Here is a 71,787-nt window from a genome sequence, read left to right on the forward strand (position 1 = left end):
TCACTTAAGCCTGTCAAGTAAACATCAATGTGAGAGAAATATTGATGTAACCTCTCGCATGCACCCAGACCTGGAACTGAACTTGCAGCCCAGGCAGGTGCCCCGGTCAGGAATCAGACCCACCACCTTTTGGTTTCCTGGATGACCCTCTAACCAACTGAGCCACACTGGCCAGGGCTCCTTTGTTTTTAATAGCATTTATTGAATTACAAGTTTATAGAATTGAAGTCTTAATAAAGGCTATGTTTAACAACTGCCTTGAAAATCTCCTGACGCTATAAAGATCGTTGTTATGAGGCAGTTTGAACTGATTCTGGCCCTACTTTAAAAGAAAATAAAAGCTTCAGCAAACCCCCTCCCCGTGAGGGTATCAATTTTTCTAAGGATTTCTTTCGGGCAATGGTTTCATTATTGTGAGGAAGTGAAATAATTCCCAGGATCATATAGCTCTACTATTCTTTTATTCTTGTAGAAGATCCTAATAATAGCTAGAAGGTTCATGATGGTTTACAATAAAACAAAAAATTCACCTTATCTGACATGGTATTTATTTTTTATCTTTATTTTTTAAGAGATTTTATTTATTTATTTTTAGAGAGATGAGGAAGGAGGGAGGAAGAGAGGGAGAGAAACATCAATGTGTGGTTGCCTCTCACGTGTCTCCTAATGGGGACCTGGCCCACAACCTAAGCATGCGCCCTGACTGGGAATAGAACTGGTGACTTTTTGGTTTGCAGGCCAGTTCTCAATCCACTGAGCCACACCAGCCAGGGCCCACACCGTATTTAAAATGTCTTTACTGAGTACATGCTATGGGCTAATGTTTGTATCCACCTCCAGTTGAAATGCTAATTCCCAATATGATAGTATTTGCAGGCAATTGGATTTAGATGAGGTGATTCATGTGGAGTGTCCATGAATTGAGTTAGTGTCCTTACAAGAAGTGACATGCGATAGAGTCTCTCTCTCTGTGCTGCTGTCTCTCCTTCACATGGGAACACACAGTAGGAAGTCTGCCATCTGAAAACAAGGAAGACAGCCCTTAACAAAAACCCTGATTCTGGACTTTGAACCTCCAGAATGGTAAAAAATGTCTGTTGTTCAAGCCACTCAGTCTGTGGTTTTCTGTTACAGCAGCCAGTACAGACTAAGACAGCGCCCACGAGGCACCAGGCACCATGTGGACAATGGGGATACAGAGAGGACAAGGCAGACATGACCTCGGCTCTGATGGAACTTACATCAAACAAAGAGTCATTTAAGTAACACGTGATGGGTGTTCTGGCTGCTGTCAGGAACAGGTACAGGGCCCTGTGCAAGCATTCAATGGGAAGAGCTAACCTCATGCAGGTGGTCACGGGAGACTTGCCCTGGGGGATGATGTTTAACCTGTGTTATGGACCAAATTGTGTTCTCCTCTCCTCAAATTCATGTGCTGAATCCCTGCCCCCTGAACCTCAGAGTGTGACTATCTTTGGAGATAGGGCCTTTAAACAGGAGATTAAGGTGAAATGAGTCATTGGGGTGGGCCCTGATCTGTCTGACTTGTGTCCTTATAAGGACACACAGAGGAGACGCCAGGGACACACCCTGGAGGAAAGGCCATGTGAGCGCACAGAGAGGTGGCGCTCCGGAAGACTAGGAGAGAGGCCTCAGCAGAAACCAAACCTGCAACACTTTGATCTTGGACCAGCAGCCTGCTGAACTGTGGGGACACACATAGCTGTTGTTTAACCTACCCAGTCTGTAGAATTTTGTTACAGCAGCCCAAGCTGACTAATACAACCTGAGGCCCAGAGCTGAGTAGGAGCTGGCTATACTCAGGTGACAGGAGGACCTTCTAAACAAAGGAAGATATCTAGTGGTGACAGGAACTCAAGAGTTAAAGACTTTAGGCTTACTTGACAGGCTTAAGTGATTAATGCCTATAGAAAGCTGTTATTCCAGGAACAGGAGTGGGGGACCACAGGACTCCAGGAGGTTGGCAAGCCATGCAACCTTTGTGCCCCAGGGGGTCTGCAAGGGATGGATATGACAGCTGAGTTGTCGATCAACAGATAAAGGAATACTAGGACAGTTGTTTCCAGACTGCAACTTTTATCTGATTAACCTTTCCCCTCCCGAACCCCCTTATCTACTCTTTTCTTCTCCTTATAAAAAGTTGGCTTGAGCTCTGGCTGGCATAGCTCAGTGGATTGAGCACGGGCCTGTGAACCAAAAGATCTCAGTTCGATTCCCAGTCAAGGCACATGCCTGGGTTGCAGGCCAGTTCCCAGCAGGGGCCAGTTCCCAGCAGGGGAAGCACGAGAAGCAACCATACATTGATATTTCTCTCCCTTTCTCCTTCCCTTCCCTTCTAAAGATAAAGTTAAAAAAAAAAGTTGGCTTGAGATGTGATTTGAAGGTTTTCGAGAGTGCACAACCTGCCGCCCTCTCAGATCACTGGCATCTTACTACAGCGCCCATAAGGATTCAATCCTTGTCTCTACTTATTGGTTCTGGTAGAGACAGGCAGCACAAATGCCCACTTTTCTGGTTTCAGTGGGATCTTCAAAGCAACTGATAAAAGGTTCACAGTCTAACCTAAAATCATGGTTAGAGTGTGGGCCCTAAAGTGGAAAGAGGTGGACTCCATTCAACCTTGGGCGAGTTACTTGACTCTCGGTGCTGCTGTGTCCTCATTTGTAAAATGCAGCTGGTACTGGATTGAGTTGTAGGCTTGCTAAAGGGAGGATTCAAGTGCTTAGCTATAAACCATTTAGCTCAGTGCCTGGCACTCAGTGCTGGAAAGGTTCAAACAATGTTAGATAGTGCTGATTACTGGGAATAACTCAGTATTCTGAACGTTTAGTTGGAATGTTCCCTAGAGTGTCAAGTCTTTACTGGTACCATTCCAACCCGAGTAAAGTCATTTTTTCTCCCTTATTGGGAAGGAAGACCATCTGTTCTGAAAATCTGGATTCTCCATCTCGTGTGACTGCGGGTTTGGATTTTGTCCTGATGTCTATTTCTATAGGCCTGGGAAAACTATCGTTTGAAAAAAAAAGAAGTAAAATTCGGCCTTTGAGGAGTGAGGACTGGCTAGGCTGTGGGTAGAAACCCTGAAGAGAAAATGGTACCAGGAGAGGGACTTAAACTCTGACAGGAAGTGCCAAGGGGCAGGGGTAGCGACTGTGAAGGCCCCATGCTGTGCCAAGAGCATCAGGGTGCTCTTGAAAACAGCACCCTGCAACACCAGGAGGTAGTGAGCAGAGCACGGGCCTTACTCACTCACTCAACACGTTTACTGAGCAGCGTTCCACATATTTACTAGCTGGGGGTCTAAGGGCCAGTTGATCCATCTCTGCATTTCAGGTTATACATGTATAAATTGAGGACAATTGTACCTGTTGCCAGGTTGGTTTAAAGTTTAAGCAGGGTGAGGACATGAAAGCTTGGCAGGTGTTAATGTCACTTAATCCTCTCATCAGAGCCGGTGACAGCTGATTATTTCACTTCTCCCTTGCACAGACAACGGGGGAGGGGCTACTGAAATGCTGTCCACACCCTGACGTGGTTCATTAAGTTATTGTGAAACGAGAGGGGCGGGACTTCCTGGGGCAGTTTCTCCCAGGCCTGGCACGTGAACAATGCGCAGGCAACCGCGCCGGCCTCTGGAATGAATGTGGCATTTTAATAACGCAGGAAAGGTGAGATTCATGACACAACTTTTCTGCTTCTGGCCATGGTCTCTTCCTGTGCCGTGAGCAAAACAAGTTCCCAGTAACACAGGGTTATGTTTTCAACATACATTCTCTATCGGTTAGAACTAGGTTTATCTGCATGAAGTAGAAACACTCTTCCCACACATTCCCCGTCCCTCAATTTAGTCTTAGAGTACAATTCCTTTTCCTTTTCACGTAGAAGATTAGAGGTAGACATTCCAGGGCTCACGCAGTTAGCTCCACGAAGCCGCAGACTGGTGCCAGCCTCCAGCTCCCCCCTAGAGTGGCCTCCTGGTCCACGCTGACTACCGGTGCTGCAGTCGTCATACCCACATCCGGGCAGCAGGATGGAGGAACGGGGCCCTGGCCAGCAGCTGCATGGGTTAGAGCGTCATCCCAACACGCCAAGGCTGCGGGTTCGATCCCCCTTCAGGGCACATATAAGCAGCAACCGATGGCTGCATCAAAAAGTAGAACAACAAATCAATGTTTCTCTCCTAAAAAATCAATAAGTAGAATTTTTTTACAAAGATGACACCTGAAAAGCTGGTGTTTGGGCTGCCTATCACCCCCAGACCCAATAAGCAGAGACAGGGATTGAATCTTCATGGGCGCTGTATTCAGATGGCTGGTGATCTGAGAAGATGGCGAGTTTGAACTCTAACAGACCGTCTTAAATTCCACTTTTAACTGACCCTTTTTATAAGAAGAAGAAAAGTGCAGGTAAAAGGTTTGGAATTCAGGGGAAAGAGTTAGCCAGATAAAAGCAGCAGCGTTCTTTCATCTGTGCCCTGGAAGGTTGTTTTTATTTGTGCCCGGGGCGTAGCTGTCTCACCCTGGAGCGCAAGCCTGGACTGCCTGCAGTCCTCCTGGGGAGCAAAAGTGGAACTGCTTAAGGTCTCCTGGAGTCAGGATGAGTCACACTTTGAGTTCCTGAAACAATAGCTTTTGACATGCATTGGTTGCTACGCTTATTAGCAACCAACTAAAAGTTTTCCAAAATTTGAGTGCCCCATCAGATGGAGGGATGGGGAGAAGAAAAGAGCATTTTTTTTCTTTAAAACAAAAAGCCTTTTCTAGAATAAGTAAATAAAAATAAGAAGACTTTCCCAAGTCCCAGGCATTGCTTCTTGGGCATGTGGTCTCTGCAAAGAAGGCAGGCAAATGAAACCTGGGATACTAACACGGAGGAGGAAAGGGAGGAAAGTTGGCCAGTGGCAAGCTCTCTGGCCTCTTCGGTTCTGGAGAAGACCCACAGCTGTTTTTCCCTTCTGGGTTTCTCCCAGCCTGCACAGAAACTGTCATTCAGATCTTTCCGTCTTAAACTGAGGGAAATGGAAGTGACAGTGCTAATGTTTCTCTTCCTAGGCCAAAGCGAAAGAGGAAGTGACATCATTCTCCCACCTACACATTCATGGTCTCCTCCATGCAGGGGCATAGAGCTCCCGCTGGAAATGCCCTCTGAACCACCAGCAAGGGATTGAGTCCTGACATTGATCCCTGGGTACTGTGCACTTGGTCCCTGGATGGCCGCTGCTGTCACAGAGCCAGAGCATTTCACCTGGTGCAGGAGTGGCAGCCCTCAGGACGGGCAAACACGTCACATGCTAGGGGCTCCTGTTGAGTCCTAAACCTGCATTTGTTCATTTGATGATTACAGAGAATACTCTCAAGAATGAATGTTGACTTCTCTTTCACACAATAAAATGAAGATTAACAAAATAAATGACAGTTAGGTGTAGCAAATTCAAAGTCACAACATTTTGCAGGATCCCCATTGTCTACTAATCCAGTTATGGGCCATGGAAGAATGGAAGCCAGAATTTAAGATGGTGATTGGGGTGAGTGGGTGGGGAGAAGAGTCAGTGCCAGAAGGCCTGGCCGAGACCTGGCGTAGCCAGGACACTCTGGGTGGGCCTTGTCAGGGCGGTCAGGGATGTGGACTATGAAAGAACTCACAAAGAGAAGAAAGTATAGAGAGCAGAGGGGCATGGAGTGGAGGGATACACCAGCATTGAGGGGTGGGGGCTTTGAGCTTTTATTGGATTATAATTGGATTTTTAAACGGTGAGGGGTTACTGTTGTGTGGCCCTGGGCGTTGGGTAACACAGAGGGGGCAGTTCCAAAGTTGTCTTCCTCCTGTGGCTGTAGGGGGTGGTTAGTTTTGTTCTTGCTTTCTAGTAATTTCTAGTCCTGGAGACAGAAGCTCAGTAGAGTAAAACGGCAGTCATGGTCCACAAGGCGAAACATGGCCTGCTGGGTAAATGGTGCCACAACAGCAAAGGGCTCTGGTTTTGTTCTTTTAAACCTGAGCTGTTGTCTTTATCCTTAGAATGATGATACAAAGGTCTAGTGCACAGTGCCATTTTAGCATTCAATTAGGCGACACGTGGGAAACCCCTAACACAGGGCCTGGCCCAGGAGAATTCAATCATCCCCCTTGACCCCAGAGGGACAGAGAATAAAGGAACAGGAAGGAAACAAGGAGCGGGTATGAGCAATTGAAGTGCAAGCTGCTTTACGTGGGCCCTGACCAACCCATTAGTTGGATTCGGTAAACCTCTTGGACACGAGCAGGCTAGCCATCCATTCCACATGATTTCATTCTACTTTTAGACCAGTTCTGTTCAGCAGACATAGCTTGTTTATAAGACATGTTAAGGAGTTATTTTTTAACTACTGTACTCTAAATTTTTTCGAGGTTATAAATAGTATTTTATTTTCCAAAAAGGAAACAAATATAAAGAATGTCAGTGAGCCCATTGCACCCCTGATCAGTTTTTTCCTTTCCTCCTCACTTCCCCTGCCCCGCCACCCCCAGAGACAGTGGGTGGCCAGTTTTCGAAAGTATTTGGCTCTCAAAGGTGCTAACACAGGACCCAAAATGAGCTCCTGTGAAATGCCCTCCCTCTACCCCCAGACACTGGAGGTCCTCTGGCTGTCCCTGGGCGCCCCTCTAAGGAGCGCACTGCACTGCCTGTGCCCACCTCCTGCCCTGCACTGCCCAGCTGGCTCACTATCTCACTCACTAGTGGGTGTGTGGGAAAGAGGCAGACAGGGCAACGATGCAAATGACTCAGAGCAGGAGCATCATCACACAGGATCTGCAAACTTGAGCCCTCTAAGGACCAGGAGCGTCGTTTCCCTATAAACACCTGTCATGTACTTTTTGGTTTTCATCTGAAGAAGGGGAAACTAGCTCGGAGCTCCAGGTTGTGGCGGCTGTTCAACAGGAGGCTGTGTGAAGGGGTCCAATGTGGTGTTCGGTGGGCTCCACCGAGAGAGTGTGCACGTGGCCTCCAGCCCCCAAACACAGCCCCAGACCCTCCACGCACTGCTTTGGTGAGTACTAGGGAAAACCTACAGCGTCCTTGGTATGATTACATACTGGGTAGGGCAAAAGTAGGTTTTATCCCTGTATCATTATTTATTAATGATTGTGTCATTTTCCATAAGAACAACGGTAAGCTACCTTTGTCCCACCTCGCACGTTACTTTATCTAACCCTCAGGGTTGTTGACTAGGGTGAGTTGAGTGAGATGCTCACCTCTTCTGCCAAATTAAAAAAAATGATTATTTATCGATTTGAGAGAAAGGGAGGAAGGTGGGGAGAGAGGAAAAACGTTAACTTGCTGTTCTACCTGTTCACACACTCACTGGTTGAGCCTTGCACGTGCCCTGAGGGGGATCAAACATACAACCTCGGTGTAAACACACAACACTCTGACCAACTGAGCTACCCGGCCAGCGCTCTTCTGCCAAATTGAAGGGAGGAAGTGTTGAAAGCCCACCTCAACTCAGTAATCAGGATAAATAATATTTCAATGCAATTTTTTACTCTCAAAATAAAAATTAATGCAAAAAAGCAATGATGAGAAAAATATCAAGACTTTAAATAAAGATATCTGTGTTAGTGACTTTTTCCTTTGGCCCCAGCTCCTCAATGGCTGCACATGGCCTTGTTAGCGCTCTGACACCCTGTGGTCTGGCCGTTTTGTAGACTGGGACTCAAAAGAGCTGAGTAACTTCTAGTAACTGGCAGGGAGGGGACTTGAACCCAGGACCCTATTGTCTCTGCTCTTTTCATAGAACTATAGCCACTGCATTTCTTGGGGCTGATGATGTTTCTAGGACCCAACTCTGCCTTCTCCAAAGGATGTGTGACTCTGTGTTCCAGACAGCTGGTCCCTTTAACATCTGGAGTGGCTGCTTTTCAGAGGAGCTGAAACTGGGAAATGCGGCACTTGTGCTGCCTGTCACCTACCAGACCCGATACGCAGAGACAGGGATCGAAGCTTCATGGGCGCTGTATTCAGATGGCTGGTGATCTGAGAAGATGGCGGGTTTGTACCCTAACAGACCATCTTAAATTCCATTTTTAATCGACCCTTTTTATAAGGAGAAGAAATGTGCAGGTAAGGGGTTTGGGATTGAGGGGAAGGAGTCAACCAGGTAAAGAGCTGCAGCGTTCTTTCATCTGTGCCCTGGACGGTGGTCTTTATTTGTGCCCTGGGGTGGTCTTTGTCTGTGCCCCAGGCTGTGGACATTCCCCCTACAGTACAATTGCTCAGATGCCATCTTGATTGCTAGAGACCTTCTGGGGTACAAAGGTGGAACTACTTATGGTCTCCTGGAGTCAAGGTGGGTCGTGCCTTCAGTTCCTGAAACAATAGCTTTTTACACATATTGATTGCTTCTTATTAGCTACTACCTGAAACTAAAATTTTTCCAACATTTGAACCCCCTGCAGTGCCAGAAGGAGAGGGTCTGCAAGCTGCCCTCAGGGCGTCCATCACTCTGCAAGCCTCCTTCCTCTTGTTGGGGTGACAGCAGGTGAGCAAAGCATTTCCCTCAGTGTGAATGACAAACATGCTGGGAAAGAATCACCCCAGGCCTTAAAGCCATGTAGATCGCTGGCAGAGTGCTTTTCTTAGGACTTGAGAGTCAGATACTTAAAGTAAAATCAAATGTAAGAACCCACTGTGAGAGCAAGAATGGTGTTTACAAACTCAGCTGTGTTTTTATTGCCAACGAGCCTGTGGAAAACCGAATGTTGTTTCCAGCACAGTGGGCTGGCTAAGGAGCAGAGGAGGCAGCAGGAGGGAGGCCGGAAGGCCACCGGAGGGCTGCGGACACTCCTTTCCCGGGTGCAGACTTGGTCTCAGGTCTGGGCCCTCTCTGGGGTGGCCACGCCCAACGCCAGCCTGCACCGCCGGCGCACACTGCCACCTAGGGGGCTCAGAAGGCAAGTCATCCTCAGGCCCTGTCGTCCCGCGGAGGCTGGCTGGCCCTTGCAACAGAAAATTCAGCTCTAAAACAANGAGACTCCTCCACGACCCCCCCCCCCCCCCCCCCCCCCCCCCGCCGGAGCCATTACCATCACAAAGGCTGAATCTTTCCTTGGGCAATAGAATAGGTACTAAGAGCCAAGTGTTCACCAACTTTCTCTATCGAACCTTCTCTCCCAGCTCAGCAGAGGCCCTGCACTTTGGGAAGACTTCTGCTCTAAGTGCATCTGTAGGCCCTGTGAATTCAATCTGCACTCCCAGTTGCGGGCGGGCGGGACAGACAAGGTGGGCAGTGAAAAAAGCTGATAGGAACAAAATTGATTCCTTTGAAATGTGGTGCTGGGGGAGAGCTCTAGGGAGACCAGGGCCACCGGAAAGACCAACAAGTGGGTCTCTGAGCAAATTAGGCACGAACCGTGGCTGGAGGCAAAAATGACAAGCTGGCCTACTTTGGTACATCATGAGAAGGCGGAGTTCTTTGGAAAAGGCACTAATGATGGGAAAAAATAGAAAGCTGCAGGAAAAGAGGAAGACCAAGTATCAGAGGGAGTGACCCCATCAAACAAGCTGTGGGCCTGAGTCTGCAGGAGCCGAGCAGGGCTGTTGGGGACAGGACACTGTGGACGTCACTCATTCACAGGGTCCCCAGGAGTTGGAGCCCACTCTTTCAATCTATGGACTAATTTGCTCTCCTTCTGAATATCAAAATAAAAAAATTTTCATATTAACTGATAACTCCCCAGGAACAAAGCTCAGTGCTATGCTATATGTTTTGCATGCATAAATTTTTCTAACTTTCCCCCAAATCTTTGAGCTCCTGCCAGTATTATCTTCATGCCATAATGAGGAAACAGCCTAGAAACATTATGTAAATTTATCCAGGGTGACTCAGCTAGTAAGATGTGATGCCGGATTTTAAACCTGGGGCCCATAACCCCATCTCCTTAATGGCATTTCCCAAGAAGCTGACCAGACCTCATCCAATGTTTAGGTATTGAGCATATACACAGACCACGTGCTTGGCTTAGGGCTTATACGTATTGTATAATCTTCAAGTCTTACAGAGCTCTGTAAAGTGCATACAAATGCTAAGACTATTTTGTAAAGAGATATAACTAGGCTCAAAGAAGTTCCTTGTCTTCTTTCATTGGCCATTGTGCCTGGTTGCAGTACTTGGAGTTGGGTAGGACAGAGAGATGGAGAGAACTTTCATGATTGCTAATATTCTTGAGCCACTGAATTTACTGGTGGATTCAGTGAATATTCTTGAGCCACGTGAAGCAACCCTACCTCTGGATTCCCTGTCATGGGAAATGACAGGTACACTTTTTAAAAAAAGGATTTGACTTAGGGATGCTGTTTGTGGACAAAAGCACAGCAGCTGACATAACTGGAACTCAGACGCAGGTCTGTCCGCCCCAGGAGCTGCTGGACAAGTTTTCTAGGCCACCATCCTTTGCTGTATTACTAAACCACCAAAAAGTTGCAAGTTCTCCAGGGAGAAGTAGACTTTTACATGTGGAGCTGTGTGGTAGGAAGAACCAGGAGGCCTAGAGTTTCGTCCTGACTCTTCCTTAGGTTGACAAGGAGAAAATGCTGAGATGTCCCCAATGAAGTTACAGCAGGCCAGAGGGTGGAAGAGAGGGACATAAAGGGGTTCATCAGTTAACAATTGCAGTGCAAAACCAACAAAAGGCTGCTTACTTCTCAGTGCAGGTTGGAATGATTCAATTCACTTCCAAGTGCCTACTCAGGAGATTATTCAAAGGAGAGAGCAGCCGGGCACTGTGGAAACCCAGGGGTCTCTGTCTTTTGTTTACACATGACTCTCCTGGCCTAGCCCAGATCCAGCCCCCTTCCCCTTCTCCCATTCCTTCTGTCTACTAGCTAATGTAAATAATTTTAGGATGGCTTGCATTTTTCTCCCGTCATACTTGATGCTTACAAAAACACTTGCAAAACTCCTGACAGACACGTCTTTCCTCCCCTAGCCTTGTTGCCGGGGGTCAGACTCTATGCCCCAAGACCAGTCTCAGTCTCTCTCCCTCTCTTTCTCTCTCTTTTGTGGCTAGCAATGGGTTAGAATACCCTACCTTTTGAAAAGACTTTCCAGCTAGCTTGGAAGTTAAAAATTTTTGTTTCAGAAGTTGCTTCCTAACTCATCAGGGAGATAAGACACAAACAAATAAAATACCGTAGTGAGAAACATTGTATACTAAAATGGAACAGTCAAGGCAATGAGTGTCTTTGAAAGCCTCAGAAAGAGTAGATAGTGCCTACATCTGGCTAACGGGTGTTCTGCAAAATAAAAGATACAAGAAGAAACAACAATAACAAAAAGGCCCATCCTTGCCCTGGCTGGTGTGGCTCAGTTGGTTGGAGTATTGTCCCGTAACCGAAGGGTTGTGGGTTAGATTTCCGGTCAGGGCACACACCTAGGTTGCAGGTTCATTCCCTGGTTGAGATATGTACAATTCCTGGTCCAGGCACTTGTAGGAGGCAACCAGTCAATGTTTCTCTCTCACACTGATGCATATCTCTCTCTCTGTCTCTCTCTCTCCCTTCCTCTCTCTCCAAAAAGCAATGAAAAAGTGTCCAAGTGCCCTTGGGTAAGGATGAAAAAAATGGTCCATCCTTGTTAACCTCTCTTGTTCTAAATTCTGCGTAGGCAGATGCCTTATATCCAGCTCTCCAGAGAGCGCAGTGAAAGGAACAGTGTCGTGCAAAGGCATAGAGGGGCGGGTGGACCACTGTCTGCATGCCTGGGGAATGGCAGACTGGTTTACAAAATAAACATGCTATTTAATAATACCTTGTTAACGGTTGTCAAAGAAATAAGATTCATTTACGTGTACTTCAAGGTAAAACCAGGCAGAACAGAGTAATCTTCCCCTGAGGACTGAGTCGGAGTTCTCCCTTTGAACTGTGCAGAGTCTCAGGCCCCCTGCTTGTCATCAGGGGACCCGGAAAACCATGGTTTCAGGGGGATGGAGGGCTCAGTATGTCGGCTCCGACTGGATCGCAGTTGCTGGGAACACATTTTAGTAGCTTGGGCTAATGAGCCTATGAATGCTCCCTGCGCACACCCTGAGTAAGAGGTTTTGATGGCCTGGTCTCCAGGGAATTGAAGCCCAGAACTGGTGGGCTGGGCCAGCAGGGTGGTTGGACCTGATTTCCTGTCAAGTTCCTGTCTTTTATTTTTTAAATAAGGTTTTATTTATTTTTAGAGAGAGGGGGAGGGAGTGAGAAAGAGAGGGAGAGAAACGTCAACGTGTGGTTGCCTCTTGCATGCCCCCTACTGGGAACCCGGCCTGTAACCCAGGCATGTGCCCCAACTGGGAATCCAACCAGCGACCCTTTGGTCAGTAGGTTGGCGACACTCAATCTACTGAGCCATGCCAGCCAAGGCTAGCTCCTGTTTTTTACATCACTTATGTCACTGCCTTGTGCCTGCCTTCACTTATCTATTAATAGAATGGGTGTTCAAATGTTTCCTTGCTTCCCAGAAAGTTGTTCAGGGCAATTTTGTCTGTAATGCAGCTTGAGATATAGGTGTTGTGTGAATATATAAATTTTCCTGTGCTATTTATTTTCTTTGAATTGTGAGACCATTCTGAAACAAATTGCTTTAGCTCCTAACCCTACAATTGAGTGGCAAATTAATAATAATAGAGAATTAACCTTATAAAATCAACAGAAACACAGGTCACCGGAGCCTGGTTCCAGGTGGTCTTTTCTAAAGGCACTTGGCGGGGGGCATATTATTTAAAATACACGTGGCTGGGGCCCACCCAGACCTACAGACTCAGAATGTTAGGATGTTAGAGCCCGGAAGCCTGACTTTCACAAGCTCCTCTGAGGATCATGTGTGTCATAACATTTGAGAGCCGCAGGTTTAGTCCTTGGAAAATGAGATAGAACAGAACCCGGAGGTCAAGGCGTGGGTCACGGTGTTATTACAGGGTGGCTCCCTTGCCTACTTCCGTCCATGGTTCTTATACCTGAGGGAGGCTGGCTCCTGACTGAGCCCAGAGCTCTGGGCATCTGGTGCCCTCAGCGATGGGGGAGGGCAGAGGCAGCCACTGATGCTGACGGCCCTCGTTCATCCTTCAAAACCCAGCCTACCCTTTACTGACTCTGGGCAGCCTCCACTGGCCTTTGGTGCTTTTATCTCTGGTGTAATTTTGTTTGTTATTTTAAAAAATATTTTAAATTGTGCTAAACTACATGTAACACACAGTATGTCATCTTAACCGGCTCAGTTCGGTGGCAGTAAGTGCATTCGTGTTCTTGTGCATTCATCATTGCCCTCTGTCTGCAGAACAGAAACTCTGTCCCCATGAAACGTGAACTCCCCACTTGCCCATCCTCCCAGCCCCTGGCGACCCTCGTTCTACTTTCTGTCTCTGTGAACGTGACTCCTGTAGGCACCACGTATAAGTGGAATCACACAGTGTATGTCTTTTTGTGACTGGCTCACGTCACTGAGCATCACGTCTTCAATATTCATCCATGCTGTGGCCCATGCCAGGATTTCCTTCCTCTGTGAGGCCGACGGATGTTTCACTGCATGTGCCTTGCACATCACATCTTGTGTATCTCCTCCTCTGTGGAGGGACACCTGGGTTGCTCCCACCTTTTGGCTGTTGTGAACAGTGCCGCTGTGAACGTGGGTTGTACAAATAACTTTTTGAGACCCCACTTTCAATTCTTCAATATGGTAATTTTTTGTTTTCCACGATGGCTCTCTGGTGTAATTTTGCATTGATTTGTGTGCTTGTTTGCTAGCCTTCCCCAGAACAGGGATCCTGTTGATTTTTGCCACCAGGCCTTCCATATCTTAGGATCTAGAACAACAATGATGGGACAGAGCAGTCACTGGAATGGCTGATGGACTTGATGGACAAGCCAGCGTTGGGCCCTCGATCTTAGCCAAAAGGCCCAGAAGGGATACGAGTCAGCCTCGGGGAGAGACTCAGTTTCTGCAGTTAATGAGTTTACTAATTAGTTGGTGGGATGTGGTGCACACAAGACAGTGAGCAAGTAAAGGAAGGATGTAATTATGTACTAAACTGTGGTTCTGCTTCTAAGTATAAGGAGGAGTTGAGAGAAGGAGATATTTTTGTGGGAGGGAGCAGTCAAGGAAACATGGGTAGGTTTGGAAGAGAAGGAAGAAAGGCAATTTAGGGAGAGGAAACAGTCTTTCCCTTCCCCCAACTCCCAGTTCTATTAAGATATAATTGACAAATAAAAATTGCATATGTGAAAGGTGTACAGCATAATGTTTTGATGTACATGTACACTGTGACGTGATCATCACAATCAAGCCAATTAACATACCAATCACTTTACATAGTTGCTGTTTGGGTGAGTACAGTGAGAACACATCATATCTACCCATTTAGCAAATTTCAAGTATTCGAAACAGCGCTGCCAACTACAGTCACCCTGCTGTGCATCAGATCTCCAGAACTCGTTCATCTCGCGGGATGGAAACGTCGTCGCCACTGCCCAACTCACTCCCCGCTTCTCACTCCCTCTCGCCCCTGCAACCACGGTTCCATTCTCTGCCTCTGTGACTGTTTTAGAGTCTACCTATAAGCAAGATCAAGCAGGTTTTTTTTTCTGTGTTTGGCTTATGTCACTTAACATAATGTCCTCCAGGTTCATCTATGTTATTGCAAATAGCAGGATTTTCATTTTATTAAGACGGAAGAATATTCCTTTGTATATATGTATATGCCACACTTTCTTTAACCATTCATCTATCGATAAACACTTAGGTGGTTGGCATGTCGTGGCTGCAGTGAGCGTGAAAGTGCAGGATATCTCTTCCAGATACTGATTTCTTTTCTTTGGGGTATATGTGCAGAAATGGGATTGCTAGATCAGATGGCAGTTCTATTTTTAAGTTTCTGAGGAACCACCATCCTGTTTCCCATAATGGCTGTCTAAGTCTACATTCCCACCAACAGTGCACAAGGGGAGGGGACTGTCTTCACTTGCAATTCCCCCACCCCCACCCCGGGGTCCATGTTGGAGGGCTGGTTGCAGGCTTCACTAGGGAGTCTGAAGACATCCGCTGGGTGGCCTCAGTATGCAGTGTGGATTAGAAGCAGGCCTGGAGGGCCCCCAGCACGCTGCCCCCATGGGTCCCTGCAGTGGGGAACACAGCAGCCCGTCCCACTTGGCAATTCAGCAGATGGGCAGTGCAGGGGGATCTAGCACGCCTGGCTCTAGGAGGCACGGCCTGGGTCCACACCCTGGCTGAGGGTCTGGCAGAAAGAAGAAGGCATGGCCCCATCTAACAGGGCTGGGGGCTCAGGCAGGAACTATGGATGGGGTGGGGAACACGGTGTTATCCTAAGACCCAGACACAAGATGAAAACCAGCACCGGAAGGCGTGGTCTTTTTAGCCTTGAACCGTCCCAAACCCATACCATGGGAAGGATGTGTCATGCTAAGGGTTGTGGCTGGAGACGTCTTTGTGTCCTCTTTGGCTCGTGTGGAAGAGCCCAGAGCTGGAGCAGGGCTGCTTCCCCAAGGAGGGGTGCACCCAGCCGCTGTGGGGAGGCAGGGGAGGAAGGCAAGCAAGAGGAGCAGGTGAGAGGAGCAGCACAAAAACAGGTAAATAAGTGTGTGGGGAATGAGGTGGAGGAGGAGCCTGACTGGCTGAGAGGGCACAGATGGGGTGCTGGGGTTAGGGGAGGAGGCCGGGCGGAGGCGGTTGGGGGCACCAGGGCTGACACAGGGTGCTGTGGAGGTCGGGGTGGGGGCACATGGGCCCGGGGTGGTGGGCAACTGGAGAGCAGGTAGAGGCATTCTCCTACGTCACACACCTCCCCTTGCAGTGTGGAGGGAAAAAAATCATCTCTTAATATCGGAGCTCAGAATCTTCCTAGGGGTGAAAGCATTCTCTTCAACAAAGACCTTGATGGAGTCACCTGGTTGTGAAAAAACAGAGCTCAGGGCCTCTGTGGCCAGGGCCAGGTGTGAGTCAGCATCCGCNGGTGTGTGGGGAATGAGGTGGAGGAGGAGCCTGACTGGCTGAGAGGGCACAGATGGGGTGCTGGGGTTAGGGGAGGAGGCTGGGCGGAGGCGGTTGGGGGCACCAGGGCTGACAAAGGGTGCTGTGGAGGTTGGGGTGGGGGCACATGGGCCCGGGGTGGTGGGCAACTGGAGAGCAGGTAGAGGCATTCTACGTCACACACCTCCCCTTGCAGTGTGGAGGGAAAAAAATCATCTCTTAATATCGGAGCTCAGAATCTTCCTAGGGGTGAAAGCATTCTCTTCAACAAAGACCTTGATGGAGTCACCTGGTTGTGAAAAAACAGAGCTCAGGGCCTCTGTGGCCAGGGCCAGGTGTGAGTCAGCATCCGCTAATTAGCAAGGCCAAAGAAAGGAACAGAAATTTTGTACTTTGTCCTCCACCTCACTGATCCGATCTTCAGCTTCATCGATTCTACTTTTGATGCCTACTGTGTTCTTCAATTTGGAAATTGTATTTTTCATTTCCTCTTGTCCCTTACTGATAGTTTCTATTTCCTTTTTCATGTTGACATAGTTTGCTGTGAGTTTATTGTAGCTCCCCTGTAGTTTCTGGTACCTCATTGTGAGCTCTTTGAACTTCCTGATAACCAGTGCTTTGAATTCAATATCTGATAGCTGACTTGCCTCTATTTCATCTGACATTCTTTCTGAGACTTCCTCCTTTTCTTTCATTGGGGGGTGTGTGTGTGTTTTTTTTTGTCTTCCCATTGTTTGTGAGCCTCTTCTTGTTAGCCTCAGCTTCTTAAATTGATCTGTTCTGACTCCTTGGGTTTATGGTGTGAACTTATGTGGTGGAATGCCTGTGAAATTCAGTGGTGCAGACTCCTTCAGTTATCCTGGTGTTCTCTGCTTCCACCTACTCCTTTTTTTGTGTGATCAGTTGGAGGGGAAGGCAAAGTGGTTTATGACAGCAGGAGAGTATTCTGTGATATTTACAGTAACAGCCGGTAGAGAAGAGATAGGTGATCCCCTGGCTCCGTACAGAGATAACCGTAATCTTCAATCCCACTAGCCACTGTTTAGAAAGGATGGAAGGAGGATAAGACTCTAGTTGGGGAGGGAAGGTTTGTGATTTGGATCTAGAAAGGAGTGAGGTTGAGGGGGGTCAGATTCTGAGGTAAGGTGAGAATAAAGGATGGTAATTAGGTGTAGTGTGAGAGAGAATAGAGTTAATCACTACAGAATTATAGTTCAGGCAACAATGTAGTGGGCTAAGATCTGGGGGGGGCAGGTGTTGTGTAGTATTTACAATAGTATGTAATAGCTGTTATTTACATTAATATTAGAGCAACAATCATATGACACAATCTATGATATACCAAGATTGGGGAGTACTGGACCTTCAATAGTGTGCTAGCTGGGCAAGGGGAAGTAAAGGACAGTAAATTAGCAATACAGTGTGACTGAGGGGACAACCTGTCAGGTGATACAATATATCCTGCCAAGGTAAAGAAGACTATACAGAAAGAGGGGGAATACAGAGATACCATTAAAATAAAAGATGTAAGAATAATGACAAAATAATGAAAAAATACAAATATGCAGTAACTTGTAGTTTTTCTGTTATAGCAAAGTGAATTTTGTCTCTCTGTTTCTACTGTTGGGATGTCCCCTCTTTGAGTCCAACTCTGGTCTTTTTGCCTTTCCAAGTCTTTTGTCTCACTTCGGGGGGAGAGGGGAGAAAAGAAAGAAAAAGAGGGGAAAAAAAGGGCAGCAGATGGAAGGAAAAAGCGGTAGGTTTGGAAAGAAAGGAAGAAAGAATAAAACAAGAAAGAAGAAGAGAGAGGGTAAAAGTATTGAAAGATAGAACAATAATGTTACAGGAATAAAAGATTATTTAAAAACAAAATCGCAAACAAACCAAAAAACCACCTCTTGTTGGTGTCCGGCTGGTCAAACCTTTTCTTCTGGTCACACTAGCCGCAGCAGCCTGAGGGGCTGTTACTGTGGCCTTCCTCCCTTCTCGGTGAACTCAGCCGGTCTCACCAGTGCCCTCCCAAGATCCAGACTGGCGCCACTCTCCAGCGCCCCACTGAGAGCAGATTTTCCCCAGGATTCACGGTCCTGGCCTGGCGTGTGGGCATGTGCTCCCAGCCAGGCTTCCCTGGTATCCCAGGCTTGGGCACGGACCTTTCCCAATGCTATGGCGGAACCACAAGGTGACTCTCAATTCTCCCAAGTTGGCGACCACAGCCTGATTCCACGGGTGATCAAAACTCTCTGGTTTGCTTCCTAGTGCCCACTCCTCTCTCTGACACTCCAAGCAAACTGACCTCTCCTGTTGTTTTTTCAATCTGTGCCTGGCTGGGTAGGGAGGGAGCTGATTGATGACTGGCTCTCTCCCAGGGTCCTTGCTGCCAGCCCTGGGCTCCCAGAGACCAAAGTGAACCAGCAGGGGCCCTGGCGCGGCCCAGCTGAGGGCCTGCAGCCTCTGTGCTGTTCCCTCAGACCTTGTTCACCTGCAGTCGTCTCCTCTCCTCAACCTCTGGTCATTCAGTGTCCGCTACACTTTCTGGAGTCCTACCTTCCTATATGCTGGGTCCCTGTTGGCTATCCGCTGCGCTCCTCTGCAGATCAGCCCCGTTTTTCTCTAGGAACAGAAATTTTTGATTTGAGGAGAAAGTTCTGGAAGAACTCTAGGGAAAATAAGGGTGAGTGGTGGTGTTGTAGCTTGGGTTTTCTAGGAAGCAAACAGTGAGGAAGAAGTTGGTGTTCAGGACGTCTGTCAAGCAGGGCTTGCTAAGTGGCGAAGGAGGATGGATGCAGGGAGAGGCTGAGCTGTGCCCCAGAGTCTCAGGGGACCCTGAGGGGTGGCCTGGGGCTGAAATGGCCTGTTAGAGTCACAGAAATGTGGGCTGAAATGACTGGGCTTTCACCAGCCCTCCTCCGTCAGTCATCAGACTCGGGCCACCTCTGAAGGCGTGGCCTCCAGCCCAGTGTGACTGAGGTGCCCCTGGAGGAGATGACTGCTGGAGGTGGGCCACTCACAACCCTCTCAGCAGCTGGCACGAGAGATGCTTCCTTGAAGGACATCTGGGCCGAGCATATCTCCACGTTCTGCACCAGCCCCAGGGCTTTGGGATGACAGGCTCATGTTGGCATGGCCATTTGATTCTAAACCATATAGGGGTGGGCGTTTGAGCCGATTTTTAATTATATTGGGAAGGACTAGGACACCCTAGTCAGTTAGGAGACTTGGGAATGTTGAGGCGTTGCTATTTCTCTGCTCTTGGGGCAGCCAGACTTTAAGAAGACTCCCACTCACTCCTGCTGCCTGGCATTCACTCAGACTCGCGTGCAGTCCCCTCCCACAGTGAGTAGAGCTGGCCTGCTCGGCCAATTGGATGTGAGGGAACTGATGGTGTGTGACTTCTGAGGCTAGGCAAGAATATGGCACTTTGGCTTCCACCGGTTCCTTTTTGAATCATGCCCTCCAGGGACACCTGAGGAGCCTCCAGAGGAACCTCCCCTCAGGAGAGGTCCGAGTGGCCACGAACTGTGCCTGCCGACAGCCAGCACCAACTCAGCAACGATGAAATCAGACCCTTCAGCCCCAGTCCAGCTTCCAGGGACTGCGCCATAGCTGTCATCTCGACTGTCACCTCGTGAGGGAACGAGGAGCCAGGAGCCAGAAGCCCATGAAGGCTTTTACTTAAAGAAAGTATTAAAATGTGTGTACTTTTTATTTATTTATTTTTAGAGAGGGGAAGGGAGGGAGAGAAACATCAATGTACTGTTTCTGAAACACTGATGTGCCAGGGCTGTCCTGAGTTTCTGACCCATAGAAAAGGAGAGGCAATGCCCAGTACATGATGTTTGTTGTTGATTTAAATTGTTAAGTTTGGGGATAATTGGTCACCAATCAAGAGATAACGAATACATTGTGTTCTTAGTCAGAACTCTTATATTTTCCCCGGCTGGTGTGGCTCAGTGGATTGAATGCTGACCTGCAAACCAAAGAGTTGCAGGTTCCATTCCCAGCCAAGGCCCATGCCTGGGTTTCGGGCCAGGTCCCCAGTAGGGGGCGCGAGAGAGGCAGCCACACATGGATGTTTCACTCCCTTTCTCCCTTCCTCTCTTTAAAAATACATAAATAAAATCTTTGAAAAACCCTCTAATATTTGGAATAATTATCTTAACTCTCTGTCCCCGCACACACGGAGTGTGTTGTACTCAGAGAGAAGTGTGTCCCTTCTCTCAGACACTTTAAAGCACAACTTGGAGACACTTTTCCAAGGTTGTTGTGCATGAAAGCAACTTAAAGACTGAATTCCAAATCCTGGAGCCATATGTATTTCTAACACAGACCATAGGAAAAAAAAACAAAGCTAGTTGCTGGTAAGCATAAGGTAGTTGTTCAATTCCCATCCAACTTTGTTTTTAATATTGACTTAATTTTGTTAAAAAATAAAAAACACAGGTGGACATAACATTCCAGATATTTAAAACAGAATTTTAAAAAAGATTTTATTTATTTATTAATTTTTTTAGAGAGAGGGGAAGGGAGGGAGACAGAGAGGGAGAGAAACATTGATGTGAGAAAGAAACATCGATCAGTTGCCTCCTGGACATACCCCATCTGGGGACGGAACCTGTATCCCGCAACCAGGGCATGTGCCCTGACAGGGAATCGCACCAGTGACTTCCACTTTGCAGGACTACACTCAACCAACTGACACACACCAGTCAGGGCTAGCACAGAATTTTTAGAGATACTGTGAGATGTAAAATGTAAACCTTGTGTGCCATGACTTTTACATGTGAATGATTATTGTGTCCGATGTGTACTGGTTGATGCGTAAGACAACTGGACCACAACTAGATTCAATGAAGGACAATGTCCAAGGCACTCACACGCACAATGGTGTTCACACCAACAGTCAGTCACTGAGCTCTAGTGGTAGTAGATGACAGGCTGTCGATGGAACAACCAAAAAAGGAACGAATTACTCATGATCAGTACTTGTGAATAAGTTAATGAGTTCACACATTCCCAAGATGTCTATGAATGAGGAGGATTTAAAAAGGAAGAAAATAGGAATGAAGTTATGTCCAAGGATCTAGGTAGGTTATTTTAGGTAAACAACGCTTGCCCCATGTATGATTCACCCAGGTTCGTGCCATCTCTCTCTCTAAGGCAGCTTCCATTGCTAAGGTTGGGCAGTAGGGGTGAACCAAAGGCAGAGGGTCTGCTGGAGAGAAAGAGTGAGTTAAAACAGAGTGTGCGATTAGAGGATCCAAAGAGGCCTGAGCTGGCTTTAGTTGTGACCCACACTGAAGCCCAGGGCCGGTACCAGAAACACCCCAGAGGACTTAGGTCGGGGGTCTGCAGTGTGCAGACAGGCAGTCCATTCATGCTGGGACCCAGCAGCTCTCCACCTGCTCACATCACGGCCTGCCACACAACCATGTCCCTGAAAGTCCAGGGGTCCTCCAAAGACCCAGCTGGAAGGCTGTGGTCCCTGTGCCCTTTGTAAGTCCTGCCATGCCCCAGGTCACTGCTGTGCTCTGGCTCCTGAAAACCAACTCACTGAAGGTTGGGGGTCCTTCTGCCCAAGCAAAGGGGGCCCCTCCAGCAGGGCCTCCTCCCTTCTGGGCTAGGAGCTGTAGCCCCTGACCCCTCTCAGAGTTCATGACTGTTTTCAAATTCCCAGGGGTAGTCTTGATCTTTCTGATGTCCAGCCTCCTTTGTCACCAGATGTCCAGCCTCCTTTATCACCGATAGGCCAAGTTCCCATGAGGCAGGAAGGAAGCTGCTCTGGGAAATTCTGCCCCACGCTGTGCCGACAGTCCTCCTCCCTGACCCAGCTCCCAGAGTGAGGACGCAGGTCCTCCCTCTAAAACAAGCTCCCTTTGCCCACCTCTCATGGGGTTTGGGACCTACATTTCCCTCCTTTCCTTTGTACAGCAATACTTATACCTGGGACATGATCTCAGACCTCTGAGTTTCTTTCCAGGGACAATTATGAGGAGGGATATCCTGGAGTTCTGAAGTGGGAATGAGAATGATGTTAACTCATGTTGCCAGCTAGGCCTATTTTAAGCAAAAGTCTTATTTTTTTCTTCCTTAGGCTCCTTTCCAAAGCATTGTCTGTAGCTTATTGTGTGCGAAAAAAATGGAAATTACTGACTTTAAGTCTGACCCTTGAAAAAGATCTAAATCTGTCCTGGGAACTGGGGTTATAAAATAGAACAATCCCAGGCAAAGAGTTTGTAGTCCCACTTGGTCCAAAGACAAGTAAGCACACAGTCCTGGCACAGATCTGAATAGGCATTTCTGAATAGGCACAGATCTGAAAGCATCCGGGGCCCCAGAATAAAGCTCAAGGTGCCAGCACAGTGCACAGGGCTCCTTCAAGAGCTGACTGCACCCTGCTTTCCAAACTGTCCCCTTCATCCACAACTGATTTTTCTCCAGGCCTCTAATGTCTTCGATTGTGTCCCCCTCCTTAGTCTTGGGTGGTAGGTAACTTTCTGTGTCAACTTGACGGGGCTGAGGGAATGTCCAGATAGCAGGTAATACATCATTTCTGGCTCCGGCTGTGCAGCTGCTGGGGGTTTCCGGAGATACCGGCATTTGAACCAATGAACTGAGTCAGGCTGATTGCCCTCCACAAGGTGGGTAGGCAGCATCCAATCCCTGGGGGGTCTGAATCAAACACAAAAGTAAGGAAGGGTGACTGTGCTTTTGCACTGGGACCTCGGTCTTCCCCTCTTCCGGTTCTTGGGATTTTGGACTCAAACTGAGTGACACCACTGGCTTCCTGCTTCTCTGGTTTATAGAATGTAGATCACGGGGTTTCCCAGCCTCCACCGCCGAGTGAGCCAATTCCTAAATAAACTCCTCTTCCGTGTATCTCTGCGTATCCTACTGGTTCTGTGCCTCTGGAAAGCTCTGCCTAGTAGCACATCCTGCAGCACATCTTGCATGTGCTCCTTGAATGTGCACATCTTGGATGCGCACATCTTGAAAGAAACGGTAGCCTGTTTCCTCGGACTCCTCCTTCGAGCTCCTGTCGATCGCTCACAAGGCACGTGAAGTGTCACTGTTCTGGTAACACTGCCCAGGTCCTCCCAGAGAGTCAGTGGGTTCCTCTGCTTCTCTTCCACCTTGTCCCCACTTCACGTGGTTGCACTGGAATGATTTATTGAGATGTCTTGCCATCCTGATAGTCCCTGAGCGCCTCCAGGATGAGCTTATTCACATCCGTGTTCTTGCACAGAGCAGATGTTCAGTCAATGTCTGTTGAGTAAAATGAATGAATGAATGAAGTCTCAATTGGCACAGTGATTTTGGGTGTCCAGGCCTAGTGTGGTTTATTAGAAGCACAGAAGAGGAAATAGGAGAGGCAGACGATGGATCCTGAGTAGGGAGATGGGGGACACCAAGGTGAACTTAATTTTCTTAGCAATTGTGCCTCACATTTGTTCTGCCTGATGGTGTGCCTTATGTGCTGATGAATAACTTTTGAACCGGCCTCTGGTCGTTGATCCTGTATGGGTCATTCTCAGGATGCTCGTTCCTCCCATGAACCAAATCTTGAGTTAGTTGGTGATCAGTTTTGGATTTCCAAATTTACTGGTAATTTATTTAATTCTAATATGGTGATTATGCCTTACAACTATATGGTATCTTTGATCTTGAAACCTCAAAGTATTTTCCAAATATTAATAGACATGAACAGCCCTAGGGGTCTGGTGTTATTGGACCCATTTCTCTGCTGGGTAAGTATATGATGGAAAGTGAGCTAACTTGCCAAGAGGATGTACAGACTGTTATTTAAAAAAAACACTTCACAATGGAATATTGTAAACACATACAAAAGGGGAGAACAGCATAGCGAACATCTGCTGGTGGCATATGCGGAAAAGAAGCCCTTGCAAATTTCTAAACAACAGTAAACTCTGTTAGGAAATTCTAAAGTGTCTTCCAGGCCAAAAAGGGAATGAGGTTAGTAAAATGCCTCAACAGAGTTTGAATAAAATACTGGATTTGAGAATTACTGGAGCTTGAGTATGTAAAAAATAGGGTTGTAGGTTGGGTCATGCTAACAATGGTCTCAAGTTCAAACACACTGCTGTGACAATGCACCAGTTCACAGGTCACACGCTTTGCCAGGGGCTTCTTTCCTTCAGTAGGTGCTGGCAGAAGGCAAGCTCAGTCGTTCTCCAATATAGATGCCTAGCCCCAAAGCCAAAACACGAGACAGGAAGAGGGATGGAATGAACACCTTAATAAATTCTGCAGAGAGAATACTCCCTTTCTTCATGGCTGTGCTTCTTCTCGCACTTAAAGAAACAGGCCGGTTAGGGTACCGGAAGTGGAACTCCTTAGGTGGAACGTTTTCAGGTCTACCGGACCAGTTTGACACCCAGCCCACACTTTCCTTCAAAGCATCAACTTCTTTCTCTCCTTCTACAGCTTCTTCTTCTGACTAGAGCTATGGTCCTTGCCAATGTGCATCTCGGCATCAGACATCACTTACCCGTCTTTTTGTGGGGAAGGGCTGTCACAGTGAGAACTGCCTCTCAAGCTGCTCTGTCCTGATTCATGTTGTGCATCCAAAAGAACCGTCTCCATGTCTCTGCTGTGGACAGAGGATGAGGAAGGGACGTGTTCCAGCCCCCCATTTTTTCCCATTGCTATTATCGTTGTCATTGTTGCTGTTCACGGGGAGCTCCACCCAGGAACCTGCCCTCTGAAAACTGAAGTGCACAATTTTATGAGTTTTGAAAAATATATACACTTGTGACACCTTATCATAGTTATGAAAATGAATATATTGCTCATAAATTGGAACTTCAAAGTATTTTATGAGCTGATCCATTTAAGCATGTTGATATTTTTACCCCTTTTAGCTATTATTCTTTTTGACGCTCCAGTGGTGCCCTTTCAGGTTATCCCGCAGTCCTTCAGAAATGGCTCTCAGCCGTTGTTAGTGCCTGGGCCCCTTGTCTGGACGGGATGCCCTAAGCCTGCCCTCCCCAGGAGCCCTGGCTGCTCAGTGGGGAACAGGATGTGTCACGGATCACCTGGGGGTTAAACAGCAGCAGAGCCTGATAAGATTTCTGGTCTGGGTTCGCTGTATTCAGAACAAAATAACTGCTTTACCCAGCAGCTCTGCAATGATGCCTTGTTTGTGTAGCTCCTTTTACTGACATGACTGAAGTGCATTTACAGGATTAAATGCATCTTCAGGGCATCGAAAGATGGAAGAAGGGTTAGAGAGACTATTCCAGTGTACAGTTGAGGAAACAGACAAAATTGTTGTGATTTGTTCATTAGTTTATAGAAAATTAGGGGCAAGTGAATAGCACCCAGCTTTCTAACCTAGAAAACAGGGATTTCTGTTTTGCTGCTCTGGCTTCCCTGGCTTTAACAACTTCAGAAACATTACTTTTTGAAAATACAGAGAGGATAGGGGCAAGAAGCAACGGGAGCAAAGGGAAGTCAACGTCGTTTTCTTTCTTTTCTTCTCTGATCCCCTCTTTTCCCCTTCCTTTCCTTCTCCTCCCCCCCCCCCCACTTTCTCCCCTCCCCACCCCCTTCCTCTCCCAGCCCAGGATTCCAGTGATTTCCCCTAATTTTTCATTAGGGAACCACAGAATCCTGGGCTTGAAGTGCCTCCATGAACCTTTCTGCCCGGCCTCCACCATCCAGACGGCACTGTACTTGGGTGAAATCCAGATAAATGGGCAGCTCTCCTTTCAGAAAGATGCAGTGAAGTGTAGTCCACTGTGAACTAAACCAATTTAGAGTAACAAAAAGCAAGTCCCAAAATAGCAGCTTTACGTTTAGAGCAAGGAGTCCAAGTCTACGCGCTTAGGGAGAGCTCGCAGAGCAGAATAAACAGTGAAGTGAACACGGGCCACTGCTTAAGCAGGCAAAGGGCCTGTGTTTGGCAGCCCTGGCCTCGATTCCGCTCGCTCGGGTCGCACTGACGAACTTGGGAGGTAGTCTACACGTGTACTAACCAGGAATAAACAATTCCGTTAATTAGCTTCCACATAGGCCATGAAGACACATTATGGAGGCATCTTCCCGAGTGGTCGTTCCCACTGGGTCATAGTGTTAGAGGGGAGTCAGAGGCTCGGGGGTCCCGGCACTGACATGTAAACCAGGCTCCTCCTGTGCAATGCCCAGCACAGCGTTTCCCAAACTGGTTCCTGGGGCACTGGTGTTCCAAGGAAAGACTATATCCCTGTCTCCAAGGTTCCTTTTATTTATTTTTATTTTTTAAATTTTTAATATATATATTTTATTGATTATACTATTACAGTTGTTCTATTCCCCCCCCTTCATTCCCCTCCACCCGAATACTCCCTCCCCCACCATTCTCCCCCCTTAGTTTATAACCACGTGTCTCAAGTTCTTTAGATTCTGTATTTCCCCTACTATTCTTGCCCTCCCCCCTATCTATTTTCTACCTACTCTCTGTGCTATTTTCTGTGCCTTCTCCCCCCTTCTCCTCCTCCCACTCCCCTGTTGCTAACCCTCCATGTGTTCTTCATTTCTATGGTTCCACTCCTGATCTAGCTGTCCTCTTGGTTTGCTTTTGTTTTAGGTGTGGTTGTTAATAGCTGTGAGTTTGCTGTCCTTTCACTGTTCATATTTTTCATCTTCTTTTTTTTAGATAAGTCCCTTTAACATTTCCTATAATAAGGGCTTGGTGATGATGAACTCCTTGAACTTGACCTTATCTGAGAAGCACTTTATCTGTCCTTCCATTCTAAATGAAAGTTTTGGTGGATAAAGCAATCTTGGCTGTAGGTCTTTGGATTTCATGACTTAGAATACATCTTTCCAGCCCCTTCTTGCCTGTAAGGTCTCTTTTGAGAAATCCACTGACAGTCTGATGGGAACTCCTTTGTAGGTGACTGTCCCCTTATCCCTTGATGCTTCTAGGATTCTCTCCTTCATTTTAATCTTTGGCTAATGTCATTATGATGTGCCTTGGTGTGTTCCTTCTTGGGTCCAACTTCTTTGGCACTCTCTGAGCTTCCTGGATTTCCTGGAAGTCTATTTCCTTTGCCAGACTGGGGAAGTTCTCCTTTATTATTTGTTCAAATAAGTGTTCCACTGGTGGCTGTTTCTTTCCCCCTTCTGGTACCCCTATAATACGGGTGTTGGAATGTTTAAAGATGTCCTGGAGGTTCCTAAGCCTCTCCTCATTTTTTTGAATTCTCGTTTCTTCATTCCTCTCTGGTGGGATGTTTTGTTCTTCCTTCTGGTCCATTCCATTGATTTGAGTCCCAGTTTCCTTTCCATCGCTATTGGTTTCCTGTGCATTTCCCTTCATTTCAATTAGTTTAGCCTTCATATGTTCCTCTAATTTGTGACTATAATCAACCAGTTCTGTGAGCATCCTGATAAACAGTGTTTTGAACTGTGCACCTGAGAGTTTCGCTATTTCCTGGTCACTTAGAGTTATCAGCTCTGGGGCTTTGAGTTCTTCTTTCGCCATCTTTTGGGCTGTTTGTGCCTGTTACTATCAGGATCGGAGCCCTAGGTGTTCACCAGAGCAGGGCAACTCAGTCGCTGGGTTGTGACGCTGTACGTGGGGGCGGGGTCAAAGAGGAGCAATGGTGTCCCGTCTGCTGCCTCCCGCCTCTGCGGCCATAGCTGCCACCATCACCAGGGCCCGCGCATTTCGTCCCACTGCACTCGAATGTGCCACCTCCATCAGCCCTCCGCCACTGGGTCCACTGCTGGGGCCTGCTTGGTCTGTCTCACTGTGCGCAAATGTGCGACCGTGGTCAGTCTGCCCCGCACCCGGACTGGGTCCGGGTTGCCTGCGTGCCTGGGTCGGGGGATCTTTCCTGCCAGACCCTGCTCTGCTGCTGGCTCCGCCCTTCTTACCATCCTGGTTGAACAATTCGTTGTTGTTGGACTTCCGTATAATTCAATTTTCTGTTCTTTGGCTGTGTCTTTGTTCTCCAAACCTTTGTTGTATTCAAACTTGGTTGCGGGAGAAGGCACAGTGTTTCCACCTATGCCTCCATCTTGGTCGAAGTCTCCAAAGTTCCTAAAACATAATATGCTAAAGGCTCTGAGACATCTTGGCCCTGGCTAGTGGCTCAGTTGGTTGGAGCATGGTCTTGTAGACCAAAAAGTTGTGGGTTCATTCCTGGTCAGGGCGCAGGACTATAAGGGTTGGATCCCCGGTCGGGAAGCATATGGCAGGCAACCAATCCATGTTTCTCTCTCTCATCGCTGTTCCCCCCCCCCTCACTCTAAAATCAATAAATATATCCTTAAGCAAGGATTTTAATAAAGGCTCTGAGTTGTCCTGACTGAAAGAGATAAATATGCTGGTCTTTGTTTAAATCCATTTTCTTGAATGTGCTTGACTATGGACCCGGCACACCTTTGCCCCCACTATTGTGAATGTAAGCATACCAAGAACCAGGAACTTTAGAGAGTTGATATGTCCCCTCCTTTTACAGAGGAGGCACACAGGGACCAGGGAGGGAAGCAGCGTATCCAGCGGTCATGGGGTGAGTCATGGGAGGCCAGGTGGGACAGGGGAGGAAGCAGGACATTTGCAAAGACATGCCCTTGCATTCAAATCCTTGCTTCACAGCTTTCTAAATGTGGGATCTTGGACAATATTTTTATTTCTTCTGGACTTGGACTTTTTTATTTGTAAGATGGGAAGGCAATAGAATACTGATCTCATGGGCCCATTATCTGCTAAATGTGTTACGCATTGGTGGTTAGATCAGAGAACAAGTCCGGAGTCCAGGCATGAGAGCAGGAGCACGTGGGTGCCAGGCTAATGACTGAACTCTCCTAGTTCGTGTGTAGGCGGGTTGTGGGATGGATTCTAGACTAGAATTCAGGACTGTGAGCACTGCTGTCTAAGGAGGGGAGGTGCCGAGGCTGGGCAGGAGGGCTGGGGGTAGTTCCCGATTAGGAAGCATGAGTGGAAGGTAGAGACCAGGCCCGACTTTCAGGCAGCACAACAGGTTACACATCAGAACATCTGGACTGGGGAGGGGGAGGGGGAAGTTGTGGAGGAAGGAGTCTAACCCAGCCATGGCAGATCCTAGTGAGACAGAGGCGACTATTGTTTCTCTTTGTTCCTTGTTTCCATGTTGGTGAAAACTTGAGACATTTTACAGTGTCACAGATTAAATAGAATGGTGACTTCACGTTTTATTAATTATGTAGCTACTTGAATAGATTGCCATGTTGTCCTCTGTTAGGCTTTAGATAAGTTATATGTAGCCTTTCTGGGGGCTGGGGTGTCCTAACCAGGGATGAGGACACTAGAGTGTGATCTGCCTTAAAGCAAACCAGTGTGTGTAGTTATGCAGTGGGTTTCTCCTGTTCCAGAAAGTGAATCCTGCTTATGCATGGCTTGTCCACATGCACCACAGGTACATCCGGGTCAGTTCCCCTTCTCGGGGCTCCCATGGCTCTTCTGTGTGTGCGTCCTAGAGAGCACCGAGAAACTGCGGAAATGGTCTGTGTCTCCCACCCCAACTAGTGTGTGAATACTTCGAGGAGCAAGATCCAAGTCTCCTGCATGTGTATTCCTGCCCCTGGGGCAGCTCTCCTCAGAGCCGTGCTTAATAAACGTGAGCTGAACGAATGAATGAATGAATGAATGAATGAACAAATGATACTCTGCTTTTTTTCACAATCTCCTTATTTATCGCTGTAGATCATTTTTCCTGTCATCTCCACTTCCTTATTTTTCTAGCTTCATTAAGATATAATTAACACTTAATAGTGTGCATATTTAAGATGTACATTGTGATGATTTGATACATGAATATATTGCAAAATGATCACATGAGAGAGTTGATGCCTCTGTTGCTTCACATCATTACATTTCCCCATGCTGTAGATCATTGCTCTTTTACAGACGGGACTATCATTTCTGTCTTGCAGATGACGGCCAGGAGCCAGAATCTGGTGTATCTGAATGACTGTCCTCTCCCCTACCGCGTCAGCATGGCACTTGAGACGCTGGTTCCAGAGGTGATTCCTGCTGCAGATGTCATGTTCAGGGGCGCATTCTCCTACAGATATCCTTGGTGATCTTAGCGCTCTCTCGTTTCAGAGCAGATTTTATTTTTAAAGTCAGCTCCAAGTCATTTAAAGAAAAGTTTGGTAAAAGGAGATGAGTGACTCAACATGAAGATGCCATTTTAGCTTCAAAAGAAAGTTTTGGATGACTCAAATGCAGGAGATAACCTCAAAGGCACGGTGAGCAACCGCAGTGGCAGTGAGCCCGTGGACTTCAGGAGAGAGAGTGCTTGCTTAGATTTGTAAGTTCTAGTGTATGTGTTTGAAAAATCCCTTTAATACAGAAGAGACTTTCAGAGCCGGGGTTCAAGTAACAAATAAGAGTGATAATTAGACCTTTAAAATGTACTTTCTTTTTTGGCCAGGCCCCAGGCCAGGCTCCCCTAGCCGGCTCCCTTGCCGTCACTGATAACATCATGGGCACCCCCAGAGCCTTTCCTGACATTGTTCTGGGTGTCATTGGTGGTAAGCAAAGCGGGAAGGAAACACCATTCAGAGCCCACAAAGCTGAGGGGAACTGATTTTCAAGTTCAAGACTTTCAGATCCATGGCACAAAAGCATATGCCTTTTAACTACCTCAGTACGTGAGGATGGAGTTAATGCCCTTGGATCTGTTCTTTCCTTTTAATGGGAAATGCCTTTTAATTAACATTTTTGAAACTTATTTTGCTGCACAAAGAGGCTCATTCCCATGCAGTTTTGATTTAATGCCTTCCTACAGGAGGGTGTGAAAAGAATGTGTAAATAAGGCCCTGGGAAAGCCAAGGTCTCATTAACTGTGAGCCTATTTGATTCAGCAAACAATTATCAAGCACTGTATGTCCCAGGCCGCGTAGTAGGAGGTGGACTGCCAGAGGAGCAAAGACGCTGGTCCCACCCTGGCCACGCGCTAAAGTACTCACAAGCTAGTAACAGCATCCGCAAGTACTCAGATAAAGGCCAGGATAAGGTGTTTAAAAAGGGGTGTGAAAAAGAGATAGGGAGGTGGGTGGGATGATGGCAGAAGACTTCATTGAACAAGTGGCACTTTAATTGAGTCTTAAAGGACAGATAAAATCTCGGCTGAACTGGGGATTGTGGGCAGGGTGGGACATCCAGAGGGAAGAAAGAGAGTAGGTCAAGACCTGGAAAATGCAGAGGATCCTGAAGAAATGGTGCTTCTCCCTGGCTTTGGTGAATGCGGAGGTGGGGGGGGAGCAGAAGCAAGAGTCCCTGACAAAGAGAGAATGGGCCCTGGCCAGGTAGCTCAGTTGGTTGGTTGGAGCTACCTGGCCAGGGCACCTACCTTGGTCACGGGTTTGATTCCCAGTTGGGGCACCTATGGGAGGCAACCCATTGATGTTCTCTCTCGAATTGATGTTTCTCTCTCTCTCTCTCTCAAACCAATATATATACCTTCGGTGAGGATTAAAAAATAAAATGTAAAAGAAGAGAGAGAGTGGGAAAGAATGGACCCCTGAACTAGTCTCTGCTCTCAGTAAACGAGATTCCCCTTTCCTTTGTCTCTCAGACCTGACTGATTTCAGGCAGCTGTCCTGCAGAAGTTATTTCATAAACTGATTCACAGTAAGGTGACTTGATGAAGTCTTACTCAGTAATATTCCTCTATGGATATATCTATACCTTAAAAACTTTTAGAGCCCTGGCTGGTGTGGCTCAGTACATTGAATGCCGGCCTGTGAACTGGAAGGTCGCTGGTTCAATTCTTTGTCAGGGCATATGCCTAGGCCTCAGGCCAGGTCCCTGGTTGGGGGTGTGCAAGAGGCAAGCGAATGATACATCTTTAACATACTTATGTTTCCTTCTCTTCCCCTTTCTCTAAAAATAAAATAAAATCTTAAAAAAAAACCTTTTAGGAACAGTGATTTACTTGATGAAATTATTCATTTAGAAGAGGCTTTCATACCTGGAGCAAGGGTTCTATAAGGGACGTACTTCAGACCAGAGAACAGGGTTGGACCATAGCACACAATAACAGGGGCAAGCCAGCACTGGAGAGGGCCTCATCCAGGCTGTGGCATTGGGGTGAGCAGGGACAGGAGGCTGTGGACGAAGGCCTGGCTGGGGTTGGTGGCTGCACATCTTATTTTGGCGTTCTCCCTCAGTGACTGCCGTTCTTCTTGGTTGCTTTACTTATGTGCCAATCTCCCATTTTTATCCTCTCCCATCTTCTTCCTTTTGCTCCACTTGCTTTTTCCAGATCCAGCACCACCACACACACACCATATGGCATGATGTTATAATTTGGCAAAAAACAGTAAAATGAAATTCGACTCTCCTTTCCCTTTTCCTTCCTCTCCCCTTTCCTTCTGTTGCGAGTTAATGCTCTTTGTGGTTCTGGGGGAGGCTCACACAGCTGGTGGCCTGCTGAAGGAGCCATACGATGATGTAAGATGCCACTTCAGAAGTAAACACATTGCTCACGCAAAACGCCTGAGCTTGACTGTGCAAGGGAAATCCAGCAGAGACCTGAAGCAGACGAGTCCCTCGTGGCCCTGCTGGTTGGCATTAAAGCATATCTGTTATTCCATCTGTCACATATTCTGTAACTGCAAGGCATGGTGTACCCACTAAAGTGCATTTTCAAAAGAATGAAAGTGTATCGTGTCAGGGATAAAATTAACACTTTTCTGTTTGAATCTTTATGGAATACAATTGCTCTCTTGCCGTCACGTGTTTTTTGAGGAGGATGGAAAGAATATAAGGTTAATGTACCCTCAGGTACATTTTTTCCTTTGTTTTAAACAAAAGCAAGTTTACCCAGCAGTTGGAAACACTGTACCAAGAACTTGTATTTCCTGAATCGTCTGAGAGTTAATTGCTGGTGTAATGCCCCATTATCCCTCTTGATATGTGTTATAGGGTGAATTGTGCCCCCTGAAATTCATATGTTGAAGTCCTAACTCCTGGGACTGCAAAATGGTGGATGAGTTTGAGGATAGGGTCTTCAAGGAGGCAACTAAGTTAAAATGATGTCAGTAGGGTGAGGTCTAATTCAGTATGGCCGGTGTACTCACAGGAAGAGGAAGTTTGGACACACATGTGGTGCACAGAAAGACGATGTAAGGGCCCAGGGTGAAGATGGCCATGCAGGAGCCGAGGAGGGAGGCCTGGAGCAGAGCCTTCCCTCACGGCCTCAGAAGGAACCAAACTGCCGACACCTGGCTCCTCCTGGACTTCTGGCCTCCAGACCTGGGAGACAGTACGTGCTACGTAAGCTGTATAGTCTGTGGCACATTGTACGGCCAGCTGGCCTAGCAAACAGACATAATGTTCACTCTAGTGGCTATTCCCACACACAAGAACCTTTTCTTACAGAACCTATAGCGCAACACTTAGAATTACCATTAATTCATCTTTAGCTTTTGTTCAAGTTGCGCCAGTTGTCCCAATAATGTTCTTCATGGTAAAAGGAGCCAGTTCAGAATCACTGCTCGCACTCAGATGTTACATCTCTTTAGTCCGCAACGTTTCCTCAGTCTTCCCCTGACTTTTGTGACCCTAATGCTTCTGAAGGTTACTGTCCAGTTATATCGTCTTGGCTCTGAATTATTTTGAGTGGAAAGGAGGCATTATTCCAGGGGAAGTGGAATCTAAAAAGAATTTCTTCATTATTTAGAAATCGGGACTCTATATTCACTATGTTGCATAATAAAATGTCTTCCTCTGCATTTAGTAGCCGAAGGATTTGTTGTTGATAACACTGTTTTAGTGATTTCCATAAACTTTTTGGACCTTATTAGGAAAAAAAGCTTAAAAAATTAAAACAATATGATAAACAAAATTTAAAGTCATCTAATAACAATAGATTTTTACTCAAAGTGGCGACTCCGCCCACCTCCCCTTATTCTTGATCATTGCTTCTCTGAGACAGCCCCCTCTGACTCTTAGCCATGGTTTCCTGCTATTCACCTCCATGTTTCTAAATGATACTTTTTACACAGGTCTTAGTGGCTGTGGTTCTTAGAACACTAGCCAGAATTAATTTTGGTATTTGTTAGGAGAACATAAACATATTACAGAATTTGGGGGCCTTCTGGAAAAGAATAAATTTGAAGCTGAACTTGCAGAAATAATGTCCCAGACCACACCACGGATTGGCCTGGTGAGGAAACTGTGGCTATTGACCCCAAAACCACAGCACCAGGCACATCCACGGGAAGGATGCCAGCCAGAGAGATACCTCAGTCGGTGTTTCTGTGGGAGCTCATCAAGGCTACATGTCTGCGCAGATAAATACGGGCACTGAAAGGCACATGGTGAAAGGCTGTGCAGCCCCCCGTCAGGTCCTTTCTGCCACCCTGCGCTAGCCCCCAGCCAGTGTTTCCTTTTCTTACCCACTTTCTAGTGTGTGTGTGTGTGTGCGTGTGTGTGCATGTGTGTGTATGACAAAGACAGGGGGAGGGGGAGAGAGAGAGAGAGAGAGATTGAGAGAGAGAGATTGAGAGAGAGAGAGAGAGATACTAGTGGAATCTACGCCACAAACTGAACTGTGAGAAGGGGTGCACTTTCTCACAAACAGCTTCAAGAGCCAGGGTGATGTGCATGGTGTCTGTCTTTTCTACACAGCCCATAGCTTATTAATCATAGTTATTATAAATGGCTGCTCTGGTAAGTCCAACATCCCTCCCATATCGGAGTCTGACTTTGGTTCTTGCTCTCTCTCTTCAAATTGGGTTGTTTACCTTACAGGATACTTGTGAGGTGGGGTTCAAAGGTGGCCCTGCTGTGTTGCAGCAAAGAGGCATTAGCTGTGTGGTGGGGAGGGTGGGTATGGGCAGGTGTCCTACAGCCCTGGACAGGTCTCGGTCTTTTGGTGGGCCTGGGCCCCCAGACTATGAACTTCACGTGTGTTCTCAGTTCTCCGCATCCCTCTTTGGTGGGATGAGAAGGCTGGAGAAGGCTGGAGTCGGGTGTTTCCCTTCTTCCAGGTCCCTTAGGCTCTGAGAAAACCCCAGCAGCTTAGGGTCTGGTTAAATACTTTCTCCTGAACGCAAGCTTTGTTGAGCAGGACAGCACACTCCTTTTCTCCTTTTTCTGCTGCAAGCACAAGTATATTTTCCTCTGATTTCACAGTGCAAACGTAGCAGAGCTCCTGGAGGTAGGATGCACAAACATGTGTGTCCCCTCCCCACCATGACTGGGGTCCCCAAGAGCCTTGAACTCGCCAACTTGTCCTCTCCAACCTCCAGCAACTTGTCCATTATGGTTTGGGTTGTCCTGCCCCAACACTGATGCCTGCAGAGGTGTCTGCCCGGAAAAGCCATGAGTCTCTGGACCTACCAGTCAGCTCCTAGAGGAGATGGTTTGCCCTGGGACCTCGATTCTCTGACAGATCTAAGGAGACTTGTTGATTTTTTAGTTCATTGAGTTTTTCACTTGTTAGGACAGATGGGTGACTGAAGCAACTTATGTGCTGGACCAGAAGTTGGAAGTCTCTACCCAATGATTTTGGATGTTCTGAAATATTTCTCTGCCAGATGACAACCTATAAACTCCAATAAAGTTGGGTAAACACAAAATTCCAGATTTGTTTAGTGTGCTTATTTGAGACACCTGGAAGACAAGACATGGCATACATGAGCTTTGGAGTGGGACAGACTTGTTTGGAATGTGATGTGACTAATGTTTGCCTTGACCTCAAAGTTAACTGTGACTGATGTGTGATTTTGGGCATGTTACTCAATTTCTCTGAGCCTCAGCTTCCTAATATGTAAAATGGGAATTGAATTATACTCCTTATAGAAATGCTTTCCTATCATGATCTTCATTCCTAATTTTGAAAGTAGCAGAGAGCAGGGTAGGAGAGGGAGATTTCTTCCTTCGCCTCCTGTTTCCTTGATTTCGTCTGTGCCTTGCTGCACTACTTCATGGCTAGCAGTTAAGTGTCTCTACAACTCATCTCTCTTCCATGTTAAGCCTTCAGTGTCATCTTTGTCTCTATGTAAGAATAGAATCTATGGGCTGTGCTCTAAAATTATGTTCTTTTGTGAGTATCAAGGAAACCCTGGCATAAGCTTAGATCTGGCTGAAACTGGTAAGATGCCTCTGGTTTAAGCCTATTTTCTTTTCTGAGTCACTAGAATAATTTGAAACTCCCTATGTGTTCTGTTTGTGCAATATTAAGTAGCATCTGGGTTTTAATGACCATGTTATTCCGAGGTCAGCGCGTTGCTGGGGATAGAATTGGGTTTGGCTGTAGGAATTCCACAGATTCTTTCCCCCAAAGCTTGGTAAGGGCAGTGCTTGGACTCTCAGCGGCTCCTCATCAGGGAGGTTCTAGGACACCCTGATGAGTACATTCAGTTTGTTTCTAACAACCTTTCCTTGTTGGATGAGCAGAAAGGACAACTATTTATTAGGGTGGAGCAGCTATGTGGTGAGCACTGGCTGAGTCACGGGTTGGGGGTTGGAGCACTTCAAAGCTGGTGATGACTGAGTCCAAGGAAGTTGGATATATTTCCTCCTGTGGCCGGTTCCAAAGGCACGAGGAGGGGCCAGGAAATGAGAATGGGGAGGAGAGATGGCATGAAGTAAGCAGAAAAAATCGACAAGAAGGGAACTGGACTTGGACTGTTCTTTGTCTGGTAGGCACTGTCTCATGCATCTCATCCTATTATCTCGTCTCCTCCTTGGAGGGATCCCATGGAGTGGCCCTCACTCATGTATGTCCAGGATCTGCTTTGAGCCACGTGCTGTTGACAGGCATGACAGGCACAACAAGCATGGTGATTAAGAATTGGTATGTCATTCACACCTGCCTGAACACGAGGTACTGACGGCCCAGTAGAGGACCCTGACATTGAGCTAGTTTCCCATGAAGGGTGCTGTGTGCCTTGGGTATGCATCAGTATCAAGGACGATGAAGATTTTTCAGGCAGGAGTAACCAGTGCTGCCTGGGGAAATAGGTCTGTAAAGAATAAGGTGACCAGAAAGAGGCAGAAAACATTGTTCTGCAAGCTGTGCAGGAATCCAGGAGATGAAAAGGGGGGTGGCCTGATCAGGGTGGGCATTCCGGGTCTGCCCCACGCATTTGGGCTTAATGATGGGGGTGGAAAGGTCTTAGCTCTGGAACAACATGGTGAGACCTGCCTTCCACACAGGCTCCTCTGGCAGGGTTGCTGAGGATGGGTTAGAAGGAGCCGAGAGTGAGGTGTAAGAGACTCCAGAGGGAGTTCCATGAAGACAGTTTAGATATGGACTGATACATGTCTGACTGGGACCCTCAGGGCGAGGAAAAGCCATGGACCACAGTGGCTATTTTATTATAAAACAGGGGAACTTAGTGACTGAGTGGATGAAGTAGGGGGAGGAGGAGGGTGCCCCAGGCTAACATTCAAGCTGCTGGTGACTGAGACTGGAGAGCTCACTACCTGGTGATAAGGTCCTGTGTTATTAGAGAATTAAGGGAATGCTTGTACTGCCTCTGATGTACTAGCACTACCGTGTGAGAGGACGAGCAGCCTCCATTCAAAACGGTTCTAGGGAATCTCCGTCTTCAGGGAGGGGACGGGAGTCAGAAGCCAAGGAAGTCGAGAGGACATTCTAGAAGGATAATGCATCCTGGCAGTTGTTTGTGTTTCACATAGAGTTTTGTTTTCAGTTTCACTGACTTTTTCCCTAATATTTATCGTTACTATATTGTTTAAATAACTACAGCTCTACAACAAAACTTAGTGGCTGGTGTTTCCAGTCCAACTTGGTTGTGCCTTTTCCTCTTCAAAAGCCTTAGTTATTTTCATTTAGTGAAATTATTCCACTGTTATTCTGATGAGGAAACATCGCATTAAATGTATACTTCAACCTGAGTGTAGTTGGTACCCTCACCCGTCGTTGTAGGCCAAGTTCCCTGGGAAGCAGCCTCTGAGGTGGAGATGTGTATGCCCATGGGATCATGGGATCAGAGAGGGAGTGGCCTTGGGATCAGCACCCGTGTGGGCAAGAAGGGGGCGGGACTGGGCAGAGCGGTGGAACTCCAGCGAAGGTGTGACAAAGGCCTCCATGACAGGCCTGGGGAGCTCTGGAGGTAGGATGGGACTTCAAGTTGTCCCAAGGGGAGGCAAGAGGACCAGGCATCTGTCAAAGTTCCTTCTCCATCATTGAACTGTCATTGGATGACAGCCCCCTGGGAGAGGAGGTGGCCTTTTTCAGTGGAGGGAGATTCCTGGAAAACAATGCAGCCAGGAGCTGTGGTAAGCAACATGCTCAGAAGCCGAGGGAATGAACACCTTTGTCCCAAAATGGGAAATCTGGCTGGCACGTCACGGCATCCACTATTGTGTCTTTTTATATGTTTTCAGCTTCATTGAGATAAAATCGACAAGCAATAAATTACACATATTTAAAGTGTACACCTGGATGTGTTTTGACATATATATGTTTATAAAAACATCACCGTAATAATTACCCCCCAAACTTCATGTCTCTTTGTCATCTACCCTCCCTTGAGCCAGCCCCCTAGCCAAAGGCAACCACTCATTTACTTTCTGGCACTAGAGATTAGTTTGCATTTTCTAGGAGTTTTTATTAATAAAATCCTCTTTGTACCCTTTTTACTTGTCTACTCAGCATAATTATCTAAAAATCTGTCCACATTTCATATATCAATAACTCATTTCTTTTTTTAAATTTTTTAAATTAGGTTTTATTGTTTTGTTATTATGGTTGTTCCAATTTTTCCCCCTTTGCTACTCTCCACTGCTTGGTTGTTTTTTGCTTCCTTATGTTCAAAATCATTGATTTGATTCTTGGCTTCATCCATTCTACTGTTGTTTCTCTGTAAATTGTTCTTTATTTCAATTAGTGTATCCTTCATTTCTGACTAGATCTTTTTTATGCTGTTGAGGTCCTCACTGAGTTCCTTGAATATCCTTATAAACATGGTTTTAAGAACTCTGCGTCTAGTAGATTGCTTGTCTCCATCTCATTTAGCTCTTTTTCTGGAGTTTTGATCTGTCCTTTCACTTGGGCCATATTTCTTTGTCTCCTCATTTTGGCAGCTTCCCTGTGTTTGTTCCTATGTATTAGGTAGGGTAGCTTTGACTCTGTGTCTTGGTAGGGTGGCCTAATCTAGTAAATGTTTTGTAGGGTCCAGTGGCACAGCCTCCCCTATCACCCAAGCTGGGTACTAAAGGAGAGCCCTTCATGTGGGCTGAGTACACCCTCCTGTTGTAGTTGAACTTTGGTTGCTGTTGGCAGGTCAACAGGAGGGACGTACCCAGGCCAGTCAGCTGCAAGGACTGGCTGTGAACACTGGCCATCAATCTCTGCCCTCTGTGGAGTATCAGCTGTGCGGGGGCAGAGTGGTGGTGCTCCAACAGGGTCTGTAGCTGTCCACTGGGTGCGCAGGCTCTGGGGTTTCCCGGGTGGTGCAGGCCAAAGTTGGCCCCCACTTGCGTTTTGCCTGGGGCCACTCTGCCTGATTATAAAGCAATCTGAGATGGTTGCTACTTGTGCTGGGCTTGGAGGTTCCCGGATGAAGCCAAGCAGTGAACTTAGGCTGGCTGCTGCTAATGTTAGGCCTGGGGCGACTTAGTAAGAAGTACAGGGGCAGGAGGCCCCCCGAGGTTGGCTGTTGCTTGTTTGAGAGGATTTAGGATTTAGGAAGTTGTGAAGCGTGAGCCAAGATCAGCTATTAATATGGAAAAGTCACTGTTAAAAGCTTGGGTGTCACTGTAAGTCGGACAGGACAGAGTCTCAGGGGATCTCTAGGGTGGAGCACAGTGTTAGCTAGGTTGATGGAGTCTCAGATATGACACCCACCTGCTGGCTCTGTGGCTCTGTGGGCAGAGGGTTCAGAAAAGAGACAATGGCCTCTGCCCGCCTTTTTGTCTGAGATAAAGCTGTTCCCCAGCTCTTGCCTCGATGCCAGACACTTCAGTTCCTTCCTGTGTGCCACTGGTGCCCTTCAACCTGCTACCCCAGTGCTAGAGCTCAGAGGGAGTGAGTGTGAGTAGGTGAGTCCATCTGTGGGTTCTTTAAGAGGAACATTATGGGAATCCAGCAGTTTCTCCCACTGTTGCAATCCCTGCTTGTTTTTCGTAGCCAGAAGTTGTAGGCACTTATCTTCCTGGACCAAGAACACCAAGCTGGGGGGCATGGTGTGGGGCTGGGACTCCTTGCTTTTGAGAGATCCCTCCTGAACTTTTATTCACCATATGTGTATGTTGGACTAGCCCGTTCCATGTTTCTGCCCCTCCTAGCAGTTTTGAAGGATTCCTTTAATTTTGGGATTTCTTTAATTTTGTGGATGTCAGGCTCCCATTCAGCATGATTTCTGATGGTCTGAGTGATAGTTGTTCTATTGTTTGTTGTCATTTTGATGTGGTTGTGTGAGGAGGGGAGCTGACTGGAAGTAACTCATTTCTGCTTATTGCTGTCTATCAAGGAGAAAGACCATGTATATGCTGACGGACCAGTGCTTGTCGTTTGCACTTTTGGATGATGGCAGATAAAGCTGCTCTGAACATTTGGTATAAGACTTTGTGTGGACACATGGTTTCTTCTCTGGGCAAATAACTACAAGTGGAATGGCTGGGTTGTATGGGAGGTATGTGTTTAACTTGTTCAGAAAACAGCCCAACTGTTGTCCAAACCATGTTTTAAATGATTGTATTATTTCACATCCCCAACAGCAGTAAATGAGAGTTACAGTACTTTCATGTCCTTTGCTAGTACTCACTGTGGTCAGACTTTTGAAGGAGCAGTGAAATTGAATATCTTTTCATGTGCTTATCATATTTACTTTTTAACCAGAAATCTAATTTAACTCTGTGGTTATTTCTAAAAGATTTTTATTGACTTAATTGGGTTTTCTAGGTACACAAATAAATCATGTGTCAGCAATGATATTTATCTCCTTTCAATGATGATGTTTTAGTTCCTTTTTTTCTTTATTTTATTGGTGAGAACTTACATAATAATTTGTCTTTTCCTTAATTAACACTGTCAGTTCCACATCAAAAGACGATATTGGGCCCTGGCTGGTGTGGCTGTGTGTTGCATGCTGGCCTGCAAACTGAAAGGTCACAGGTTTGATTCCCAGTCAGGGCACATGTCTGGATTTGGGCCAGTTTCCTGGTTGGGCACATGCAAGAGGCAGCCAATTAATGTTTCTCTCGAACATCGATGTTTCTCTCTCTCTCCCCCAACCCCTCTCTAAAAAAAGAGAGCAAGAGAGAGAATGAGGACATTGGCATTGAAATATTTAATTCTTTAAGGACTATTTACTGATTGATTTTTAGAGAGAGAGAGGAAGGGATAGAGAGAGAAATATTGATTTGTTGTTATACTTATTTATGGATTTTTGGTTGATTTTTTTTTCATTTATTGGTTGATTCTTGTATGTGCCCTGGTAGGAAATAGAACCCAAAACCTTGGTATATCAGGATGATGCTCTAACCAACTGAGCTACCCAGCCAGGAAAAAGTATTTAATTTCTTTAAATATATCTGCATTCCATGCTAATTTACTAAAATTTTATTAAGAAATTTACCTTTGAATTATTTACATATTTTTCACAATTATTTTTTTGGTTAACTTTGTTTTTTTTTAAATATATTTTACTGATTATATAAGCTATTACAGTTGTCTCATTTCCCTCCTTTACTTCCCTCCACTCTGTACAGCCCCTCCCACCCACATTCTTCCCTTTAGTTCATGTCCATGGGTCATACATATAAGTTCTTTGGCTTCTACAATTCCTATACTATTCTTACCCTCCCCCTGTCTATTTTCTACCTACCATTTATGCTACTTATTATCTGTACCTTTTTCCCCTCTTTCCCTCTTTCACTCCCCTGCTGATAACCCTCCATGTGATCTCCATTTCTGTGATTCGATTTCTTTTCTAGTTGTTTGCTTAGTTTGTTTTTGTTTTAGTTTTAGATGTGGTTGTTAATAGCTGTGAGTTTGTTGTCATTTTACTGTTAATATTTTTTATCTTCTTTTTCTTAAATAAGTCCCTTTAACATTTCATATAATAAGGTCTTAGTGATGATGAACTCCTTGAAGTTGACTGTATCTGAGAAGCACTTTAATCTGCCCTTCCATTCTAAATGAAAGCTTTGCAGAAATAAGCAATCTTGGATGTAGGTCCTTGCCTTTCATGACGTGGAATACTTCTTTCCAGCCCCTTCTTGCCTGTAAGGTCTCTTTTGAGAAATCAGCTGACAGTCTGATGGGAACTTCTTTATAGGTGACTGTCCCCCTGTCTCTTGCTGCTTCTAGAATTCTCTCCTTCATTTTAATCTTGGCTAATGTAATTATGATGTGCCTTGGTGTGTTCCTTCTTGGGTCTACCTTCTTTGGGACTCTGAGCTTCCTGGACTTCCTGGAAGTCTATTTCCTTTGTCAGATTGGGGAAGTTCTTCATTGCTGTTCAAATACATTTTCAATTTCTTGCTCTTCCTCTTCCCCTTCTGGTACCCCTATGATTTGGATGTTGGAACACTTGAAGATGTCTTGGGTGTTTGTAAGCCTCTCCTCATTTTAAAAAATTCTTGTTTCTTCATTCTGTTCTGGTTGAATATATCTTTCTTCCTTCTGGTACACACCATTGATTTGAATCCTGGTTTCCTTCTCTTCACTGTTGGTTCCCTGTACATTTTCCTTTATTTCACTTTTCATAGCTTTCATTTTTTCATGTAATTTGTGACCACATTCAACCAATTCTGTGAGCATCCTGTTTTGAACTGTGCATCTGATAGATTGGCTATCTCTTCATTGATTAGTTGTATTTTTTCTGGAGCTTTGATCTGTTCTTTCATTTGGGCCTTTTTTTTTTTTTTTTTGTCTCGGAGCACCTGTTACATAGTAAGGGGTGGAGCCTTAGGTGTTCACCAGGGCAGGCGACCTAGTCTGATGCTGTATGTGGGGGAGGGCTCCAAGAGGGAACAATGTTGCTTGCTCCACTCTCTCCCAGTTTTCAATCACTTCCACAGCTACCCACAATCAATTTGGGCCTTTCTGGTGTTGATTTCCAGGTGGGTAGGTTTGTGTACATTGTAGGAATGTGTTGGTCTCTCCAAGGAACACTCCTATGAGGCTAGGAGTTTCTCCCACTGCTGCTTCAACCCCCCAAAAGTGTTTTCAATCAGAGGCTTTTAGTCTTTATTTCTCCATACTGGAACCCTGGGTTGCGAGGTCTGTCTTGCTCCCCAGTTGTTCCTCCTGGTTTATCTGCACTCCAATGTGGACCTGCCTAGTCCACAATCCACTGTAACACTGGATCTGCCAGCCACCACCTTGCCTGCCAGCAGCAGTCTTGCTGGGAGTCTTCTCTCCCTGGCTGCCCATCTCCACCCCTCCTACCGGTTTGGATGAATGTTTCTCCTTTAACTCCTTGGTTGTCAGACTTCCATACAGTTCAATTTTCTGTCAGTTCTGTTTTTTTAAAATATTTTATTTATTTATCTTTAGAGGGGAAGGGAAGGAGAGAAGGAGAGAAATGTCAATGTATGGTTGCCTCTCGTGAGTCCCCTACTGGGAATTGGCCTGCAACCCAGGCATGTGCCCTGACTGGGAATCGAACTGTGATCCTGTGGTTCACAGGCCTGAGCTCAATCCATTGAGCTATACCAGCCAGGGCTAGTTCTGGTTGTTTTTTTTTAAAAATATATTTTATTGATTATAACATTACAGTTGTTCTATTCCCCCCCTTCATTCCCCTCCACCCACACACTCCCTCCCCTACCATTTTCCTCCCCTTAGTTTATAACCACGTGTCTCAAGTTCTTTGGATTCTATATTTCCCCCACTATTCTCGCCCTCCCCCCTATCGATTTTCTACCTACCATCTATGCTATTTTCTGTGCCTTCTCCCCCCTTCTTCCCCTCCCACCCCCCTGTTTCTAACCCTCCATGTGATCTTCATTTCTATGGTTCCACTCCTGATCTAGCTGTCCTCTTGGTTTGCTTTTGTTTTAGGTGTGGTTGTTAATAACTGTGTGTTTGCTGTCCTTTCACTGTTCATATTTTTCATCTTCTTTTTCTTATATAAGTCCCTTTAGCATTTCATATAATAAGGGCTTGGTGATGATGAACTCCTTGAACTTGACCTTATCTGAGAAGCACTTTATCTGTCCTTCCATTCTAAATGAAAGTTTTGCTGGATAAAGCAATCTTGGCTGTAGGTCTTTGGATTTCATGACTTGGAATACTTCTTTCCAGCCCCTTCTTGCCTGTAAGGTCTCTTTTGAGAAATCCGCTGACAGTCTGATGGGTACTCCTTTGTAGGTGACTGTCCCCTTATCCCTTGCTGCTTCTAGGATTCTCTCCTTCATTTTGGTCTTGGCTAATGTAATTATGATGTGCCTTGGTGTGTTCCTTCTTGGGTCCAACTTCTTTGGGACTCTCTGAGCTTCCTGGATTTCCTGGAAGTCTATTTCCTTTGCCAGACTGGGGAAGTTCTCCTTTATTATTTGTTCAAATAAGTTTTCCACTCGTGGCTGTTTCTTTCCCCCTTCTGGTACCCCTATAATCCGGATGTTGGAACGTTTAAAGATGTCCTGGAGGTTCCTAAGCCTCTCCTCATTTTTTTGAATTCTCATTTCTTCATTCCTTTCTGGTGGGATGTTTTGTTCTTCCTTCTGGTCCATTCCATTGATTTGAGTCCCAGTTTCCTTTCCATCACTATTGGTTTCCTGTGCATCTCCCTTCATTTCAATTAGTTTAGCCTTCATATGTTCCTCTAATTTGTGACTATGTTCCTCTAATTTGTGACTATAATCTACCAGTTCTGTGAGCATCCTGATAAATAGTGTCTTGAATTGTGCTTCTGAGAGGCTGGCAATTTCTTGGTCGCTTAGAGTTATTGGCTCTGGGACTTTGAGTTCTTCTTGCACCATCTTTTGGGCTGTTCGTGCCTGTTCTGTAGCAGGATCGGAGCCCTAGGTCTTCACTAGAGCAGGGCAACTAAGTCGCTGGGTTGTGATGTTGTATGTGGGGGTGGGGTCAAAGAGGGACAATGGCTGTCACCGGTATTGCAGAGCAACTAAGTCGCTGGGTTGTGACGCTGTATGTGGGGGCGGGGTCAAAGAGGGACTATGGCGTCCTTTCTGCTGCCTGCGGCTGCGGCCCTCACCGGTGCCGCAGTTGCTGCCCTCATCGGGCCCACGTGTTTCGTCCCACTGCACGCGAGTGTGCCACCGCTGTCAGCCCTCGCCCCCTGTGGCCTGTGTGGTCTGTCTCACTGTGTGCGAATGTGCACCCGCGGTAGGTCTGCCCCACACCCCAACTGGTTCCGGGCTACCTGTGTGCCTGGGTTGGGGGACCTGTCCTGCCTGACCCTGCTCGCTGCTGGCTCCGCCCCTCTTACCGTCCCCGTTGAACGGTTAGATGTAGTCGGACTTCCATATAATTCAATTTTCTGTCCTTTGGTTGTGTCTTTGTTTCTCCAAACCTTTGTTATATTCAAACTTGGTTGTGGGAGAAGGCACAGTGTTTCCACCTATGCCTCCATCTTGACGGAAGTCTCTGGTTGTTTTTTGTTTTTAAATTTGTTGTTCTTCTTTTGGTTGGGCGAGGAGGCACAGTGTGTCTATGTATGCCTCCATCTTGGCTGGATTTTTCACAATTATTTAAATAATTATGTTTCTTGTTTTCCCCTTTGAGATATGAAAATGAAATCAAACTCTATGTATTATTTTATGATTTTTTGTGGACTTAATCTTTTATGATGAGCATCTTCCCATGCATTAATATCATTGCATAACATTATAACTGAAGGCTGCATAGTACTTTATTTTATAGAGATATTGTAATTTAGTTAGCCAGTCTTTTATTAAAGAACATTTAGTTTATTTTTAGTTTCTCTTTTGCTATTATAAATGTTGAGATAAATATTCTTGTAATTAAATTTTAAAGTTCCTAAATTTGCAATGCTAGGTCAGAGTATGAATATTTGTAAAGCATTGTATTTACGATGGAATTGTCCTTGGGAAAGTGAGCAGGCACTTACGTGCTAACCTGTCCTGACAGTCTCATAGACAGCCAGTGCTGCTGCAGTAATTCGTTTGCCTTTGATTATACTGAGTATTTAAGTGTATACTGTTTTTTTGTTTTCTCTTTTAGTGCTTCATTTCTTTGGTTATATGGACATTATTTGTGGATTCTGTATTTGCGAATTAACCTACTAACTAAAATTGATTTGTAAGTTTAAAGTCAGTTATGCATAGCTGTTTTGCAGTCATACCAGATATGCACAGGGCAGTGAAAAATTTGAATTGCCTGACACACATATTCCCAGCTGAGGTCAAACAAAGGGACACTCTGCCTTCTTGTTTCTGCCCCCAGCTTCTAAACAAGGGTCCTTTGTGTGGTCTATTTAGTATTATGCTTTTGCACTGACCTGCCTTTTATTAGTGATTTCATGTTTAAAATAATCCCCAAGCATGGTGTTGAACTGCTGTCTAGTGTTCCTAAGTATAAGCGAAATCTTCTGTGTCTTATGAATAAAATATGTGTGTTAGATATGTTTTATTTAGTATGAATTATAGTGCTGTGTCCAATGCTAATGAATCAACATCTATGTTAAACAAAGTGTCTTTAAACAGAAACACATATTAAATAAGTTTATGTACTAATCGGTAGATTAAAATGTTGTGACCAGAAGCTCAAAGGAACCTAATCCTATATTTCTCCTGGGAGCAGTGACTCAGTATTTTCAAATTTAGTGTTCACAGCAACTTTATAAAACATATCTAGTACTGCGAGTAATGAGAATCGACTGGACTGTTTTCTGTGGTTTCCCCCCAGAGATTCAGGTCAGCTGTCAGTGTGTTATCATCCTCGCCCCCTGCTGAATCCTTTGCCCAAGGCAGCTGCATACAGACACGTGGGCCAGTGGTGGCATCCTGGTTCCTGTGTCACACATGAGTGGCAGCAGCTTGGCAGGGAGGTCCTGCTGGGCCTGCTTTGGTGGTTCAGACAGCGAGATCATGGCAGTAGCTTCCTACACTTTCTGCCTATCATCACCTCCCCACAGCCCTTAAGCACCTAGTTCCCTGGTTGGATCCCCCATTTGAAATACTAGACTGGTTTCCATTTCCTTGACTGAAGCCTGACGAAGGCAGCATGGATACTAGGAGAGGTGCATCTTCCCCGTGAAGGAAAAAGGAAGCACAGGTATTTGACAGCCAGAAGGCTGGCACATTCCTTCTCCTGTCCTTCTTAGGCATGAAGCTCATGCTTCCTTGCTCCTGTGGCATCTAGGCAGGGCCATGGGAGTGAGACCCTTCCCTTCCCTGCCCGCTCTCTGCTGCCTATGCTGGACTGTGCTGCAAGCAAGGAATAAAGTCCCCTGGGACCCATCTCTGAGGGACTCCTTGTTTTAGGCTACACTAATACAAATACTTTCCATATTTCTCAAAAGGTACTTGACTCCTAATTCTATTACCACCAATGACAAGAATGAAACAGTATTTATCAACTCCCTTCTAAGTAAAACAAAAAACTGAACATATTTTTATTAATATTTACTTTCACTCATAACACTATTGCCATAATCTGGAATTTCATTGGAGTTATGATTATTTGTTTTTTGACATTTGCATTCTACTTTGCGATCATATTTCCAATAATTATCGGGGTTTCACTGGATATAAAACAGGTTTGAATGCTTACCAGCCACCCTTTCATAGCACATATTAGACCTTCATGAGTCTCTGTGTCTTGGTTTATATACAAAGACTTTGAGTAGCTGAGACTGTTTTTTTGTTGCTTTTTTATACAGGACTTGATTGAGTCCATAATCATGATTAACTAACTACCTTATTCCCTGATAATTCTAATAGTTGACACATGTTCTTTTAGCATTTAATATGGTTTTATGAGTGAAGTTCAAAGTTAGATGAGGTTTCTCCATTTTTAGGTTAACTTTCCATCTCCATTAAATGCTTATACATTTTTTTTGTGTGTGTGTGGTCTAGATATTTACCAATTCTATCATGTGTATGTACGGGTTGATTTCTTTTTTAAAATTTTGTTTTTATTATTTTAGAGAGAGAAAGGAAGGAAGAGAGAGTGAGAGAGAGCCATCAATTTGTTGTTCCACTTATTTATGCATTCATAGGTCCATTCTTGAATGTTCCCTGACCAGTATCGAACCTGCAACCTTGGCATATTGGGAAGATGCTGTAACCACCTGAGCTACCTGGCTAGGGCCATGAGTTGATTTCTTGTCTTTGACTTTGCTTGGTGTTCAGTGAAATGTTGATACTTTTGGTAGGTAGAGCACAAAAGGCTTTATACTATTACTTTGTGAAAACACCATGGAGTGATAGCTATTACCCCTCTCAGTTTGAAGATGAGGGAACTGAAGTTCAAGGACTCACAGAAGGTCAGCAACAGAGCTGAGAGAGGAACGTAAGTCTACTTCACTCTGGAGTCTGAGCTTTCAGTCACTATACCGTGTAATTCGTTTCAAAGAGAAAATAAAGAATTCTTTTATTGTATAATACTTACAATTCTTCTTTTGTTTCCTCTGTTCCTGATTCTTCCTCAGAGATAAGGCAATTACCCATAAAGTGGGTCTCTCTTGTCTAGTCTTTATTTCTCCTGGTTTTCATTTTGTCATCCTTTTCTTTTATCTTACTGTAGAGCTTGGCAAATGTATTCCTTATATTTAGTTAATGCTATCCGCAGTCTTGTGCTTCTTTTCTGATTGTAATGCAGACTTAGAAATTTTAACTTATCACTTTCTCCACTTCATCAATTTCCTTTTTAGTTTCTTTGCCTTTTAGCTAGGTCTACTGACATCTCAACCTCTCCTCATTTGTGTTAAAATCTTGTTATTCGGTCTTTTTTCTCGCATTTTCTTCTGTCCCATCTATGAAATAGTGCTTAAGAGTATGCTCCTCTTTGCATCTGGTGCCATACTTTCTGCTGAGTACGATGCTCTCCATCTTTTGAGTCCCAGGAGATTTTTCACAGGCCCATGTGGTTCTTTTTAACAACTCTCTGATGAGTCTGCCTCGTGCCCTTGGTTTCCCAGAAACGACAGGAGTGGATGCTGTTACCATCCTCTCAAATCTTAGGGAGGATTTGTCAGCACATATTTACAAGACCTGTGCAGTAGCATGTCACTCTGAGTGGAAAACAGAGACAGTTGATCAAGAGGTGGGTAGGGTAGAAGAGGGAAGAGACCACTTTTGTGCCACTTCTGTGGTTACAGGGCCATCTTTGGGACCTGGCTCTCTGTCTGGCTAGCCTCTCCCCCTACAGTCTTAGCTGGCAGGTTTATGACGCTGCTGGGTTGGCAGGAGGACCTGAGATGTTGGTGTGAATAATAGTTATGTTGGGGCAGACCACTTGTGGTTGGGCCGCAGGTAGCTGGTGCTAGCTGCTGAGGTCCGATTTCACACCCTTCCATGGAGAATCAAGGCTGTGCCTTCCACATAGAGGAGAGTGCCAGGGCCCAGAGAGCTGGTCCTAAGATCACAGAGCTCAGTTTCCTTCGGCGATGGCTCAGCCGAGATGAGCCTAAACAGGTTCAGAACAGTCAGTTTAATGGCTGCAGCTCCTTCTGTGTGAGCAGGTAACAGGATGGTAGCATGAGCTTTAAGACCCGGAGCTCTGGCCAGATGGTCTACATCCTGGCGACACCCTTGGGACTCCTAGTGTGTCACCCCTCCTCCCTCCACAGAACCCACTCCCAGATGACCACAGGATACGGTTGTGCTATCAGATGGAGGTAGTTGAAGTTGGAGAAGCACAACTCCCTACCCACAACCCTCCCTGTGCTATTGCTGCTCTTTATTGCAACACAGTATCTGTGAAGAATGCAGACATTTCCAAACCGTAGCCTAGAATAGAACTTTTATCTCTCTCTATCTCACTCTCTCATTTCCTCTCTTGCCTGCATTACTGACCTGCTGAGTGCTTATTGGACTAAACTAATCTTTATTGTCTTGCAAGTGGTGGTTATATGGGTGGGGAAGATAAAGGCACTGATACTCTTCCTCCAGGTGGTAGAACCCTGGACCTGATCCCGCAGCTGCAGTGTAGGCAGCAGCACTAGCCCTGGGCGTCTTCCATTTGCCCTTCCAGATCCTCTCAGTCCTTCTCCACTCTGCTCCAGAGCCTGGAGGCTGGCCCGGGTGGGTGCAGGATTCCATGTGGTGCAGGATTCCACGGGAGCTGATTACGTGTGTTTCTTTCTGACTTCCACGTCTGGTGACACAGTAGGAATATTTACACTGTGGAAATCAGCAAATGCTACAAATAAGCACACACACATACACACACACACACACCTAAGAGCTGTTGCTGGATACTTTTTACCAGCACATCCCTGGGGCAGTGTCAATGTGTCATCAGACCGTACCCGACACAGGTCCAGCTGCCTGCCACTATGGAAGCCAATGCTCTAGAGGCAGGTGCTGATGTAAACGGAAGTGTTTTATTATCAGGTGCTGGCCACCTAGAAGATGGGGACTCACATCTCAAAGCCCATCTCCCCCTCTCAGTGGAGGTTTGGGTTTAGAAGGAGGGAGAGGGGAACAGAACAAAGAGATCAAGGGAGGGGGTTGCAAAGTTCTCTATGTGCCGATGAGCATGGTCCATTCTGATAACTCGAGTGACGGTCCCATGTGCGTCATCCTGGTTTAGTCATCCTGGCTTCATGGACAAAGGTCAGCAAGTCTGGAGCTGGGATGCGTGAAGGTCAGAGTCCGTATCTTTTAGAGTTGGTTCTGAGGATTCTTACACAAGCATGCTGTTCATTACAAGCTACGTGTTAGTCAGAGTCAGCACTCACACAGAAATGATGTTGCAAGACTAGTGGGGTGGGTTATAATTCCCCACTGCTACAATTTTCCAGTTACAAGACTTCTTAACCCTCTGGCTTCTGGTTGGGTTTAGCAGGTAGGAGGCCCTGAAGGGGACTGAAGGGCGGGAAGAGTGTGGTCAGAGCATCCTTCTTTCGCTCGGCTTCTAATAGGCTCCACCCACTGGCTGCAGCCCAGTACAAGGCCTCAGATGCTGTGGGCACCCTGTCCGGCTATCTATCCAATCCAGAATCCAGAGGTTTCTCCTTCTCTCCTCAGGTCCACGAGTGCTCATGGCCCCAGGTAGCCTATCTTTCCTCCCTGGATTCCCTCAACCCTACCTGCACCCACAGTCCCTTCATGTCACTCTTGTTTCTCTGCCATTTGTTTGCCTCCATGACCTGTTAAGAAACCTCCTCACAATCAGCCGTGTAAACTTGTTTCCTGGGGTCATTCACTAGGTCTCCATTTATGCACTGGGTTCCAGAGCAGTGGTTTTCAAACTCTGCATAGACTTGCTGGGGATGTTTTCTTGAGATGAAATGAAAATTGAGGGTTCACACAAAAAGTTCTTGTCCTGGTGGAGTAGCAGATAAGCTGTATCCTGCTCACGGTCCTCCCCTGAACTGTCCCCTCCCTGGCTCCCATGGCCATCAGGGCCCTTCATTGGCATCCTCTCAAGGACACAAGCAGCACAATTTGCATACTGTGTTTCTGGAAGACAGAGACCATGGCTTCCATCTCACAGGGCACCTAGAGAGATGTGGGAGACTCTAGGCATGTTGACGAGCCACCATTTATGGAGTACTTGCCGTCCGCCGGGCCCTGTTCTCGGTGCTTTACACTGGTTAGTTCGCTTAACCCTGGTGAGGTGAGTGCGTCCCTAACCCACATTGGGCCAGGTCCCAGATCACTCGGGATCCCATGGGATCCCACAGCTAGAACAGCTAGAAAACTTCGCTGCAGAGCCTGCCTTCTTGTACCCTCTGTGTGCTCCCTGAAACGTGCTTTGGGGTGATTGAATGAGGAGTGCTGATCTCAGGAGTTAGGAGACCTGCCCAGCAATCAAATCCAGCAGCGGAACTCTGTGGTTTCCTGGGTGGCCTCATTCCACTGTCATCTCAGCTGTAGGGAGACAGTCTCTGCACAGAAGGGAAGGCCTGCTGCTCTGAAAACTGCCTGATGAGCTCTTTCAGCCCTTAGCTGGCGACACATTTACCTGTACAGGTAACCAACGAAAGAGTACAACGCTGTCATTGTTTCTTAAAGCTTTTAAAAATCTGATTGGCGGAGTGAATGGCCCTGAGCCAGGCTCTGGATGTCTCACCCCTGTTCCTTGGCTCCAGCCAGATGCGGGAAGAAAAGACCATGCCGCCCGGGCTGCAGCAGGCGCGGGGCAGGTCTTCCTGGAGACAGTGTCTGAGGCCTTTAAACTGCACACTGGGGACTGACCATCAGTCCCTGGAAAGTTTTGTTTCTGAGACTTGGATAGCACCTCCCATCAGAAACGTTAAAAAAGCAAAGAATAAAAGCCAAGCAAACCCCATACAGCTTGGGGGTTGTATTAAAGTCTTCAATTTCTGGTCTACCATACATCGGGCAGTAATGGCAAATGTCATTTCAAAAAACATTTTAGCCGTCACTGGTGGGTCTCCGTGGGTTGGGTGTCATTCTGCAAAGGGAAGGGTCTCCAGTTTCGTTCCCAGGCTGGATTGCGCATGCCTGGGCTGCAGGCCAGGTCCCCAGTTCGGGGCATGAGAGAGGCAGCCAACCTATGTCTCTCTCCCTCTCTTTCTCCCTCCCTTTCTCTCTGAAAATAAATAAGTAAATAAAATCTTTTAAAAAGTAAATAAAAACACTTCCTCTATTTCTCAGGAGTTCTCAGTGATGTCAAGAGACCATGAATATCTGAATAATACAAAACTTCACTTCTTTCACCTATTTCTCTTTCTTTTGAGTAGTAACACAAACCATTATTAGAATTACTGGGGGAAATCAGTAGGGTAGACTTGACTTTTGTTAAATAGCAGATGTAAATTAGTAATTCAAAACATGAGGACTGAAATTACAGTCTCTGTCATCCCCTAAATATCTGGAACGTTGGAAAGCAGTCTGCACATTTTCTGAGAGCAGAACTGGCCACACAGTTCGCAGGGCAAAATGAAAATGGGGTACCTTTGCTCCAACCTGTTCCAGCGTTCAAGACAGGGCTTTACACCAGGCGCAGGAGCCCCACGCCTGGGAACAGCGCCCCTCACTTCAGTCCCTGGGAGGATGGGGAGGTGAGCCTCCTGCGGCACAATGTACACCCGAGGGCGAAGCAGCCATGGGGGCCGAGTGGCCCTGAGGTAGCCGGGGCCCAGACCTCTACCCCCAACACACCCTCCTGTGTGCTGATTAGAGTTTCACCCCCGACCCATTAGTTTGGTGTTTGCATCACCACTGCATGAGATTCACTTTCTGGAATAAAGAGGAAAAATTCGTCCATGTCAGAGGTTTGTCATTTTTTAAAATGATAAACTTTATTTTTTAGGGCAGTTTTAGGTTCACAGCGAGACTGAGGGGAAGGTATGGGGAGTCCCCCCAAAACCCCTGCCCCAACGCAGGCACAGTCTCCCCACTGTCCACACCCCCACCAGAGGGCACATTTGTTACAATGGCTGAACCTCCATTGGCACGTCATTGTCACTCCGAGCCCACACTTTACGTCAGGGTCACTCTTGGTGCTGCACACACCATGGGTCTGGACACAGGTGTATCGACATGCAGCCACCAATCCAGCGTCACAGAGAGCGGCTTCGCTGCCCTGGACAGTTCCCGTGCTCTGCCTCTGCGTTCCTCCAGCCCCCCTAACGGCCCTTCACTTTTCTCTGAGTGTCACGGGCCCCTTTTGAAGTCATTGGACATCTTCTCCCAAGTAAGACTTTTTAACACACAAAACACAATAATACTTGAAATACAAAATAATTGGAATTCGTGTATGAAAGTTATGAAAACATTTAGAAACAAAGTCATGTTAGGAGTAGATTTGCCTGTTTACCAGCACATTAAGTTACTAGTTGAGCAGAAAGTCTAACGCCTACTGTAATTTAAAAGTGTGGTGACGGGCTTTAGTGACCATTTGAAGTGTCTACAGCAACTCTAATGAAAATGTTAGTGACAGAGTTGTAGGTACTCCCAACACACTATGGTTTTATGCATTTATCTGCAGCTCACATTTGTCAGGAAAGGGAGTGGCAGATCGCAGGGAGAGCAGTGTGATATTCCGCCCCCCACCTCCCAGCCAAGCTCACATTCCCAATACTGGTTATTAAGCTCTGTCTCTCAGTGCTGCTGGGAGATGGCACGTATGCTTCTCCCCTGACAGCTGACCCCCTATTTCAAGGCCATTGGCCGAGGAGCAAGTGAAAGGGAGACTGGGAGGCTGGAAGAGAAAGGACTTCTGTGTGGCTCACTGTCTCCATCAGTGTCATGCCAAGGACAGTGCTCCATCCCAGGGCTGGCAGGTGGTCCTTGTACCCGGCTGGTTCCAGTTTCAAGTCGTTTCCACACTCTCAGAACCAGCCTCGTGGTGCTCCCCTCCACGATCCCACCAGCTGGAGGGCTCAGATCAGCAGGAATCCCCCTCCCCACCCCAGTTCTGGGAGCTGGGAGAGCTGGAAGTCTGCAGGAAGCTGTGGCAGGGAGAGCTCCCTCTGGGCCTGCACAGGAGGGTCTCTCCCGCCTCTGCAGGGTTCTGGTGTTGTGGGCAACCTTGCGTGCCGGACTAGGGGACAGTCCTCCCTCCAGCCACATGCTATCTCCTCCCGGAACTTCTCCTGCCTTCCCTCTGTCCCTCTGCATCTTCAGGTCCCCTTTCCCTGAGGACAATGTCAGACTGGATTAGGACCCGTTATCAGGACCTCATTTTAACCCAATTGCCTCTAGAAAGACCTTCCAAATAAGGTCACATTCAGAGGTACGGGGTTAGGGGATTAACTCCTTTTGTAACTAACAGCCTCTCTGTTAAAATAACGGATGTATCTCATTCTCCCAAGCAGGCCATGCCTGGCCTAGACCCCTGAACCTCCAACACAGACCCCAGGTCAAGAAGATCTGATGTTGTAAACGAATATCTATTACTTGTCTCAGGAAAGAATCAGGGATTTAGGGGAGGATTTATGACTATTGAAACTTAGGAAGACTTCTAAAGTTTCTGTAGCTTTCTCCTTGCGTTGAACATCTCAGTTGTTCCCTTAGTGTGTCCTTGTAGGGATGCTGAAAGGAAACGGGCGCATGTGTTTGTTTGCCAGCAGATGCAGGGAGGAAGGCAGGGGCTGGCACAGGTAGTGGTGTCTGAGCCGGGGAGCAGCCCCACGCACGATGTGCACAGGAGAGGCAGCAGTAAGGGAAAGGAAAGCAGCTGAGTGCCTGGGACTGGGCAGTGAAGGAGAGAATGTGGTCGCTGGGCCTGAGGACTGGCCCCGGGCATCCCACGGGGAAAAGAAGGGTGTGGTGTCTTTGATCCAGTAATCCTGCTTCCTGGAAGCTATCCTAGGAAAATAACCCCCCAGGAAAGACATCTAGCACCTGACTCTTCCCAGCCTGACTGGCTTGTGGGTACAAAGGAGAGCCCACTAACAAGCGCGCCCACAGTCCTCAGACTGCCAGTCAGCACACGGCACTGGGTGACGTCTCACCCCTGCCTGAGAACCCTTGGTGATCCTGAGTCTCTGTGAGTGTCTCTTACAGGCCAAGGACCGGTTCACCTCTGTTTGGCTCCAGCCTGCTGGTGGGGTCCTCAGCCTGAACGCCACTGGAGGGTGGCACTGGAGCATGGCACTTTGCTTCTGTCCCATCCGTCCCCTCCCCACATGAAAAGGCTCCATCTGGGCCATCGCCATGGGCAAGGCAAGCTCTGCCGATGTCCCCTGCTTCCCTCACCTATGGCCACTGTGTTTCACAGCTGGACCAGCAGAAAGACACCTTCCGCTTCTGTCTGTTCACCTCTTCTTTACAAATGACCAGGACCAGAGCCTCTGGCCAGCTGTAGGACAGAGACGTATCTCTCATTCTTTTTGACTCCCCATTTTTCTCCCCACTGGGCCAGAATAAGCCCTCTTGGGCCCGCCCCATTGTGTATCATCCACACAAAGAGGTGCTGGAAATGTTGCCAGCACCTCGCCCTCAGTCTCCCCCTAGGCTTCCGACACTGAGTAATGCACCACCATATTCATCATTATATTAGGTGCACTGACGGGAAGCTGAAGCAACCTAGCAGAACACTAGTCGAGCGATGACTGGGTGAATGAGGTGTGTGGTGTGACCTCTCATGAGACCCACTGAGACAATAACAATTATGAAGATGCCATAACAACATAAAAAGTGCTTATGATTTAATTTGAAGTGATGAAATGCATACACTATGCATGGTTATGATTTGAGCTATGCAGCAGTGGTGTGTGTCAACAAGATGAATAGAAGAGGAATTTGAGCAAACGAAAACCAGTTCAACCTGAAGTGTTGATAGCGTGGGTGAACTTTCTCCTTTACTCAGTGTTGTAATTTATCTAGGATATTGTTTATTTAATAAAGAATACGTTACTAGAAAAAAGTAATAAAGTGCTTGATCCTGCTTTGAGACTGTAATTGGGTGGCTTCTGAGTTCCACCCTTCCTCAGGACAAGGGATCGACCAAGTCTCCCCGAGAGCGCTTCCAGCTTGAATCCTAGAAGCTGTCTAAAGGCCCCACTTGTCTACAGCAGCAACATGTCACCCCAGGCTTCCTGGGGGAAGAGTAACACTACCTCAACAGGGAGCCTTGGGGGCCACTCAGAACATGAACATGCACATAATTGCCTTCTTCGGGGTCATTCTATTTGCCACGACTGAATGTCTAGGGGAGAAAGCAATTCGATCAATTGTCATGAGGTTAGACCTCTCTTGTAAGTGCTCACACCTGTTTGTGGTGTCAGCTACTGACCCACTGTGCTGACAGCGAACGAGTCTGCTCACTCCTGTGGGGCTGCAGTCACAGCCGGGCTCTTCTGCGGACCTGCCCCTGTGGGGCTCTGACCCGCTGTAACCTTCCTGTGGGGCGCTGTGCTGTGCTTGCTGGGGTGGAGCTGGGGGCTCTGCCCTTCTGTTTCGACACACCCAAGACCTTGGGGAACAGTGTGGCTCGGACCTAGACAACTCCGAACCTCACTACCTGGAGCTTAGCTCGGCAACTCATGGCCTCTGACTCCAGGAATTCCCTTAGATAAATATAACGATGTATCTCTGTATATCTCTATCTGTATCTTTGTATATATTCTCTCTCTCTCTCTCTCTCTCTATCTATCTATATATATATACACACACAGAGATATATAGTTTGCTTTGATTCCCATGATTTCCACTGTGCTCGGCTTGGCATTTTGGCTCGCCCACCTTGTCCTGCCTGTTGGGTCTGTAAGCCTGTCTCTGAACAATCTCTTGGCTGCAAGTACTGCACAAGAGGCAGAGAGGTCTGGCTGCCCTGGTGGGGCTCTGCACCCTCTCCTGGTCCAGGGCCCCAGGCGGGACCCAGAGACAATGCTCCTTCTCTCCTTGGCTCCTTGGTGGACTGGGAACCTCACACCTGCTCTCTGAGCTGGACTGAAGTTCCGTGGCCTTAAACCACCTCATGAGACTGAAGTTATTGAAATGCTTTTTGAGAAAGTGCAAAATCTTGCTACTTTTTAAAGGAACTGCTCAAGCACCTTGAGCACCCTGCTCTCAAGTCCTGTGATTTTTTTTCAGGAGTCCCCCTTCGAGGACTCAGCAGCAGGTGTGTGAAAGGACACTGGGGTTATGGGGTGAGAGGACCTGATTGAAGACTTGGTCTGTCATATTCCAGGTGTGTGACACAGGCCCCTGAATCGCTAGGACAGGGTAACTATAACACCTGCCTCGCAAGGTGGTTGTGAGGATCAGATGAGACGCTGAGAAAGGTAAAAAAGGCAGTTGTACCTAACTGCTGTATTACTACAGTGGGGCAAGGGCTGGGGTTCAAAGGACATCACGATCTTATGCACAGAAGGATAATGACCATGGAGGGGTCAGTGCCGGTGACAGCAAGTCCTGCAACTTCTGGGAGTGGGGGAGGTGGCAGAAAAGAGTTAAAGTTAGGGTCCTCTCTGGGGGAAGGCAGAAGGAGAAGTAGGGACCTTCAGTTTTGCTTCTGGGTCTGACATCCCAAGCTGGATCTCAGGGAAGAATCTCCCCGGGCAGCCCTCAGAGAGAGAAACCAGCACCGGCCTTGGCCGAGCGGTTCAGTTGGTTGGAGTGAAGTCCCACTCGCTAAAGTGTTGCCTGGCGGGGACTCGTAGGGGAGGCAACCCATCTATGTTTCTCTCTCACATCCGACATCTCTCTCTCTTCCTCTCTCTTCCTCTCTCTTTCTAAAATTAATAAACATATCCTCGGGTGAGGATTGAAAAAAAAAAAAAAGGAAAGAAGCCAGCTCCAGAAGCAGCTGCCACCCTACCCCGTTCACGGCTCGAAGATCTCTAAGCATCTCGGTAGAAGCCTTGCTTCCCTGGCCTTTCAACCCTCCACAGCTCATCGCGAGGAGGCGGGGTGGTGGTGCTAAATGCCCCTCCCTCAAGCAAGCCCTTTGCTGGGGCGAAACCGGGGAAAGAGGGCGGGGGCCCACCCCTGCTGGCTGGCGGCCCTGGGCTCTGGGGCCCAAGTTCCCTCGGGCCTCTGCGGAAGGTAGCTCGGCCTCCGGAGGGCAGCCCAGGAGCCTTCAGAAGGAGCAGGAGTGAGGCGGGTGGAGGATGGGGTGGGAGGGTTGCAGACGGGGGTGTGTCTCCGTCGAGGAGGAATCTCTGGGACACTGCCCCCTGCCTGTTTCAGTAACTTCATTTCCCGAGCTCCCTGCAAGGGCCTGAACTTTTTTCTCACCTGTAATAAAAAGGTTGTTAAAATGACATGAAAATAGAATAAAGAACTTGCTAATTACTCAATAAATAGTAGCTGTAATTGCCCTGGTCACACCAGCAGCGCCGCTGTGTCCGCACCTGGCTCCCTGAGCCCTGCCTGATCCTCACCGACCTCGGGGCCCTGCGCGTCCGAGGCTCTCTAGCGCCACCGCCTGGGCGGGGACGATGGTGAGTCTCGCTGCTGCACTAACACAGCCGGTGTGTGGCTATCAAAACTGGAGGGAGCCTTCCGGTCTCCTTTCCTGCATCCTTCGGTCTCCTTTCCTGCATCCTTCTTTCCCTGGCCACCGTGCTCCGCGGTGGCCCATCAAAGACCCGAGTTTCTTCTGCTTCCGTGCTCGGTGCTCTTGTCAGCAGGAGGGTTGCAGGAGCTCACTGGGCCTGCCAAACCCAGGCACCTACCTGGACCTTACTTCCTGAGTATCAGCGGGTCTCAGGAGGCACCTGCTACCCTCTGGGGGCAACTGAATCTCGGTGGGGGCATTTTCACCACAACAAAGTGGAGACTTCCTGGCAGCTGGTGGGGTTGCCAGCGATGCTAGACACCCGCAAAGTGTGGGTGCACTGCAAAGAATTACCTCCTGAGACTTTCAAATGTCCCTTAGGGCATTTCTATAAGCTAAAGGCCATGTAGCTTGTTATTAATTATCTGAGCTAGGATCTGACTCCATTTTATGTATAAACAAACCTTCCTCTTTTTTGCAAGACTTATTTTGGTATTTTATTATGGTGGTAAAAATACAACATCAAATTCTCCACTGCTACCATTTCTAAGTGCATAATTCAGTGGCATATAAGCACAGTTACGATGCTGTGTGACCATCACTACCAACCACTCTGAACGTCTTCATTACCTCAAATAGGAACGCTGTACCCATTAAATAATAGTGCCCTGTTCCCCATTCTCTGGCCCTTTCTGACTTCTAATCCACTTTGTTTCTGTGAGTTTGTCTATTCCAGGCACCTTATTAAGTGGCATCATATGATATATATCCTTTATTTTATTAAAAGCTTTATCAAGAGTTGTGTATCACATTGGAAAATTATCATCACCAGTGACAAGACCATGCATGATATTTGAATCATCAATAAAACTTACATACATCACTCTGTGTTTGGCACTTTTGTGTGTGTTCTAATCCAATTATGTCTGAACAGTCACACATTTAAATACATAGTATTTCATTAGATTGACAATCCTTTATTCCCAGGTTAGGGCATTATCTTTTATTTATTTTTTATCCTCACCCTAGGAGATGTTTATTGATTTTTAGAGAGACAGACAAAGAGAAAAGCACTGATGTGAGAATGAAACATCAATTGGTTGCCTCCTGTACATGCCCCGACTGGGGATTGAACCCGCAACTTTTTGGTTTACAGGATGATGCTCCAACCAGCTGAACCACACTGGCCAGGGCTAGACGTTATCTTTTAAAAAAATTTATGTATAAGTTGCATCTCAGTAGAAGCCTTGCTTCCCTGGCCTTTCAACCCTCCACAGGGTTGAAAGTTACTGATTTTATTTTAGGTTAGCAAATGGGCATTACAAGATATTTATTACAGAAAGGGGAATGAGGCCCAGTGGGGCTGAAAGTCAGTGATTTATCTCCCACAGTCACTGACTAGTGGCTGGTGTGAGGGAACATGTCCCTGGGATGAGGAGCCGTTGACCAACCTTGACTGCTGTCTGTGTTTACAACCTTACAAGCCAGCGTCACCCCCAAACGGAAGTCCTCAGCCCACTGAACAATGATCTCCAGGTCACCACTACCTGACTGTCACGGCCTGACTACCAGAGCAGCCAGGTAGGGCTTGGCGCTCCTGTCCTCTGTGTGGGCTGTGGCAGTCACTGTTACTCCTAGCTTTAATGACAGACACTGGAGTCCTAACCAAATTCACTTCAGGGCAGTACCCAGTGTGTGCCCCACCGAGCATCCCCCACCCCGCCCCGCCCCACAACAGTGCATTACGATTGAAACTCTGTCCTTACCACTTTAGTCTGGCTTTATCTTGCACTGTAGAAAGATTACAGGCTGGCCCATCTCTTTTCAAGCAGCGCCTTGTTAAAGAAAGTCAGTAAAGGCAGCACAGAGTACCAGGCAGACCCCGGTTATCTCCGATCAGAAGAAATGTTGCAAAAAATGACCAGTAGTGAAGGGTTGCATCTCAAACCTATTCGAATCCTCTGGTGAGACTTAATGAGAGACTATTCAATCAGGAAAAAAAGAGCTGGTATGGATTTCAAAAGACATGACATGTGCTTCCCTAAAGTAATTCAACCATAGCCATGGCTGGCATGGCTTAGCTGGTTGGACATCATCCCACAAACTGAAAGGTCATGGGTTCAATTCCCAGTCAGGCCACATGCCTAGGTTACAGGTTGTATTCCTGGTTTGGTGCATACGGAAGGCAGCTGATCAATGTTTCTCTCTCATACTGATGTTTCTCTCTCACTCTTTCTCCCCCCGCTTCCTCTCTCTAAAAAAAAATAATAAATATTTGAAAATTTTTTCAGCCATGATTTTGGAGAGACGAAGGGCTGCCCTTTTGAAAGTGGGTAAATTCTGCTATTAGTTACTAAATTCTGCTATATCTGTTACTCTTGGGATGTAACAAGGGCAAAGAATTTAACCAAGATTAGAGCTAAGCAATTCTGGAGGGAACAGATGTGACCCTGCCTTTCTCTGCTCTGGGTGATGGCCATGGTTCTAAAACACGGCACCGGGAGCTTAGACTCGCTTGGATTCCTCGCGTTCTGATCCTGCAGGTCCAGTAGGGCCTGACTGGGTGCCTGTGGGCAGGTGTGATGGCTGTCTCCCTTCTTTCTGAGGTTTTGTCTCTGGGAAAAAGTGCCAGGCCTCAGCACAGCTGCTGCCTGAGCAGCTCTCGTTGCTCTGGTTCCATCCCGCTCCTCCCGGCGGGCGGCAGAGGTGGGCGTGGGCAGGGCGCTCTGGGCGGCCAGACCTCTGAGTCCCCAGTGTTTTCACTCCGAGGGAATTGAAGTTTACTCCCAGAAATGAACAACTTGGCACTGTGTTCTCTTTGGTCCACTGTTATAGGTTGAATTACACTCCCCCCACAAAAAAAAGTGTCAAAATCCTAACTTCTTTAGAACGTGACCCGCCAGGGTCTCTATAGAGGTAATGAGTTAAAGTCAGTTCGTTAGCAGGAGCCCTAATCTCATCTGACTAGTGTCCTTGTAAGAAGAGGACATTTGGGCAGGGGCACACATGCAGGGCAAATGCCATGTAGGCGTGATGGCTGTCCACAAGCCAGGGAGAGGGACCTGGAGCGGATTCTCCTTCACAGCCCTCAGAAGGACTGACCCTGCCAGCACCTGACCTTGCACTTCCAGCCTCCACAACAAGGAGACAACATGTTTCCTTCGTTGAAGTCTCCTAGTTGGCTGCATTTTGCTAGGCAGACCCAGCAAGGGAATACAGTCGGCCCTTGGGCAACATGGGGCTTGGGAACTCCAACCCCTACACAGTTGAAAGTCCACACAGAACTTAGGACTCCCCAACACTTCACACTGATACCTTACTGTTCACCACAGGAACCTTACCAATCACATAAACAGTCAATTTTAACTCTTGTTTGTTATATGTGTCATAGACTATTCTTACAATGAAATAAGCTAGAGAAAACAAAAAGTTATTAAGAAAATCATCAGGAAGAAGAAATACAGTCAAAGCATTTATTGAAAGAAAAACCCCACATGTAAGTGGACCCACGCGGCTGAAACTGTGCTGTTGAGGGGTTAGCAGTGCACTCACTTCCCCGGGGGTTCCTTAGGTCCTGCCCGCCTCTCCTCTTATCTGGCCCTTCTCTTCCCCTCCATCGCCTTCCTTGTATTTCATTCCCACCCCTGCACCCCCTGCCGTTCTACCTTATTTCTCACGCACAACAGTTAGCTATATTATTGCTCAGGGTCTTTTAACCTCAACCCTCAGGGGCTGTCCCCCTCTCCCCCTTTGCATCTTGAGTTTTCCTAAACAGAAAGAAAGGTCCCTTCCCTAAGAGGAACTCTGGTGGCAGTTGTCAAGATGATGGCTTTTTCACCTGCTACACATCATCCAGGCTTGAGGACCCCTACTCTCAAATGACCTGTGGTGCTCACCTGGGAGACCCTGAGGTCTGCACAATAGCAAGAACCTGCAACTCAAGCAAAAATTCATGTGAGCAACCCACCTTTGTCAGCCCATGTTTGTATTCCTGCAATCCTTTTGTAGAAAATGTACCAGCGGCCACAATATAAAGTGTTCATTTGATAATGGCCTTGACAATGGTTGTGGACAGAACTGTGTTCCCCCAACATTTTTGTGTTGAAGCCCAAACCCCTCAGTGTGACTGTGTTCAGAGATGGCGCCTTGAAGAGTTGGTTCAGTAGAATGAGATTGCGTGGCTGGGCCCACAAGGAGAGGAGATAAGATACAGACGTGCACAGAGGGACGCGCGTACAAGGACACAGAAGAAGGTGGCCATCTGCAAGACAAGGAGAGAGGCCTCGGGAGCAACCAGCCCTGCTGGTGTTGTAAACTCCTAGTTTCCAAAGCAAACGTCTGTTGTTCAAGCTGCTCAGTGTGTGGTACTTTGTCACATCCGGCTGAGCAAACAACAGCCAAGTCCAAAGCACTCTGCCGAGGTAGAATACATTTTTTTAAAAAAGAATGAAAATGTTTACAGAAGAGTTTTACTTAGTAAGGGTAACCCGAATAATATTTTGAAATTTTAGATTTACATGTTTTTCATACCCCAGTAAGTCGTGTACCCCATAGCCTTCTGCCACGAATACTAATTCATAAATGGCAGGGAATGGGGAGGTGGTTAGTGCCTGGAATAAAAAGGCCATTGATGGGCTTTGATTTTCAAAAGCTGACTTTGTTGATCCCATATTGAAATAATAGTTTTGAAAGCCAGGCTTTATGAAGAGAGAAAATGTTTATTTTCTGAATTTTACAAGCTTCCTTTATATATGGGCAGTTAGGTGGTCTGGCATTGAGACACATAAGCCGTAGGTTGAGAGAACTTTGGTTATTTCACAGGGAAGTGCTGACCAGACAGGAAGAAGAGAGGGGGTAGAGGCAGAATAATAAGTATCTGTGTCCAGGCTTCCATCCTGAAGGAGGGTCATGTTAGAAAGTCTGGGTGGTTGGAGGGACTCCTAGAGCTGTGGCTTTGCCCCAGGTACGGACAGGAGAACAGTCAAACCCAGAGAACTGCTGTATCTGACCTGGGGGACCCAGGAGGATCCTGGGAGGATCCTAATATAGGAGGTGAGTGAGAGAGGGCTCAGCAAAGGGCCTGAGCAGAGAGGGTGGAAACAGTCACACCCTGCAAGTGGGGCATAGACAAGACTGGGTCTGTGTGCTTCCAGTGGAGAACGGAGAAGGTAGCGGAGTCGAGAGCCAGGAGATCTACTACGGGCCACTCAGGGCACCTGGAACCTGCAGCACAGGCTGTGGGGGGACAGCCAGGCCAGGGGCGAAGGAGGACATCGTCAAGATTTAGAGCATTCACAACACCGCTGGGAGCAGACAGAGCCAAGATGGCTGTGTTGGGAGGAGATGCGCCAGCCGGTTGCCCAAGACCGGGTGGGAACCGAAATGTTGACTCTTGTGTGAGTATCCCAACTCGTTTCTGAGATTCCTCTCTTGCTCGTGTAAGCTTTTTCCGACAATAAATGAAGGACAGGAGTGGGTGGGAGGTGACAGATTACTTGAAAGATCATTTTACCAGAAAGAGACCAAAGTAACCCAAATAAGACAGTGTTCAACTGGAAAAGACAGATTTAGCCAGCACATTTGTGTGCCCTTCCTCCAGACTTCACCCTTTTCTACTTTGAGGCAAAGTGGAGTAATTTACGGAAAACAAAGAAGTCAACTTTTCCGGAACTTCTGAATGCACTGGACTGGGTCTTCAATCCGCTGCGCCATGTGTGTGACTTCCTCCAACCTTCTAAGGATTCAGCCCACCAGCTTTTGCCTCTGAGCTTCCTTGTAGGCAAATAGAATTCAGAAAGAGGATGATCTCTCCTTAGACCCTTGGTTTACAGTTGTTATGCTCTGTGGTGTGTAGTCACTTTGCTCCCTAATAACTGTAATGTGTCCTCATAAGATCATGCAAACAACATTTTGATGTTTTTGGTTTATTTTAATGGGCTAATATAGGAGGTGGCAAATCTTTCTGAGGATCAGAGACCGAGATCTATCCTTGCCACTGCCAACCCCAAGACTCTGTACTGAGTCCCATCTCAGTGTTGGTGTGTCCCAGCCCGAAGCTGAGGAAGCCGCCCCAGTGCATACACCCTTGGCCATGATGGCGTGCGCTCTGACACAGGTGTCTCACTTCCTCACCACCAGAGGAATGTTTTATCATGTTCCTGTTGAGCCTCCAAGCGTTGGCTCTGTGACTGATGAACGTGGGCATCAGAGACCAGTAGCTCTCTCAGCTCACTGGGGAAATGGACAATATGTTATGGAAGGACTCACATCCAGCTTTCCGTTTACAATGGGAGGTTTAGGGTGCATGATCCTAGACTGATCTAATGCTCCAAACATTCCTAAACGCGATAGATTTCTTCTTCTCTTCCCCAGAGTCATCCGTGTCCTGCTGAGTCTTTTCATGACTAGAGTGTTCATGAGAATGAAAGTGCAGGCTACTGGAGTCACTTTTGAGAAGAAATCTGTGGATACTGGATTTGTTCCTGTCACTGGAGTTTTAAAGGCGGTGCCAGTCCTCTGATATGACATAGGGAAAAGGATGAAAAGAAGTAGAAAAGAAGCACCTAGTAGAAAACCTGGGAAGCACATAAAAGCTGAGTCTGAAATATTTTCTTGCTGTCAAACACACAAGCCGATCACAAGATTTTTCCTGCTGGCCTAAACGGACATACCAGTGATGTTAAGTGACATTTTTCTTAGTTTTTAATTCTTTAAAATATAGTCCCTTTCCGCAACTATAATATCGAATAGAGTGATTATGTTTTATAGCCCTCTTAACATTTTTTGGAGATGATGTTTCTGACTTTCAGAAATCAATGTAAAATCAGGAAGCAAGATCCCATAAGCTGAGAACTCTGAACGGCTGCCCAGTTTCACCCGCGGCGCTTTGCTGTTGGAGCGAGGGTGTGGCAGTACATGATTTCAGTTAGGTATGTAAGGAGGTATGCAAGGAGCAGAAATAAATAATTCTTCTAATGAAACATCTTTTTTCTCAGTATCAGATGGTAAATATTTCAGGTTCTCGGGCCACTTGCTGGGTTGCCACTCTTCAGTTGTGCGCGTGTCGTGCAAAGCAGTCGTAGACAACCTGCAAACGCACGGGCACGGCGGGGTTCCAGCAGAATGATCGCTATGAGCACCGACATTTGAATTTTATATGATTTGCACGTGTCACAAAATATTCTTTAAAAACAATTTCCCTCCAACCATTAAAAATGTAAAATCTAATTTTAGCTTGCAGGCTGTACAAAAATGATCAGGGGATAGGATTCAGTCCACAAGCTATAGTTTGCCAATCTCTGGGTAACAAAGGTTTGTAAATATTTTATATATAAACTAATGCACTTTACTCCATCCTTAATTTTTCAAAATTAAGATGGCAGACAGAATTTTTTGATGGTGAGGTGGGGGAAAGGGATGCAAAAATCTGTTATTAGTTTAGGTCTAAGCCTGGTTATTTGATTAAAAGAATAAATCAGATATTGTTGCGTTAGTGCAATTTCCTTTTTGTTTTCAAGCCTGTTTCTGCCAGTGGTGACATGAGGACATGCTATTTTGATGAGGAAATGATGAGATCACTGAAGTTCGCACTGACACATGATGCCTGCAAGAGCAACCTTCACTGGCTGGCTGCCAGGCTTTGGAGGACTTGAAAAGAGAGATTACCTTCTTTAATGCTATTTAACTCCTTAGGCTGCTGTTTGCAGCAAGAAAAACACGTGCACACTTGTGCATGTGTGCACGTGTGCATGCGTGGAGTGGGCAGAGGGAGAGGAGGAGAATCTAGTGTAGGGAGTGGGAGGGATGGCTTTCTTTTGCTTCTAACCCAAACTTTGCTCAGATTCAGCCACCACCGGTCACTAGTCAAGCTTAGTCTGTAGACTCTCCCTTCAGGAGGGAAACTGGTTGCTGTGGTCAGTCAGGAGCATCCAGGCTGAGCTCTGGGCTGTTACAGAGATGCAGACTGGGGAGCATCCTCTGTAATGGCTGGGCAGGCAGGGGAAGAAGGCCAATCAGGAAGGGACAGGCCAGTGCATTGGCTGGGGTGTGACACAGTCCCCAGCTTCCCACTGAGACACTGTCATCCCAGATATCCAGATTTCACTCCTTCCTGAAAATGTGCTAAATAAGAAGCTTTTAGAACATGGGGACCTTACTTATTTTTAAGGGGAAAAAATCATGTTCCTCTGGTCACCTAAAACCTCAACTATCTCTTTTTTTCTGAAAATTAAAAAAAACTTCTAAGATACTCTTAAATGCCTATATAAAACCCACTAAATATTTCTGAATAAAATAAAGCATTTTGAAGCCTCACTGCATGTGGGGGCAACTTTGCCCGTAAGTCCTCCTGTCCGCCATGGATGAAAGTGACTCTACCAAGACATGATTTGCTTGGGGAGGAGAGGTGGCCAATCTCTCAGAGGAAAAAGGCCAGGAGCCCCTTCCTCCAGGGGCTTTTACTGGGTTGTAATACAAAGGAATACAGGTGGTAAGGATCAAACAGTAGACAACATTTCAAAGAGGGCTTAGTCTGAGTCAGTGTCTGTCAGGAAAGGGGGTTGCAGAAACTTTGGGAGACATACTCATTTCCTGCTTGGACCCTTATTATATGAATGAAAGCACTCTTGGCAAAGCAGACTTCACAGGACTTAGGGATTCTTTCTAATGCCTGATCACCCCTGATCCCGCTCTAGCTGGGCAAGGGGCTGCACCGCCTCCCTCATCACAGGTTTTCAGGCTAAAGTGGATTAGAGCCAGGAAGCGCTTCTCTCAGGTGGAACTGAGGACTCAGGCTATGTCAGAATAGCTGGGAGTTGAGGGTCCATCACTCCCTCTTTGTTGCAGCCCCCTCAGTCTTTCTATGATGGCCTCCCAAGTGATCGTGTCTGGCTTCGGTTGCCCCTCCTCTGAGGAGTCCTACCTGTCATGGACTAACCAACCATGCATTGGGGGCAGGGGAGGAAGCAGAGACAAGCTTTGTCTCCTTGTGGCTCACATTCCGGAGGTCGCTCACTCATCCTTAGCTATGAGAGGCAGTCATAATTCCTGAAACCAGGCAGAGTGGTTCCCAACAACTGCATACCAGTTAACCAGAGAACCAGTTAACCTTAACGATTCTCTTTGTGGACAGAAACTACATTATGGAGCCACTCAGTTACAGTTATGATTCCTCTCCATGCCCTGCACTGCAGTGTAAGTCGACAATGACGGAATAGATCAAAAGCACTGAGTTTGTGTCCACCCTGGCTGCAGGGTGTCTGAGCCCCGAGTGCCCTGGGCTCTGATGTAGCTCCACAAAGGGTTTTGTCCCCAGGGAGGGCAGGGAGGTGACAACACTCTGTGTCCTGCAGCTGGGCTCCCGGCTCTTATAGTAAATCCCAGATGTGGATGGTGGATGTGGGGTGGGTACTTTTTCAAAAGGTAGCAAATTTTCCGAATAACACACATTCAGATAGTTATCTGTTAAGTATGTAAATACAAAAAAAGACTTAAACTCGCCAATAGTCATAAACTAGTACTGACATCAGCCTAATACCAGGATTTGGAAGGAATTTCTACCAAGAATAAGGTCAAAGGAATCACATAAAAAGTAAATGAATGAACCACTCATGCTCAACCTACAGCCATCTTGAAGTAAGGGCAGACGGCTCTTTGTCCCCACCCTGCATCACAACTTCAAGACTTGACCAACCAAAGACCCACAACGCCATCCCTCCTGAGCTGCTTTTTCAGGCAACTACCCATGATCAGCGCTCCACTCTCTCAATCCTCCCCGTCTATCCATGTAGTCTGTAACATGTCCGTGCAATGCTGCAACTCCAGAGACTGACAGGAAGGGTGGGTGGGTGCATGTGTGTGAAAGACAGGAACAGAGACATGGAGACAGACATGTCTCCATGTCCCCATGGAGACAGGGGCTGTGGGCTTTCGGACTGCAGCCCTGGATGGAACTCCACAGCCCGGCTCTGTCCTCAGAGATTCCTCTTTGGCTTCAACACCTCCTTTGGGCCAGAGAACCCATTTCTTGCTTCTCTCTTCCTACCCATGATTAGCATGTTCCATTTTGTTTTGTTATTAGTGTTATGACCACCTAAAATATGAACTGATGTTGATATAGTCTAGCTAAACATGAATTTATTTTATATGTTTGGAACTCTGGTCTAAGATAATTAGAGACAAAAGCAGTTTTTTTCCCTACCTTCTAGGCAGAGCTGTGTAGAGCAGGGCAAGAGACATTTTCATGGTTTGGGAATTCATGTAATGATTTTTTGCATCTAAAAACCCATATTACAGGAGTTATTAATTTTAATTTTTATTAATTCTTTTAAAAAAGATTTTATTTAATCACTTCTAGAGAGAGGGGACTGGAGGGAGAAAGAGAGAAAGAGAAACATTAATGTGTGAGGTTGCCTCTTGTGTGCTCCCCAACTGGGGACCTGACCCACAACCCAGGCATGTGCCTTGACTGGGAATCGAACCAGTGACCCTTTGGTTCACAAGCAGGCTGGTGCTTAAACCACCGAGCCACACCAGCCAGGGCTAATCACTTTTTTAAAGACTATTTTTATAGCATTTTTTAAGCTCACACTAAAATGGAGAGGAAGATGCAGAGATTTACCTAAGACCACCGTCCCCCCCACCCGCCACACACACGCAGAGCCTCCCCCATTGCCAGCATCCCCCACCATCCAAACTGTCACAGAGTCAGACAGTACGTGACTGTCTGACAGTATGTGACCTTCTCAGATCGGCCTTGTTTCCTTACTTAAATGCATTTAAGGTTCTTCCATGTCTCTTCATGGCTTGATGGCCCACTTCTTTTTAGCTCTGAATAATATCCCATGGTCAGATGAACCACAGTTTATTTATCCATTACCTACTGAAGGGCATCTTGGTTGCTTCCAAGGTTTGGCAATTTTGAATAAAGCTACTATAAACAACTGTGTACAGGTTTTTGTGTGAACATAAGACTCAACTTCTTTGGGCGAATACCAGAGAGTCTGATTTCTGTATCCTATGGTAAGAACATATTTAGTTTTGTGAGAAACTGTTATACTGTTTTTCAAGGTGGCCGCGCCATTTTGCATTCCCACCAGTAGTGAATGAGTGTTCTGGTTGTCCGCATCCTCTCCAGCACCTGGTGCTGCCAGTGCTCTGGGTTTCGGCCATTCCAATAGGTGTGTAGTGGCATCTCATTGCTGTTTTCATATGCATTGCCCTGATGACACATGACGTGCAGTGTCCATTCATATGCTTTTTTGCCATCTGCATGTCTCCTGTGGGGAAGTATCTGTTAAACAGTTGGTCTATTGTTTAAATTGGGCTGAATGTTTTCTCATTGAATTTTAAGAGTTCTTTGTATATTTTGGATAAGACTTCTGCATCAGATGTGTATTTTACAAATACTTCCTTCCCATCTGTGGCTTCTCTTTTCACTCTCTTGACACTGTCTTTAGCAAAGCTGAAAATTTTAATTTTAATGAAGTTCAGCTTATCAATCTCTTCTTTTATGGATCATGCCTTTGTTGTCGTATCTACGAAGTCACTGACAAACGCAAGGTCTTTGAGATTTTCTCTTATGTTATCTTTCAGGACTTTGATAGTTTTGCATTTTACATTTACATCTGTGATCCATTTTGAATTAACTTTTGTGAAGGGTGTAAGGTTTGTGTCTAGATCTAATCCTTCTCATGTGGATGCCCAGTGGTTCCAGCACCATTTGTTGGACAGACTGTCTTTGCTCCATTGAATTGCCTTTGCTCTCAAAGACCAGTTGACTATATTTATGCGGGTCTATTTCTGGGCTCTGTGTTCTGTTCCACAGATAGCTCTGTCTATTCTTTTGCCAATATAATTTCTTTTCGTTTTTGTTTTGACAAACTAATATGCCACCTGGTGGTGATCATGTTCCTCTTTTTCTTCATCCCGGTAACATAGTTGGTGACCATACTCCTATGGCACCACACAGAGTGCTGAGGTCTACAGGTCTGCAATGCTCGTTTACTTATTCCACTTAGTCACCCACCCGCCCCTGCGAAGGCCGTTACTCCCAGGCTCCTACATGCAGGTGCTCCCTGGGTGTGCTCCCTCTGCTCCCTCTCATGCAGTGGCCTGTGGACCCCTCTGCCATCCTCCCAGGATCCCAGCTTCCTTCGGGGGTGGCTGTGGGGGGAGCATTAGCCCCTCATGTCTTAGGTGTGACTGAAAGAACATCACAGAAACAAGCAGATGTTATGATCACTTTATCCATTTACCAGATAAGGAAACTGAGGCCCAGAAAGATTAAGAAACTAGACAAAGGACATACAGTGAAGATCTGGTAGAACTCTAGAACCCTCCATGCTGTATTGTCCTCTCTTACTTGTGCTGCGAGGATGGGAGCCCACAGGTCAGTGGGCTGAGGGCTGGGGGAGGGATTCTGACATGTGAACGACACACACACTGAGCCCCCTGCTCCCTGCAGAGCTGAAGGAGCAGGCCCAGCGGATGTCAATAAGGAAGCCACGCTCCGTTCTAGAGTTAGGTGACTTCTGTGGTCTGGGAAGTCCAACCAGGGGCGGGGCAGCCTGGGGGACAGGGGGATGTTACATGACTTTGGAGAAGTCTAGAAACAGGAAGCGTGAAAATCAACCAGAGCAACCAGGTGGCTGCCAACAGAGAGGGCTGGGGCAGGTCATTCCTGAGAGCGCCAGTGAGCAAAGCCGGGTTCTGACTACCACCAGGAGTGTTATTGATGCTGGGCCTCAGGTGTTAGGGACTTAGTGTCCTAC

At 46.7% G+C, this 71,787-nt stretch overlaps 1 long non-coding RNA gene and 1 pseudogene across 1 annotated transcript; both read right to left on the minus strand.

Moving 5' to 3' along the window:
* Window positions 1-23,894: 23,894 nt before the first annotated feature.
* Window positions 23,895-24,641, minus strand: LOC118981833 (BCL2/adenovirus E1B 19 kDa protein-interacting protein 3-like; annotated as a pseudogene).
* Window positions 24,642-24,648: 7 nt separating this feature from the next.
* On the minus strand, window positions 24,649-33,335 carry LOC118981834 (uncharacterized). Its single transcript, XR_005065422.1, has 3 exons — window positions 33,325-33,335; window positions 25,780-25,785; window positions 24,649-24,734 (listed from the first exon to the last, which is right to left on the minus strand). It is a non-coding gene; the product is annotated as an uncharacterized LOC118981834 (long non-coding RNA).
* Between the last annotated feature and the right edge of the window lie 38,452 nt (window positions 33,336-71,787).

Source organism: Sturnira hondurensis, unplaced genomic scaffold (genome assembly GCF_014824575.4).
Source record: "Sturnira hondurensis isolate 20B ecotype Veracruz unplaced genomic scaffold, ASM1482457v3 Scaffold0024805, whole genome shotgun sequence".
Taxonomy (NCBI): domain Eukaryota; kingdom Metazoa; phylum Chordata; class Mammalia; order Chiroptera; family Phyllostomidae; genus Sturnira; species Sturnira hondurensis.